General features: G+C 45.4%; 4 protein-coding genes, 1 long non-coding RNA gene and 1 other non-coding gene across 8 annotated transcripts in view; 3 read left to right on the forward strand and 3 right to left on the reverse strand.

Moving 5' to 3' along the window:
• The first annotated feature begins 5,516 nt into the window (after window positions 1-5,516).
• Window positions 5,517-25,206, forward strand: RNF122 (ring finger protein 122). 3 transcript variants are annotated; one of them, XM_012476082.2, is made up of 6 exons: window positions 5,517-5,938; window positions 14,426-14,582; window positions 22,032-22,077; window positions 22,343-22,384; window positions 23,469-23,551; window positions 24,107-25,206. In XM_012476082.2, the coding sequence occupies exons 1-6, from the start codon at window positions 5,914-5,916 to the stop codon at window positions 24,219-24,221; spliced, it is 468 nt and encodes a 155-aa protein (XP_012331505.1). In that variant the 5' UTR covers window positions 5,517-5,913; the 3' UTR covers window positions 24,222-25,206. The 3 variants fall into 3 exon arrangements, with proteins under 3 accessions (XP_012331505.1, XP_021531540.1, XP_064224968.1); XM_021675865.2 differs by having other exon boundaries at window positions 5,871-5,938; window positions 23,472-23,551; XM_064368898.1 differs by lacking the exon at window positions 5,517-5,938 and adding an exon at window positions 12,484-12,583.
• A 2,949-nt stretch (window positions 25,207-28,155) lies between these two features.
• On the forward strand, window positions 28,156-38,491 carry LOC135271479 (uncharacterized). The gene is made up of 2 exons (XR_010339646.1): window positions 28,156-31,548; window positions 37,535-38,491. It is a non-coding gene; the product is annotated as an uncharacterized LOC135271479 (long non-coding RNA).
• A 5,225-nt stretch (window positions 38,492-43,716) lies between these two features.
• Window positions 43,717-44,660, reverse strand: LOC105733526 (thymosin beta-4-like). Its single transcript, XM_064368893.1, has one exon. The coding sequence runs from the start codon at window positions 44,194-44,196 to the stop codon at window positions 43,996-43,998; it is 201 nt and encodes a 66-aa protein (XP_064224963.1). The 5' UTR covers window positions 44,197-44,660; the 3' UTR covers window positions 43,717-43,995.
• A 9,535-nt stretch (window positions 44,661-54,195) lies between these two features.
• Window positions 54,196-54,299, reverse strand: LOC135271519 (small nucleolar RNA U13). The gene has a single exon (XR_010339677.1). It is a non-coding gene; the product is annotated as a small nucleolar RNA U13 (small nucleolar RNA).
• Window positions 54,300-54,628: 329 nt separating this feature from the next.
• TTI2 (TELO2 interacting protein 2) lies at window positions 54,629-69,158 on the forward strand. Its single transcript, XM_064368823.1, has 8 exons — window positions 54,629-54,682; window positions 54,969-55,678; window positions 57,997-58,183; window positions 60,251-60,343; window positions 64,265-64,452; window positions 64,623-64,766; window positions 67,052-67,214; window positions 68,515-69,158. The coding sequence occupies exons 2-8, from the start codon at window positions 55,032-55,034 to the stop codon at window positions 68,614-68,616; spliced, it is 1,524 nt and encodes a 507-aa protein (XP_064224893.1). The 5' UTR covers window positions 54,629-54,682; window positions 54,969-55,031; the 3' UTR covers window positions 68,617-69,158.
• The window catches only part of MAK16 (MAK16 homolog), an 11,226-nt gene continuing 9,366 nt past the window's right edge, over window positions 68,155-70,014 (reverse strand). Inside the window, exon 10 of the mRNA XM_012476066.3 lies at window positions 68,155-69,368. Within this exon, the coding sequence (XP_012331489.1) occupies window positions 69,171-69,368 (198 nt within the window). The 3' untranslated portion in view covers window positions 68,155-69,170. The remainder of the gene's footprint in view (window positions 69,369-70,014) is intronic.

Consider the following 70,014-nt stretch of genomic DNA (forward strand, 5'->3'; position numbering starts at 1 on the left):
CCTATCTCTACTAACAGAAAATTAGCCAGGTGTAGTGGTATGAGCCTGTAGTCCCAGCTAGTTGGGAGGCTAACGTGGGACGATAGCTTGAGACTGGGAGGTGGAAGTTGCAGTGAGACGAGATGTCACCACTGCACTCCAGCCTGGGTGACAGAGCAAGACCCTGTATAAAAAAATTAATTTGGCCAAGCATGATGGCTCATGTCTGTAATCCCAGCACTTTGGGAGGCCTAGGTGGATGAATCATCTCACTGCAACCTCTGCCTCAGGATTGCTTGAGGTTGGGAGTTCAAGACCAGCCTGGCCAACATGACAAAACCCCGTCTTTACTAAAAATACAAAATGAGCCAGGCGTGGTGTGCACACCTGTAATCCCAGCTACTTGGGAGGCTGAGGCAGGAGAATCACTTGAACCCAGGAGATGGAGATTGCAGTGAGCCAAGATCATGCCATTGCACTCTAGCCTGGGCAACAAGAGTGAAACTCTGTCTCAAAAAAAAATTAATTTAAAAAAGTTTTTTCTGAAGGTTTAGTATTATTTTTTCTCTTTCCATGGGAGATTTTAAAACACATCTCTTTCTTTTTTCTTTGCTTTTAAGAGACAAGTCTTGCTCTGTTATTCAGGCTAGAGTCTAGTGGCACAATCATAGCTCACTGCAGCCTTGAACACCTCAGCCTCTAGAGTAACTGGGACTACAGGCATGTGCCACCATGCCCAGCTAATTTTTATTTTTATTTTTTTGTAGAGATGTATATTGTCCAGGTTGGTCTCCCACTCCTGGGCTCAAGCTCCTTCACCTCAGCTTTTCAGAATGCTGAAATTACAGGTGTGAGCCACCACACCCATCCTAGAAACATACTTCTACTTCATATTTATCAAGTGCTCCTTACTTCTTGTCAGTTTTCCCTTCAGAGGCTCTCCTTTCACAGCCTGGTGCTAGAGGCACTTAGCAGGAAAGCCTTAATGAAATTAGAATCACCCTTCACACCTCTCCCCCAAGCCAACGAACAGAAAGAACTGTTGGATAAATAACCATTACGTGCATTTTGAATATACGGCTTTGAATATACGGCTCATCATCTTCTTTTCTGTTTCAGTTTCTTCCTCAATAACCGAGACTAGTCATGTGGAGCTGAGTCACCTGTTGGTGAGGGGGGAGGAGTGAGAGATCTAAATTTGGTAACAAGATGTGAGAAATCAACTTATCTTCCATAGGACCATTCAGTCTAGGAAAATGCTGGGACTGAACTAATCACTTCAAAGATGCCCAGAACCAAAGCCCTTCTTCCAACATACAACTCCCAAGGTCAGTCATCAGCTGAGGTTCTGTGGCCACATTTGCCAGGAAAGATGAGGGGAGGAGAGTGTGAAGGGATTCACCAGTTTTTCCATATTGGAGTCCTGAAGTACCTCAAGAGATCCTATTGAATGCTTAAAATATCATGCTTAAAATACAGGCTTGGCCGGGCGCGGTGGCTCACACCTGTAATCCAAGCACTTTGGAGGCCAAGGTGGGTGGATCACCTGAGGTCGGGAGTTCAAGACCAGCCTGACCAACATGGTGAAACCCCATCTTTAAAAAAAAAAAAAAAAAAAAACAGGCTTAAATTGTTGCGCCTGTAATCCCAGCTACTCTGGAGGCTGAGACAGGAGAATCACTTGAACCCAGGAAGTGGAGGTTGCAGTGAGTCAAGATTGCACCACTGTACTCCAGCCTGGGCTACAGAGTGAGACCCGGTCTCAAAATATATATATACATATAAATATATTTATATATATATACACACACACACACGCACACACACACATAAATTGTTGGACTGGGCACAGTGGCTCACACCTGTAATCCTGGCACTTTGGGAGGCCAAAGCAGAAGGACTGCTTGAGCCCAGGAGTTCGAGACCAGCTTGGGTAACATGGCAAAATCCCATCTCGACAAAAAAATTTAAAAATTAGCTGGGCATGGTGGTGGTGGAAGAATTGCTTGAGCCTGGGGTTCAAGGCCACAGTGAGCTATGATTGAACTACTGTACTCCAGCCTTGCTGACAGAAGCAAACCTTGTCTCAAAAAATAAATAAAAATAATAAAATATAAATTATTTAGAATATCCTGTCTGATGACTGTAGTCACAGTTCAGTAGGTGTGATGTGAAATGTTCACTATCCTGAATGTCCAGCTTTTTCCCCATAAGAACTTCCACTGGGGCTTGGTATGGTGGCTCACACTTGTAATGGGAGGCCATGGCGGGCGGATCACCTGAGGTCAGGCATTCGAGACCAGCCTGGCCAACATGACAAAACCCCATCTCTAAAAATACAAAAATTAGCTAGGCATGGTAGTGGGCACCTGTAATCCCAGCTACTCAGGAGGCTGAGGCACGAGAATCACTTGAACCTGGGAGTTCAGTAAGCTGAGATCAAGTCACTGCACTCCAGCCTAGGCAAGAGAGCAAGATACCATCTCAAAACAACAACAACAAAAAACTTCTATCTTTCCTACCTTTCAGGATATTTTCCTACCAAGACCCTCTAGTTCAAAGCGGGAGTGGGACAGGAGGTGTTCCTCACTTCCTCTCAATTTTCACTTCAAAAGCTCTCCTTTCACAGCCTGGTGCTGGAGGCACTTGGTAGGAGAGCCTTAATGAAATTAGGATCACCCATCACACCTCTCCCCGAGCCAATGAATAGAAAGGACTGTTGGATAAGTAACCATTATGCACACTTTTTTAAAAAGACTTTATTTTTCATCTTAGTTTTAGGTTCATGGCAAAAGTGAGAAGAAGGTACAGAGTTCCCATACACCCCCACCCCTGCACATGTGTAGCCTCCCCCATCAATCCCAGCATTTGGGAGGCTGAGGCAGTTGGATAGCCTGAGCTCATGAGTTTGCGACCAGCCTGAGCAACTGGGCAAAACCCAGTCTCTACAAAAACTACAAAAAAAAGAAAAAAATCACCTGGGCATAGTGGTGAGCGCCTGTAGTGCCAGCTACTCAAGAGGCTGAGGTGGGAGGATGGCTTGAGCCCAGGAGGTGGAGGTTGCAGTGAGCCGAGATTGCACAACTGCATTCCAGCCTTGGTGATAGAGCCAGACCTTGTCTCTAAATGAATACAAACAACAAAAAAGAAAGAATATACATAGGCTATGTTCAAGGAAGAGTAACAACAAAAAGCCTCATGGCTGATGAATAGTGTGCAGTGAAAGGGAGTATTTGAGTATCAGGAAGACTGAAACAAATAAAGCTAGACTGAAACTCTTTGTTTTGTTTTTGAAACAGAGTAGTCTCATTCCAAGCCCAGGCTGGAGTGCAGCAGTGCAATCATGGCTCACTGCACGTGCAGCCTTGACTCCACCAGCTCCAGTGATTCTCCCAACTCAGCCACCTGAGTAGCTGGGACCACAGGTGCGCACCACCAGGCCCAGCTAATTTTTGTATTTTTTGTAAACATGTCTTCACCATGTTGCCCACGCTGGTCTCAAGCTCTTGAGCTCAAGCAATCCACCTGCCTCAGCCTCCCAAAGTTTCGAGATTATAGGAGTGAGCCTAGGATGAAATACTTTGAATGAAGCACTCTAGTGTACAGAACTTTATTCTGTAAACACTGGAGACCTTAGCAAAGAAACGTTGATTTACCTTTTAGAAAGATAGCTGTGCCCAGAAGGGATGGACTTGAGAGTGAAATCAGAGCACTGTTTATTTCAATAGCTGCATGAGAATTTGAGGGGTGGGGGAAACAAAGCACATTAAAATGAAAATTTCTGGGTCCATCCTTTAATTATTGAATAAGAATCTCTGGGCTCAAGGCCTTGGGAATCTGCATGTGTTACATCTCAAATGTAGGAGTGATTCTTGTGAGCTCTCAAGTCTGAGCTATAGACCAATCAAAAATTGGATAATTTGCAATTATCCAATTAAGAAATGAAATGTCTCAGGGCCATGGCTCATGCCTATAATCCCAGCAATTCAGGATGCTCAGGTGGGAGGATCATTTGAGTCCAGGAGTTCAAGACCAGCCTGGGCAACATAGCGCCTCATCTATACAAAAAAATTGAAAAGTAGCTGGGCTTGGTGGCAGGTACCTGTGGTCCCAGCTACTTGGGAGGCTAAGGTGGTAAGACTGCTTGGGCCCAGGAGTTGGAGACTGCAATGAGCTATAATTGTGCCACTGCACTCTAGCTGAGTGACAGAGCAAGACTCTATCTCAAACGAGAAAAAGAGGGCCTGGAGCCCTGGCTGACGCCTATAATCCCAGCATTTTGGGAGACCGAGGCAGGAGGATCACTTGAGGCCAGGAGTTCGAGACCAACCTGGCTAAACCCTGTCTCTACTAAAAATGTGAAAATTATCTGGGCATGGTGGTGAGCGCCTGTAATCCCAGATACTCTGGAGGCTGAGGCAGGAGAATCACCTGAACCCAAGAGGCAGAGGTTGCAGTGAGCCCAGATCCCACGCGGAATCCCAGCCTGGGCGACAGAGGGAGACTGTCTCCAAATACATACATAAATAAATAAATAAATAAATAAATAAATAAATAAATAACAGATCCGTAGGCCGAAAACAATGTGGCAGTAATTTGCCTCAGTGTCCCCAGGCAAAAGGCGGCCCCCACCCTGAGGGATCGCACTTTAAGGCCTGCTTTTTTTTTTTCCTCTTTTTTTTTTTTTTTTTAAGACAGGTTCTCACTCTTTTTTCTTTTTTTTGAGACGGAGTTTCGTTTTTTTTTTTTTTTTAAGACAGGTTCTCACTCTTTTTTCTTTTTTTTGAGACGGAGTTTCGCTCTTGTTACCCAGGCTGGAGTGCAATGGCACGATCTCGGCTCAGCGCAACCTCCGCCTCCTGGGTTCAAGCAATTCTCCTGCCTCAGCCTCCTGAGTAGCTGGGACTACAGGCGTGCGCCACCATGCCCAGCTAATCTTTTTGTATTTTCAGTAGAGACGGGGTTTCACCATGTTGACCAGTATGGTCTCAATCTCTTGACCACGTGATCCACCCGCCTCGGCCTCCCAAGACAGGTTCTCACTCTTGCTCAGGCTGGAGTGCAGTGGTGTGCTCTCGGCTCACTGCAACCTCCTCCTCCCAGGTTCAAGTGATTCTCCTGCCTCAGCCTCCCGAGTAATTGGTATTACAGGCGAATACTAGTACACCTGGCTAATTTTTGTATTTTTTAGTAGAAACGGGGTTTCGCCATGTTGGCCAGGCTGGTCTCAAACTCCTGACCTCAGGTGATCCGCCCGCCTCGGCCTTCCAATGTGCTGGAATTACAGATGTGAGCTACCACGCCCGCCGCGCGCTTTTCTGCAGACGGGAGTTTCCCCTGGCCTGGGAAGCTGAAGCGGGAGGCACCCACAGTGCGAAGATCCCCGAGGCTTCCAGGAGCGGGAGGGCGGGCCTGCAAGTAATAGCCGGGGGCAGGAGAAAGGCTCCGATTGGTCGGAGGGCGGGTGACGAGCAGGGGGCGGAGCCTCTCTAGGGGCTGGGAGGGCGGTAAAAGGGAGGGGGTGTGCACCGCCCGGTGTCAGTTTCGGAACCTCAGCTCGCTCACCTCACCCCGCTCACCTCAGCGCCGCTGGGCCTGAGCCGAGCCTCCGGTGAAGGTTGTTCCCTCCTCCCGGCCGAGGGCTTCTGCCTCCCGGGCACCCCCGCCCCGCGGCGTCCTACGTTCCCCCAGCCCGGGGCCCTTGGCGCGTGCGCTCCGTGCGGCTGTGCTCCGCGGGACTTTGTTTCCTCCTCGTCCCTCTTTGTTGCGCGGAACACCAGCTTCGCCAAAGCCCCGCTCCGGAGGGAGTTCGGCATCTGCAGAAGGGCGGCTGCCGCGCGCTGCCCCAACCCCGCCTGCGGCCCCCGCCTGCACCCCGGTGCGCTCACCCCGCCCGCGTCCGTTTGTCCGAGGAAGGCAGCCGCGACTTCATTGATGCACCCATTCCAGTGGTGTAACGGTGAGTCCCGGAGCCAGGACCGAGCCGAGGTGGGGCTGGGGGTAGCCGCGGCGCGGGGCTCAAGGTCGGACAGCAGCGCGCTGGTCCTCCCTCGGAAGCGAAGTTTCTCCTGAAATGGGACGGTCGAGAAGGCGTCCTGGCGCCCCACTCTGCTCTGCAAGCGCGGAATTTGAAACAATCCAGGTTTCACTCGAGGACCTGGAAGGGGCCTTCGGAAGGTTGGCGGGCCGGGGGCGTGGGAGCTGAGGGGTTCCCGGCCTTTGTGTGGCGGCCCGGCTCTTCTACCCCCTTCCCCTGCCTTTGTGCGCTCAAACTCTGTTCTTTGTTGTGGTTGTTGGAGGAGAATTAAATCCGCGCTCAGGCTGGGATCTCCTAGAGGGAGCTCAAGTTCCCGGCCTGAAACTTTGCAGGCTATTTTAAATATGTATACAGTGCAGCGTGCGGGACGGGGCGCAGGGGTGGCTTCCTCTGGCTTTGTTGGCTCCCCACGGGCTGCTGGCGGGCTTGGTGCCTTTGGAAGACTCTGGATTAAAGAGTCGCTTTCAGCCCCGGGCGCGGTGGCTCACGCCTGTAATCCCAGCACTTTGGGAGGCTGAGGCGGGCGGATCACCTGAGGTCGGGAGTTCGAGACCAGCCTGACCAACACGGAGAAGCCCTGTCTCTACTAAAAATACAAAATTAGCCGGGCGTGGTGGCGTATTCCTATAATCCCAGCTACTCGGGAGGCTGAGGCAGGAGCATCGCTTGAACACGGGAGATGAAGGTTTCAGTGAGCCGAGATCGTGCCACTGCACTCCAGCCTGGGCAACAAGAATGAAACTCCGTCTCAAAAAAAAAAAAGAAAAAAAAAAGTCGCTTTCCTGAGTTAATGAAACCTTGCTGAGAGCTCCGCGCCCGGTTCGAGGCTGGCCTGACGGGAGCTGTGCTTTCTGGCCCCCAAGGCCAGACTGGTGTATCTGCTTCTGAGCCCAAATGAAGGCTGCACCTCCGACCCGACAACCCCTCGCCCTGTTTCTCCCCAGGCCTAGGTGATGCTTCTAAATTAGTTCATTTCACCTGAGGCTTTTTTAAGTTCTGGTGATAAAGGGTTAGTCTGGAGTCTGATTTCCTCAGCAAGCTACCAGAAAGGAAGGTGTTTGAGGGGGACACTTAAACCTTGGATACTAATCGCCCCCCACCTCACCCCCTCCAGTCCCCCTGGGGTCCTAGTCTTGACCGCGTTATTCCGATGCTTGCAGACTTTCTGGGAGGGAGAGATGGGAAACAGCTGGCGTTATCTCTGAGCGTAGCAAGCTAGCTAGTTACAGGGGGAAAAAAATCATTCTTGAGAGTAGACTCCTGCCAGATCTTGGATTAATTATGTCAAGAGGCTTTGTCTTAAGGCAGGGTTTGGGTAGCATGTATACCCCACACCCTCCCCGCCTTCCTCCTTTAACTGGTCGGATCTCATTTCCTGAAAATGAAACAAGCCGTGTGTGATAGGCGGTTTCGTGGGAGAGGGGGCAGAGGATGGGGGTTGAGGGAAGGCCCGTGCACCCTAGCATCTGGGAAAGATTCCCGCTGGCTGGGAAAGAGAAGCAGTTCCCAGATCCCCTGGTCTTTCTTGGCCAGCCCTTGTCTGACGTCATCCCTGCTTCCAGTCTGCCAGATGAGATGAGACATTCTGATGTCAATGCTTTCATAGGTTGGCGGAGACAATGGAACAGAGACTTAGGGAGAAATGAGGCAGCTGTCAGTAACACTGCCCTTTCTGGGCAGCCCCCTTTCATATCAGGTTTTAGACTTGCTGCTTTATTTTATTTTTTGAGAGAGAGGGTCTCACTCCGACGACCATGCTGGAGTGTAGTTGCACCATCAGGGCTCACTGCAGCCTCCAACTCCCAGGCTCAAGGGATCCTCCTGTCTCGGCCTTCCAGCATGGCTGGGACCACAGGTGTGTGCCACCACACCTGCCTACTGGCTGATTTTTATGTGTTTATTTTTTAGAGATCGGGTTTCACTACGTTGCCTATGCTGGTTTTTAACCCCTGGGCTCAAGCAATCCTCCCACCACGGACTCTCAAAGTGCTGGAATTAATGCAGGAGCCACCTTGTCTGGCCTCTTTGCACTTAAAGTGACTGAGAAATCCTGTTCTTTGACTGAGTGAAGAAGCGATCCCTCCCCCACCCCTTCAGAAACTATCTGGAGCCCCTCTTTCCTGGGGCTGGTCTTCGCTGTCCTTATATAGTTTTAAAGAAAAACCTCTCTGCAGTGGCAGCTTTTGACGAATAGACTATTTGCCATTTCTTTTTTTTCTTCTTTTTTTCCTTTTTTTTGGGTGGGGGGGGGGGACAGAGTCTTGCTCTTGTTGCCCAGGCTGGAGTGCAGTGGCGCGATCTCGGCTCACTGAAACCTCCACCTCCTGGGTTCAAGCAATTCTCCTGCCTCAGTCTCCCAAGTAGCTGGGATTACAGGCATGCACCACCACATCTGGCTAATTTTGTATTTTTAGTAGAGATGGGGTTTCTCCCTGTTGGTCAAGTTGGTCTTGAACTCCTGACCTTGTGGTCCGCCCACCTCAGCCTCCCAAAGTGCTAGGATTACAGGAGTGAGCTACCACGCCTGGCTTTACCATTTCTTTAATAAGAACACAAGCAAATGGACCATCTCCTCTTGACTATGAAGCTCTTCCCCCAACCTCTATCACTTGAAGTCCCAAGCTCGATGATTCAATCAGTGGGGAGACAAGGGGAAGCCTTTATCAGACAGGATAAGATGATGGGGATAAACTGATCAGAGGACTTGGGGGCGGGGGACATCGTGCTTGCAGAATGCACACACAACCTCTATAATATCTCCAGCCAGGCTCTGCAGGTTCCCAGAACCGCAAACCAAAGGAGGTTTCAGCTCATAAAAGGTGCCTGGAAGAACCAAGGCAGATGGGGGTTAGACCCTCTTGTAGCATCAAATAATGCTGAGGAAGGAGGTGGGAAGACAGTTGGGGGCACAAGGAAAGTCCTGAGGCCCTTTTCCAGCGTAGACTGAAGTTTGTCACTCTAGCCAGTCGCCATAATGTCTTCATGGAAAATTGTTCTTCTTTGGCCCACAGAAAGTAAATATTAGGGCAGGGAGTGGTGGTGAAAACCACTTTATTTCTAACCCGGGAGCCTAGTCGAAAGGGACTTCCTGTTGGGCACAGCAAAGTTTAGTAGCTAATTATTTCTTTCATTTCAACTTAAGAAGTCTTTTAGAACAAGAACTTTTACTTTCTGTTTTCCCACGTGTAGGTCAGTGCATAAAGCAAGCCCTCAATAATACTTGCTGGTTGACTGGTGACATTAGCTGAGGGCAGTTTCTGGACAACTTTCCCAAACATCAGTCCTGTTGCTTTGAAGTGGGAGGTTTTGCCAATGGGACCAGGTTATTTTAAGAAAATGGAAAATTATTTATCTATTAACTAGTTACTGAGAACAAGCCAAACGCTAGGCTATGCTGGACGCTGGAGAATATACAAAAGTCCAAGTTGGAGTTGGCAAACCTAGGAGGATTCAGGATTTTTTACGGAGTCTCGCTCTGTCACCCAGGCTGGGGTACAGTGGCGCCATCTCGGCTCACTGCAGCCTCTGCCTCCCACATTCAACCAATTCTTCTGTCTCAGCCTCCCAAGTAGCTGAGGCTACAGGTGGGTACCACCACGCCCAGCTAATCTTTTGTATTTTTAGTGTAGATGGGGTTTCACTGTGTTGGCCAGGCTGGTCTCCAACTCCTGACCTCAAGTAATCTGCCTGCCTCAGTCTCCTAAAGTGCTAGCTTAACAGGCATGAGCTACCATGCCCGACAGCTCAGGCTTTTAGGGGAACCGTGTACTCTCAGTGGTGCTCTCTTCTTTGTTCTTAGAAGTATAGACACGCCTCTTCTACAGTGCCTCACTTTTTTCCTTCTTTCTAGCAAAACTGAGGCTCACTTTCTATGGTGAAAGCCTTTGTGTCTTTTTTTCCTTTTTTTTTTTTTTTTGAGACGGAGTTTTGCTCTTGTTACCCAGGCTGGAGTGCAATGGCACAATCTCAGCTCACTGCAACCTCTGCCTCCTGGGTTCAAGCAATTCTCCTGCCCCCGTATACCAAGTAGCTGGGATTACAGGCGTGTACTACCACATCGGGCTAATTTTCTGTATTTTTAGTAGAGATGGGGTTTCACTGTGTTGTCCAGGCTGGTCTCCAACTTCTGAGCTCAAGTGATCTGCCTGCATTGGCCTCCCAAAGTGCTGGGATTACAGGTGTGAACCACCACGCCCAACAGCTCAGGCTTTTAGGGGAACTGTATATTCTTTTTTTTTTTAATCTGTCACCAGGCTGGAGTGCAGTGGCTCACACTGCAACCTCCGCCTCCCAGTTCAAGCAATTTTCCTACCTCAGCCTCCTGAGCAGCTGGGACTACAGGTGCACACGCCCAGCTAATTTTTGTAATTTTAGTAGAGACGGGGTATCACCATGTTGACCTGGATGGTCTTGATCTCTTGACATCGTGATCAGCCCGCCTTAGCCTCCCAAAGGCAGGGATTACAGGCATGAGCCACCGCGCCCGGCCAGTTCCCAGTATAAAGGGGAACTTTATACTCTTAGTGGAGCTCTCATCTTTGTTCTCAGGAGTAGAGACACACCTTTACTACAGTGCCTCACTTTTTTGTTTTTCCTTCTAGTAAAACTGAGCCTCACTTTCTATGGTGAAAACCTTTGTGTCTTTTTTCCCATGTGGTAAGATCATCTAATCATTTTTCTGTCCCTTTTTTTTGAGACAAGGTCTTACTCTGTGGCCCAGGCTAAGTGTACTGGTGCAGTTATGGCTCACTGCAGCCTCGCCCTCTCAGACTCAAGTGATTCTTCCATCTCAGCCTCCCAGGTTGCTGGGATTACAGCCACTTACCACCACGCCCAGCCAATTTATTATTACTATTATTATTATTTATAGAGATGGGATCTCACTGTTTCCTAGGTTAGTCTTGAACTTCTGAAGTCAAGCTGTCCTCCTTCTGCCTCAGCCGCTCAAAGTGCTGGGGTTAGAGGTGTGAGCCAACGCACCGGGCTTGTGCTTTCTTATAATAGTACTTATCATACAATCAATGCTTAATGCACATTTGAGTTAAAGTAGCTCAATGCTAGGGACGATGTAAGACAGTTACTGAGTAAGCAGGGGCCAGAACAAATGATGGAGGTCATGAGTGCTGTAGAATTCAAGGAGGAGAGGTTATTGGACCGAAACAAAGGCCAGGCTTCTTGGCCTCAGAGAGGGCGTTTCAGGAAGGGAAAACTCTGTGAACAAAGACAGGGAGGCAAGGGCAAGGTTGTACAAGAAACAGTGAGAAAGACTGGCCCATGTGGGATAGTATTGGAGAACTTTTAAGTAGGAAGCTGTGAAAGGACAGGGTGAATGTTTTAAGAGGACTTGAAGCCAGTCATGAGTTTGGAAAATACAAGATCAAAACGACCAGGAGGGAGCGGGGCGCAGTGGCTCATGCCTGTAATCCCAGCGCTTTCTTGGGAGACTGAGATAGGTGGAACACTTGAGGTCAGGTGCTCAAGACCAGCCTGGCCAACATGGTGAAACCTCATCTCTACTAGAAATACAAAAGCTAGCTGGGCATGGTGGTGTATGCCTGTATCCCAGCTACTCGGGGAGACTGAGATAGAAGGATCGCTTTTACCCAGGAGGCAGAGGTTGCAATGAGCCGAGATCGTGCCACTGCACTCCAGCCTGGGTAACAGAGCAAGAATCTGTCTCAAAAGGCAACTAGGAGGATGTGTTAGGTGTGTGGGGTAAATGAGAGGAGAAGGAACTAGAAACAGGGATGACATCAACTAGGAAACAGCAGGAGGTGATGAGTGTTTACAGCAGGACTGTAGCAGTAGAGTGGGGCACAGTCTGAAAGAGGTTTGAATGGAAGCTCATTACATAGTCGCCAGTAAGGGATGAAGAGGACTGATGTCCAAGTTGACTTCCAGTCTTTCAAGCTAGCCTGCTGCTGAGTTATGGTAGCATTGGTCATGAGAGTATAGAATTCTGTGGCATGCAGATGCATCCTGGCTCCCAACCAGGATGTCAGGAAAGTGCCTAGAACCCAATGCCTGAGTACAGAGAGCCCTTAGGAGCTAGGCCTTCCTAGCTATTTGACTGTGGGTGGGTCATTAAATGATTGAGTCTTTTTCCCATTGGTGGGGGAAGTAACCTTTACTGTGGCAGTACAAAGATGAAATTGATAGCATGAGAATGTGCTTAGGATGTAGCAGGTGGACAGCAAATTCCAGTTCTCTCGTTCATCAAGGACTCCTCTCTTTCCCTTCAGCCATCCTCAGCCATTTGACATTTGTTTTTTGTTTTTTTGTTGTTGTTTTGAGATGGAATCTTGCCAAGGCTGGAATGCAGTGTCATGATCTCGGCTCACTGCAACCTACACCTCCTAGGTTCAAGTGAGTCTTCTGCCTCAGTCTCCCAAGTAGCTGAGACTACAGATGTGCACAACCATGCCCGGCTAATTTTTGTATTTTTAATAGAGACGGGGGTTTCACCATGTTGACCAGGCTGGTCTCGAACTCCTGACCTCAAGTGATCCACCCGCCTCGGCTCCCAAAGTGCTGAGATTACAGGCGTGAACCACTGCACTCGGCCAAGTGAGTTGACTTTCTACTGGGCTGCTCTCCTCCCAGTTACAGCTATTGCAATTCTAGGTATCTCTGAGAGACATGACCCCCCCCCCAAAAAAAAAGAAAAACCTGTCGAGTGCAGTGGCTCATGCCTGTAGTCCCAGCTCTTTGTAGGGCTGAGGCAGGAGGATCTCATAAGGCCAGGAGTTGCAGGCTACAGTGAGGCATGTTCATGCCACTGCACGCCAGCCTGCAGGGAGAGCGAGACCTTGTCTCCAAAAACAAACAATTCCTTTTCCAAAAGATCTCTCTGTTTCTTTGCTCAGAACCTGGTCACATACCCACCTGAACACCAAATACTGGCAAGAGGGCAAGAGAGAAGTAACTGTCATAATCGGTAGGCCAGTCAGTATTTATCCCTGAGCCCTGTGAGAAGGGACACATCTTGGCCTTTGCTTTTCAAACTGAATGTGCAGGAGAATCACCTGAGGAGCTTGTTTAAGTGTAGGTCCTGGCCAGGCACCATGGCTCACACCTGTAATCCCAAGTGAGGCCAAGGTGGGTAGATTGCCTGAGCAACATGGTGAAACCCCATCTCTACTAAAAATTCAGAAATTAGCTGGGCATGGTGGTGTGTGCCTGTAATCACAACTACTCAGGAGGCTGAGGCAGGAGAATTGCTTGAACCCGGGAGGCAGAGGTTGCAGTGAGCCGAGATTGCACCACTGCACTCCAGCCTGGGTGACAGAGCGAGACTCTGTTCCAAAAAAAAAAAAAAGCATAGGTCCTGATTCATTTGGGCTGGGATGGACCCGAGAGTGTACATTTCTAAAAAAGCTCCCAGAGGATGCTGCTGTCACTGGGACTGCACGTTGAGGCTTTGAGTAGAAAGCGGGAAGGTGACCAGTGAGGGAAGCCGTAACCTCCTCCCCACCCCCATCACCATTTTCTGGAATGCTGGCCCAGGACTTGGAGTGAACAATTTCTATTCTAGTCCTGGCACAGCTTGTCTTCTGGAGCAGGTGGCTTAATAATGACAAATAACCTTTGCAATTGCCCTTTGCAATTTACAAAGCATATTTTCTTACACACCCATTTTCAGTCCTCTCTCTATTTTGCTTGTTTTCACATAACAAAGTGAAGCTTAGAAGTAACTTCTTAAAGGTCATATGGCTAGCTAGGAGGGGGGAGTTGGACCCAAATAATATTTTCTCAGCTAAGGCTATATGGGCTCCTACCTGATGGAATTAAGTTCTCCGGTTTCTACCCATTGCCTAAATTATTTTATTTTAATTTTTAAAAATAGAGATCGGGTCACTCTGTCACCCAGGCTGGAGTGCAGTGGTATAATCACCACTCACTGTATATAGCCTTGTACTCCTGGGCTCAAGTGATCCTTCCACCTCACTCAGCTTCCTGAGTAGCTGGGACTATAGGCATGTGCTACCATGCTCAGCTAATTTTTCTATTTTTTGTAGAGATGGGTCTTGTGTAGAGATGGGTCTTGTATGTTGCCCGGCTGGTCTTGAACTCTTGGCCTCGAGAGATCACCTGCCTCAGCCTCTCCAAAATACTGGGATTATAGGCATGAGCCACCAGACTCAGCTTGGCTAAATTTATTATCCCTTAGATGGGGATATTGTTTCAGGTATTTTGGCTAGTATTCAATTTTGTAGATTAGTTAAATTTGTTCAAGATTACATAGCCAGTAAGTGTTAGAGCTGGGATATAAAACTGGAGCCACTGAATCCGAGGCTTAGGCACCCGGAGTCTGCCAATTCTCTTTTCTATCCTGCTGACACAGTGCCATCAGCCCCAGCAGTAAATTTCCAATCCTAATATGATTTATTTTTTCCTTTCCCTTTGCAGGGTGTTTCTGTGGCCTGGGACTGGTGAGCACCAACAAGTCCTGCTCGATGCCACCCATCAGTTTCCAGGACCTTCCACTCAACATCTACATGGTGATCTTCGGCACCGGCATTTTTGTCTTCATGCTCAGCCTTATCTTCTGCTGCTATTTTATCAGGTGCGTGGATCCCTGGCTGACTGGGGTGGGAGTCCAGCAGGAGGGAGGAGACCAGGGCTGTGGGGTAAGCTGAGCAAGGGTCCCACAGCAGAGTCACCAGCCTTATTCTGGAGTCACTGCGTTGAGGACATGGCTGAGCCTGCCCTTCTCTGGGCCCCAGAGGGTCTGGTGTTTCTATTTATATCAGCCTATCAAGTTGTTCCTGAGCATATAAGGTCACCACGGGTTGGGCTGCATCCCATCCCTCCTGGCCAGTTATTCTAAGGTTGCCTGAAATTACTCTGTGACTGAATGATAAAGTTAGTGGTCCCTTGTCTGTCTTTCTCTATTCCTACTCATGCCCTTTGGGTGGTCAGCAACAGGTGGGCATCAGTTATGCCAGCATCATGTTCCTTTGCCCCCCTGGGACCTGTTGTCAGCCCTCCAGATACTGATATTAGGAAGCAAGCCAAGTGTCTATAGAGAGCACTTGGATTTTGTTTTGTTTTGTTTTGTTTTTGAGATGCTCAGGCTGGAGTACAGTAGCTCAAAGCTCGGCTTAACTGCAACCTCCAACTCCCGGGTTCAACAAGCAATTCTCCTGCCTCAGCCTCCCAAGGAGCTGGGATTACAGGGGTGTGCCACCATGCCCAGCTAATTTTTGTATTTTTAGTAGAGATGGGGTTTCACCATGTTGACCAGGCTGGTCTCAAATTCCCGACCTCTAGTGATCCACCTGCCTCAGCCTCCCAAAGTGCTAGGATTACAGGCGTGAGCCACCACGCCCGGCCAGAGCTATTTGTTTAAACTGTCATTTATTCTTAATTGCTTAGAGATCTAAGGGAAGACCTGGAGCTTGGCAGGGCTCACCACACTCCAGGAACGCTTTCTCTGTCTCCTGCTGAAGGACATGGGAACTGGTGGTAGTTTTTTGGGTTTTTTTGTTTTGTTTTGTTTTTTTGAGAATGGAGTTTCACTCTTGTTGCCCAGGCTGGAGTGCAATAGCATGATCTCAGCTCACTACAGCCTCTGCCTCCAGTGTTCAAGCTATATGCTCCTGCCTTAGCCTCCTGAGTAGCTGGGATTACAGGCATGTGCCACTATGCCCAGATAATTTTGTATTTTTAGTAGAGATGGGGTTTCTCCATGTTGGTCAGGCTGGTCTCGAACTCCCGATCTCAGGTGATCCACCCGCCTCAGCCTCCCAAAGTGCTGGGATTACAGGTGTGAGCCACCACGCCCAGCCTGTTTTTTGGGTTTTTTTTTTTTGAGACGGAGTCTCACTGTCACCCAGGCTGGAGTACAATGGCACAATCTTGGCTCACTGCAACCCCTGCCTCCTGGGTTCAAGCAGTTCTACTGCCTCAGCCTCCCTCATAGCTGGAATTACAGGCGCATGCCTAGCTAAGATTTATTTTTGTATTTTTAGTAGAGACAGGGTTTCACCATATCGCCAGGCTGGTCTCAAACTCCTGACCTCAAGTCATCCGTCCACCTCAGCCTCCCAAAATGCTGGGATTACAGGCATGAGCCCCTATGCCCGGCCTCTGGTGACAGTTATTCTATAAAAAATTTAGAGCATGACTGGTATTTAGAATGAGAATCAAAGTAGTAGTGTTTCTGACTGGGGCTTACTGTTGGCATTGACAATTCCTCATTGTATGGGACTGATCTGTACATTGGAGAATACTGGACATCCCTGGCCAGTAGGGCATGCTAGGAGTCTTTAGGGCCATTGTAGCCAGTAGCTGTCTCCCCCACCACACACACATTCCCAGATGCTTGGGTAGACATCAGCTGGGGTCTGGGCTGGTGTCTGATCAAATCATTTAAGAAGATTAAATTAAGATTAAGGAAAAGGCTTTACTGGCTTTAGTCCTAAGATGCCCTTCTGGGTTTGAGTGCTTTGCTGGAAGACAGCTACAAGAGAGGCAGGAAGTGGTCCATCTTCCCCAAGGCTGGAAGAGCTCCCTCTAAGAAGGGGAAGTGCCCTCAGGCACATCTCCCCAGCACCCCCAGGTGTTTCCTTGGACCTGTTCTTTCTCAGAACTTTTCCCACAGGTCCCTGGAACTGGAATTTTCCATGTAAAAGTCTATACAGAGGAGATACTGGTTTATCTTCCGTCTTGTACAGTTGGGTCTGAAGATTGCCTATAACCATTAAGTGGAGGTGAGGGTAGATTTCTGGTATCTCTCCTCTCTTCCTATCTCCTTCCTTTCCCTGAAGCCTATTTTTTTCCCTCAATTTCTTCCTGACCACCAACCTCCCTATGTTAAGCAATTCATGCTTAATTCCTAGAGACAAAGGATACGAAGATATACCAAATACCAAAGGTTTCTCTATGATGAAGCTGAGAGGGGTTTGTAAAACCAACTCTCTCAGGTCCCTTTTCTCCCTGCTCCTTCTCCCCACCACACCACAGAGGCACACCCATGCCAAGTGGCAAAGGGCCTCAAGAAAAAACCATCCAGGCCAGCCAGGCACCATGGCCCTTGCCTGTAATTGTAGCACTTTGGGAGGTCAAGGCAGGAGAGTCACTTGAGTCCAGAAGTTTGAAACTAGCCCGGACAACAAAATCCCATCTCTACAAAAACAAAAATGACCTAGAGAAAATGAAGTGGGTGGCCAGGGTTCATTTCCTAAGTCAATCACTAATAGGTGTGAACCTTAGGTTTTCTGCTCTTTTCTTTTTAACTTTTTTTTTTGAGACAGGGTTTTGCTCTGTCGCCCAGGCTGGAGTGCAGTGGTAAGATCTCAGCCCACTGCAACCTCCACCTCTCGGGTTCAAGCCATCCTCCCAACTCAGTCTCCCAAGTACAGGTGTGCCCCTACCATGCCCAGCTAATTTTTGCATTTTTTTAATAGATAATTTTTATGTTTTGTAGCGATGAGGTTTCACCATGTCACCCAAGTTGGTCTCAAACTCTTGAGCTCAAGCCATCTGCCTGCATCAGCTTCCCAAAGTGCTGGGATTACAGGCGCAAGCCACCATGCCCAGCCTTTAGCCACTGTTTACCAAGGGCTTTCCGTAGGCCAGGCATTGTCGTGGTCAGCATTTTACAAACCATTTAGTTCAGTCAATCCTCAGTTTAGATATTAGCCCACTTTATAAATGAGGAAATTCATGCTCAGGCAGTTCAGCATCTGCCCGAGGTGATACATAGAGGAAGATACAGAGGTGGGCAAGTCTGGTAGCAGTGAACTAGGGTCTTGACCAGTCCTTCCAAGTATTTGCCTTTTGAGTCGTATTCCTTGAAGTAGAGGAGCCGCTGTAGGCAAGCCATCCGCTTGTAGGTAGGGATCTGGTCTCGCAGAATGACAAGCTGGAGAGCTGTGGATTGCTGATTTCTTTTTATTTGGCTGTAGTCAACAGAACAGGGCGGGTGTGGTGGCTCATGCCTATAATCCCAGCACTTTGGGAGGCTGAGGTGGGTGGGTCAGTTGAGGTCAGGAGTTTGAGACCATCCTGGCCAACATGATAAAACCCCATCTGCACTAAAAATACAAAAATTAGCTGGGCGTGGTGGTGGGCACCTATAATCCCAGCTACTTGGGAGGCTGAGGCAGAAAAATTGCTTGAACCCAGGAGGCTGAGGTTGCAGTGAGCCAAGATCACGCCATTGCACTCCAGTCTGGGAAACATGAGTGAAACCCCATCTCAAAAAAAAAAATAAGAATAAAAATAAAAATAAAACAAAACAAAAACAGAACAGTAACCACATGCTGCTAAAAGCTGTCCCCACTGTGGTGCTCTCAGCACCACCTGTTCCTTCTGCAGTAATCTGCTCCTTCATCACCTTGCCCTGTTCTGCAGCCTGCCTGAAGCCCGCTGACCCTGGAGTTTCACAGTCCCAGAGGCTCAGTGGTATGTGGTAACCTGTAGATGTCTATATATAAAAAGACACACAGGCGTAGAAGCCACCACTTCCTCTCCCTGCTTCTCAGTTTCCTCCTCAGCCAAAATAGGCCCCACTGCTCCCGGCCTGGTGAGCCCAGTGGCCAAGGCCAGCTTCCCCCTCACTCATGCTTCCCCCTCTCTCAGAGCCGACCTCTGCCCTACACAGGAATGGAGGGGCCGAGGAAGTACAAATAGGCAGGAAGGGAAACATTATTTTCAGGGCCTGGCTGCATTGTTTGTTCTAAAAGGGAAAAGAGGAAAGGGAGAGCCCACTGGCAGCGGCTAGAAATGGTCTCATTGAAATGGGTTATTTTTAGTGACTGCGCTCACCCAACAGCTGAGAAGGCCACCTGTCAAGACTGGTTGGTACTAGGTCCCCAGCTGGGATTGCCCAGGGTTTCTGCTTTTTGCTCTGTTTTCCTTGCAAGCTTTGCGGCCACATTTCATCATGATCTCATCCTTTCTGAGCTGAAATCTATATGTAGGATGAGGGGGCAGCTCTGAAGCCCTTCCCATTCTGAGTTTTGGAGGATCCCTGGGCAAAACCGCTAAAGGACCCAGCCAGAAAGGCATGAGGGGTGGGGAAGAGCTAGGTGCCTGGGGTACAGAAAACAGAAAAAGACAGTGTCTACTACATAAGTATAGCCACGTTGCAGGTGAGACATGGGTGCCTCAAAAATGCATAGCAGTCCCTCATTCCCCAGACAGTTAAAAACACAGGCTCTTCACCACTTCCTTGTTTACTCTGCACGTACCTCAAAACAGAACAGCAGTGTCTTTGTCCCTCAAGGCGGCTGTGTGCTCTCTCTCCTTGGGAACACTTCCCACCTCTGCTGAACCCAGTATCAGTCAAGTAACAGTAGCCATCTGAAGGTTGGGTATGTCCCAACGCCCCTCTGTCCTGCTCAGTTGGAAACTGGGACAGAGACACGTGTATGTACAGAGACCTTTTCTGGACCAAGGAGCTTTCTGCAAAGTGAAGGATGGGACAGTGGGAGCATTGGTTAGGCCTTTAGCCCAGCCCTGCCTGAAGCAGAAAGGATATGGTGGGGAGAAGGGGGAGGGGAGGGGATGGTAGATGTGCTGCCCCAGTACCCAAGCCCATGGCATAAGTCCATTTGGACTGGAGCTCCCAAGAGGCCCCAGGAACATGAACCTTGCCAGGTCACCTGACTTCCCATCAGGAACGACCGAGGAGGCTGGCAGCCTGATCTTATCTGCCCTGCACTGTGCTCCAGGCCTGGCTCTGCCCCCTCTTCTGCCTCTTCCATCACCCAGGGAGCAGCTTCAACTTCTCAACCCACCCCCTTCTACTGGGACTCTCTATGATTGGAACTTCTCTCTTTTTGACTTAGGTCAGCCATCCATCTATCTACTCATTTATTTATTTAATTATTTATTTAAAAAAATTTTTTTTGACAGAATCTCACTCAGTTGCTGGAGTACAGTGGGGGCAATCCTAGCTCATTGTAACTTCTGAACTTTTAGGCCCAAGCGCCCCTTCTGCCTCAGCCCCACAAGTGGCCAGGACTACAGACATGCACCAGCACACCTGGCTACTTTTCTTCTGCTTGTTTATATTTGAAGAGACAAGTTCTCGCTGTATCTCCCAAGCTGATCTCAAACTCCTGGCCTCAAGCAGTCCACCTAACTTAGCATTATTCTTTATTTCTGTTTTCAACCATTTAAGAATAAAAACCACTCTTAGCCTGTGGACCTTGCAAAAACAAGTAGTGAGCTGGATTTGGTCCTGAGACTGGAGTTTCTGCTTCTCCTGGCTTGCTGGGTTTCTATGCTTCCTTCCAAATAACCCAGGACTGTGTTAAGAAGTGATCACCAGGAAAAGCCCCATAGGGTTCCCCCATCGACCACATACAGCAGGCATTCTTGTTTTGTTTTGAGACAGGGTCTTGCTATGCTGCCCAGGCTGCAGTGCAGTGGTGCAATCTGCTGACTGCAACCTCCGCCTTCTGGGTTAAAACGATTCTCATGCCTCAGCCCCCTGAGTAGCTGGGATTACAGGTGCATGCCATCATGCCCTGTGAATTTTTGTATATTTTGTAGAGACAGGGTTTCACCAGGTTGCCCAGGCTGGTCTCAAACTCCTGAGCTCAAGCAATCTGCCCACCTCAGCCTCCCAAAGTGCTGGGATTACAAGTGTGAGCCGTCCCACCCAACCCACATACAGGAGGCATTCTAAAGCTGCCTGCAGAGTTCTGCATGAAAGATTCCCCACCCTCCTTGAAAATAAAACAGCACAAAATCCCGTGTATAATTATGGTCTCAGCCATTTGCACAGCAAGCCATTCAGAGTTGTAGACTTACTAAAAGGTAAGGTATGTCCCAGGACTAGATCATATTCTCAGGACTATGTTGTATTCCACCTGATTGGGGAAACAGACCACATTATCTGGTAAAGAGCTTGGGCTCTATTATCACACCAACTTTGATTCAAATCCAGACTCTGCTACCAACTAGCTCTGTGATGTTTGGACAAATAAATTCACTTCTTTGGACTTCATTTTTTTTTCTTTTTTTTTTTTTGAGACAGAGTTTTACCTTTGTTGCCCAGACTGGAGTGCAGTGGCATCATCTCAGCTCACTGCAGCCTCCGTCCCCTGGGTTCAAGCAATTCTCCTGCCTCAGTCTCCCGAGTAACTGGGATTACAGGTGTGTGACACCATGCCTGGCTCATTCTGTATTTTTAGTAGAGTTGGGGTTTCACCATGTTGGCCAGGCTGGTCTGGAACTCCTGACCTCAAGTGATCCACCCACCTCGGCCTCCCAAAGTGCTGAGATTACAGGCATGAGCCACCACGCCTCAACGAGCTTCATTTTTCTTATCTATAAAAATGAAGGTATCTCACTCTTAAGAGTTTTGAATCATTAAGAACATATGTGAATATCTTAAGTGTCCCAGCGACATATTAGCAAGTGCTCCATAACCATTATATTATGCTATTGCCATTAGTAACGGCATGCCATGTTTCGGCCGTTGAGAGTCAGCTGGTATGCAGGCCACCAGCTTAAAATGAAAAGAGGAAAACAAAGGAGGCATCGTCTGTGTTGTCTGGCACAGCGAAGGGAAGAGTGTGCTTTGATTCCAGAATACTTGTGTTCTCCGGGTGGAAAATTCCCCAGGGTCAACAGAGACTTATTTATCCTGCTATCCTGGCTTAGCAGAAGTAACGCTTTTATGCATATCTATCTCACTTCTGTGCACTCAGTAAACACAGTGTCGATTTCTGTATAGTTTGGGTGACCGAAGGAATTTGCTCACCAGGAAAGCGTGGGAAGAATGAATGAACTATTGGGGGGTGCTGTGCTGGAGGGTCCCCCAATCTGTGTATGAGACCTGGCAGTGAATTTTGAGACTATCAAGCCTGAGTAAGAATCTTAGTCCTTCATCAACCCTCGTTGGCCTGCATAGGTCCAAAGTATGCCCCGTGGTGTGTATGGGACAAGCACCCCTCCTCGCCTTCAAAAGAATTTCCAAGCAGCCAGCCAGCCTCTCCTGCTTTGAATCATTCTGTTTAACCTGCTTTCTCTATTTTTTCTCTGTTTCCCCCAGCAAACTGCGGAACCAGGCACAGAGTGAGCGATATGGATATAAGGAGGTAAAGTGCTGCATGTTTCCAGGAAGCTTCCTTCTCTGCCTGACCTGATGGGAAGAGGCAAGGAGGGCAGGCTCAGGCTCTCCTGGGCAGGAATCCCCCCAGTCTCACCTCTGAGCCTCCCTAAGGCAAACCCCCTTCAGTGTCTGAAGTCTGGCTTGCCCCAGGCCTTCCATGGGACTCCCTTCATTGGTTGATACCTGGCTGGCCCCAGTGCTTGGTTTGCTTGGTTTCTTCTTTGGACATCATGTGTCTTCTTTCTTTTCAGGTGGTGATTAAAGGTGATGCCAAGAAGTTACAATTATATGGGGTAAGTGTGCCATGAGATCATGCAGGAGGGCCCCAGCAGGTGAGACAGATAGCACCTTGCTCCAGCTCTCAGCTCGGATGCTTTCAGAAATCTGCTTAGTTCCTGCTTTCATATCTCCTTTGACCAAATAATATGGACACATCTCAGCAAGTAATTAATACATGGAATTGATTGTATCTGGAACAGCCTCAGGCAGAAGACATGAAGGGATCACAGAAGGGTTTAGATAAGTAGTGCCCCACAGCCCCAGGAATCCCACAATCCTAGGCCCCAGGAATCCACTTGCATAATTTTTACCAGGAGGATGGTCACACCCTTTCATGCCATAGACAGAATTCAGCTAACTTTCCCCTGTTCAGCCCCTATGTCCTGGTTGATACTGTAGACAATGAGGTCCTTTGATTTTTGTGTATACCCCATCTTAACAGACTAGATCTATCTAGTGTGTTCATTCCTGTGACTCAGCCATTTCTCTCCCACCCCACTCCCACCCATACACTAAGTCCTTTAGTCCCCTCAACTCTAACTTTAGGAATTAGTTATATCCCATTCCTTTCCTACTTATGCCTCTAAGGTCACCTAATCCATTTCCCAAGCCTTCTGTTCATGACCACAGACACTCCTGCTTAGAGCATGTTCGTGGTTGTCTGGGAGTGGGGAGGATCACAGTTCCACTACACATGAGACCGCCTAGATGTGGGCTCATTTTGTCTATTACGCCTCACTCAGCAAGTGCAAATGTTTCCCAAGCCTTCCTCTAGGAGAATAATTCACCTGAGGTCAAGGGAGTTAATATGTAGGGATGTGGGAAGTCTAGATTTAAAGAATATAACTGATCACAAATACTGCTGCCCCCATCCTTACCTCTGCACAGTATTACGTGCCCGCTCACCAAATGTATTGCACAAGAAAGTATTGAAAACCGTTCCTCTAGGATAGCTCTTTCCAGTGCAGTGGAAACTTCTGTGATAATAGGAATGTTCCATGTTCACTGCCTGATAGAACAGACTAGGCTAGAGCTTAGTTTTTTCTTGTCTGGGGATGAATGAGTGAGATGCTTTTACCTGCTCCTTTCTCTCTGCAGCAGACCTGCGCAGTCTGTCTGGAAGACTTCAAGGGGAAGGATGAGCTAGGCGTGCTCCCGTGCCAGCACGCCTTTCACCGCAAGTAAGTGGGAATGTGTCCAGGGTGCCCTTCGAAGGAGAAGTAATCAGAAAGCGTCTTCGGGAACCTTCCAGTCTTTGCCACTTCCTATCTACCGCTTGCCAGAGATGCCCCTGGTCCTGTGTAAACACCAAGCAAAGCTCAGAGGGATTAAGTTGGGGCAGGGATAGGGATATTCCTCTTCATTTTTTTTTTTTTTTGAGATGAAGTTTCGCTCTTGTTGCCCAGGCTGCCAGGCTGGAGTGCAATGGTGTGATCTCGGCTCACTGCAACCTCTGCCTCCCAGGTTCAAGTGATTCTTCCTGCCTTAGCCTCCCAGGTAGCTGGGATTACAGGTGCCCGCCACCACACCTGGCTAATTTTTTGTAGTTTTAGTAGAGATGGGGTTTCACCATGCTGGCCAGGCTGGTCTCAAACTCCTGATCTTCCACCCGCTTCCACCTCCCAAAGTGCTGGGATTACAGGCATGAGCCACCGCGGGATATTCTTGTTTCGGGAGATAGCCGGAGCACTGTGGGTCTACCTCATTAGAGATTACCGTTATTCCTTTGTTCCCAGGTGTCTGGTGAAATGGCTGGAAGTTCGCTGTGTCTGCCCCATGTGTAACAAGCCCATTGCTGGTCCCTCAGAGGCTACGCAGAATATTGGGATTCTATTGGATGAGCTGGTATGAGTGCTGCAGCTACACCGAGAGCTGGAGAAGACCTTTTGCCTCGTGGATGCACAGCTGTAACAAACAGGACTGTAAGGTGATGATGGTCACTTTCCCAGTGATGGGAAGGGTAGTCCAGGGCTGGGCTTCCACCCTCAGTGCCAGACCAGTGCCAGATGTGTCCCCACTTCCTGCCTCATGAAGCCTTCTTCCTTGCTACTCCATTCTGGTGGCCTCACCCATCAAGACCACTGTCTCCTGGTACTGGACTATCTACCTGCCTTGTCCCTGCTCTGGGGGACGGCGTCCATCCCAATCCAGAACATGGAGGACATCCTCTTTCAAGGTTCCCCTTAGGAAGATGAGCTGCCCTGACCCAGAAGGGATGAGATGGGCTCTGCCCCCTTTACAAACCTTCCCTCCCCTTCTCAGTTCTCCTAGAGGAAGGTTAGAAGGGAAGGAAGGAAAGATCAAGGAACCAAGCGCCTCCACAAGAGGCGAGGGAGGCTCTGTATGCAACAGAAGAGCAGGGACATAAAGGAAAATGTCAATGTTTACATGGGACCTATGGAAACAAAGGCTGGCCGGTGCCGGCTGACTCCAGGGTAAGAGAGGGCCCTTCCCCTGCCAGGACCCAAGGTGCTATCCATTCATTCTCTTCCTCAGTTAATCTCGGAGCTTCCTGTTCCATGTTGAGATTTGGGGACCCTCTAGAGGAGGGCTAGTTCTGTACTCCAATTGATTCCCAGGGGCCTTTTTTTTTTTTGGATCAAAAGGGGCATAGGGATGAGGGTATCTACCATTAAGCAACAGATTCCTCCTTCCCTTTGTAAGTAGTATTTTTATACTTCTTCCTCACCTCTCAGGCTTTAGCAGGCTTTAGATATGAAATCCCCAGAATGGAAGGGGGTGGGGATTTTTTCTGTTCCTCCCTGCAGTGGGTGAGGGTGGGAGAAAGTTATGTATTTAAAGAAAAATAAATGTAATACCAAGTTTCTCTAACCTACTTTTGGTTGTGGTTGTGACTGCCTCACCCCTTTCTGCCAATAGAGGGAACAAAATCCTCAGACTGTCTCTTCTCACTTCCCCATATCCACACCAAACACACACAAGTTCCTAATCCTTTTAAAATTTCTTTATTTTTATCTTTTTGAGACAGGGTCTCACTCTGTCATCGAGGCTGGAGTGGAATGGCTTGATCATGGATCACTGCCACCTCCCCAGCTCAAGTGATTCTCCCACTTCACCTCCCAAGTAGCTGGGACCCCAGGCGTGTGCCACAATGCCTGGCTAATTCTCTAAAATTTTGTGTCGAGACTAAGTCTCCCTTTGTTGCCCAGGCTGGTATTTAACTCCTTGGCTCAAGCAGTCCTCCCACCTCAGCCACCCACAGTGCTAGGATTACAGTTGTGAGCCACTGCACTCAGCCTAAAAGTTCCTAATCTTTTTTTTTTTATTTTTTAAGAAATGGGGTGTCACCATGTTGGCCAGGCTGGTCTCAATCTCCTGACCTCAGGTGATCCACCCATCTCAGCCTCCCGAAGTGCTGAGATTACAGGCATGAGCCACTGCGCCTGGCCGTTCCTAATCCTTAAGAACAGAAATTGATCTTCGATTATTATCTGTACAATATATGTTAGGGCGCTAACACCAAGGGGCATGAAGACCTTGCTAAACCAGGCTCCATCTGATTTCTAGCGTATTTTTAAAGGAAGTCGATGTTTGCAATCACAGCATTCCATCAACTAAGACTTGAAACTAACAGAATTCTACTTGTAATTCAAGCAATTGTCAGTCCCCTTAATACAACCAGTCACAACTAAAAAGGTCTAGGTTGCTACCATAGAGGCTTTGATCTCTTTTTTTGGTGGTAGGGGGTGACAGTGGTACAATCCCGGCTCACTGCAACCTCTACCTCCTGGCTTCAAGAGATTCTCCTGTCTTAGCCTCCCAAGTCGCTGGGACTACAGGCATGCACCACCACACCCAGATAATTTTTTATGTTTTTAGTGGATACAGGGTTTCACCATGTTGGCCAGGCTGGTCTTGAACTTCTGGGATCAGGTGATCCACCTACCTTGGCCTCCCTAAGTACTGGGATTACAGGCATGAGCCACCGTGCCTGGCCCCTTATTTATTTATTTATTTAACAGGTGTGGCTCCTACCTATAATCCTAGCACTGTGGGTGGCTGAAGTGGGCAGATTGCTTGAGTTTAAAAAAAAAAAAAAAAAAAACCTAGGCCAGAGTGCAGTGGCGCAAGCATGGCTCACTGTGGCCTTAAAACTCCTGGGCTAAAGCAGTCCTCCCACCTCAGCCTTTAAGCAGCTAGGACCACAGGCACAAACCACCATGCCCAGCTCATTTTTGTACTTTTTTTGCAAAGATGGGGTCTCAACTATGTTGCCCAGGCTGGCCTCAAACTCCTGGGCTCAAGTGATCAGCCCACCTCGGCCTCCCAAAGTGTTAGGATTACAGGGGTGAGCCACTGTGCCCAGCTGTCTTATTTTTTCCTAGCTACTTGCTGGCAATTACTGCCATCTCTGCCACCTCTAGCAGTGTTACATGGTGATGCTTTATGGTCCTCTGTGCACTCACACCTTGCATCCATGCCCTCTACCTTTGTTCTGTTCATGTCCCAAGAAAGCACTGGGTCAGTGGTGGGTATGCAAAGTGCATTAAGAGTGTTGGGAATGGCCTGTAATCCTAGCACTTTGGGAGGGCGAGGCAGGCAGATCATGAGATCAGGAGTTTGAGATCAGCCTGGCCAACATGGCAAAATCACATATCTGTACTAAAATTCCAAAAATTAGCTGGGCATGGTGGTGCGTGCTTGTAATCCCAGCTACTCGAGCAGCTGAGGCATGAGAATTGCTTGAACCCATGAGGCGGAGGTTGCAGCGAGCCAAGATTGCACCACTGCACTCCAGCCTCGGCCACAGTGAGACTCAAAAAAAAAAAAAAAAAAAAACAGTTAAAAAGAGTGTTGGGAATGATTTTCATGACCATAATAAGCATGGAGCAGCTGGGCCTATATTTGCCCCTGAGTGTTGAACACAGAAAGAGCGTCTGCTGAGTATGTATACTGTTCTGGTGAGTCATAGATAAGCAGGAGGTACCCATGCACCCAGAGGTGCCAGGCCCCAGGGGTAGGGGCAATGCCTTCTCAGCCATGATTGCACCATGGAGGCTTTAAGCACAATGTGTGCTCCTGCTGGGCAGCCCCAAGGTACAGCTGGGGCACCTGGCAGTCATGGTGCAGTTATTGGCACTGGTCTTGATGGGATTCTTTGCCAATAGGTGCACCTGTTCTTGCCACCTAGTTCCTCCTCACGGAGTTAACCCCTGCTCTTCCTTGAAGCCACCAGCCCCTGCTTGCTGCTGCCAACCCTAAGGGGCCTGATCATTGCTTTGCTGGGGACACTGCATCATCTCCCAGCACCCCCAGCTTGCTTTAATGTGGTGAATAAAATGCAGGAGTAAGATGCTGATATCTTCAAAGACAGGAATAGAATCCATGTGACTTTTGATGCAAGGTGAGTGCGCCCATTCAAATACCAACCCAATGGAAGAAAAAACTAGATTTGCTTCAGTGTAGGTGAAATTGATTTGGAAGCATAGTGGATGTCAAGTTAGGCGTAAGGCAGAAAAAAATCAAAACGAATCTAAAATGCAATAGCACGATTATAACATGCTGGGGAGCTGGGGAGTCCTCCTTTCTGCCTTTAATATTGACCAGATTTCTATTGGATTCCTTTACTCACATTTTACATCTGTAGAAAACTAGAAAGGCTGCAAAAAGTGCCATGAGGGGCCAGGTGCAGTGGCTTACACCTGAAATCCCAGCACTTTGGGAGGCTGAGACAGGAGAATCGCTTGAGACCAGTCTGGGCACCATAGTGAAACCCCATCATTCATATGTAATATATATATATGTGTGTGTGTATATATATGTATATGTGTGTATATGATATGTATAGATACGTAAATGTGTAAATGTGTGTATATATGTGTGTGTATATATGTATATATATAAGTATATATATCCCAATTTCTTCCTCATGGCAATTATTTTATACATATATATATGCGCACACATGTATATATGCATGTGTGCATATGCATTATATAATAACTGCCATGAGGAAGAAATTGGGAGAGTATTTTTATATCTGGAGGGAAAAAGACCAAGAGACAAGCAAGTTGGTGGCCATTAGTATTATGTTGTAAGCATGAATCTCCATCTCAAACTCAAGACATTCTAGAAATTATTGTTTTTCTTTCTTTCTTTTCTTTTCTTTCTCTCTTTTTTTGTGATGGAGTCTCACTTCGTTGCCCAGGCTGGAGTGCATGGCACCATCTTGGCTCACTGCAACCTCTGCCTTCCAGGTTCAAGCGATTCTCCTGCCTCAGCCTCCCAAGTAGCTAGGACTACAGACACCCACCACCACACCCGGCTAATTTTTGTATTTTTAGTAGAGACGGGGTTTCACCATGTTGGCCAGGCTGATCTCGAACTCCTAACCTTGTGATCCGCCCGCCTCGGCCTCCCAAAGTGCTGGGATTACAGGCATGAGCCATTGTGCCTGGCATCCTCCCTTTGAATTGATGCTGAGCTACCAAACTTGTGAGATCATGGGAAATCCATACCTTGTCTGCAATGCTATCTTTCTTTCCAGAATATTCATGTACCTCAGAGTCACACAGATCAACACTCCCCAGCCATCCTTCTGTACACAGCATTTAACCACTGAGCTGCTGGCCTCCTGGGCACCTTCTCTGGCCCCTGCCCCTATCTATTACCCTTTGTGCCTAGTGTGGAGTACAGGAAGCTTACTGAAGTGTCCAAGGCCCAAACACTGGGTAACAAACAGCACAAGACCCTGTTACCAAAAAAGCAAATGCATTTCAAAGCAATATTCAGATACCAGTAAGCTTCTTATATTAACTTGTGCTGCTAGCTTATCTTTTTGTGAGTTAACTGAGGGTGACTAGAAATCCACCTTGAAGGCTGGGTGTGGTGGCTCACACCTGTAATCCAAGCACTTTGGAGGCCAAGGCAGGCGGATCACCTGAGGTCAGGAGTTCAAGAACAGCCAGACCAACATGGTGAAACCCCATCTTAAAATAAAATAAAAAATAAAAAGAAATCTGCCTTGAATATGAAGATGAGCAGAAAACTTGCCGACAGATTTTTGAAGAGGAGCTCTGACTTCAGATGGTTTCATGGCTGGGTATAGTACCTCCCGACTGCAATCCCAGCATTTTGGGAGGCCAAGGTGGGAGGACCACTTGAGCCCAGGAGTTTGACATCAGCTTGGGCAACGTAGTGAGACACCCATCTCTGCAAAAAATTTAAACAAAGGTGAGCTGGATGTGGTGGCATGGACCCATGGACCCAGCTACTCAGGAAGCTAAGATGGGAGAACTAATTGAGATCAGGAGGTCAAGTCTGCAGCGAGCTATGATCGCACCACTGCACTCCAGGCTGGGCAAAAGAGTGAGATCCTGTCTCGAAAAAGAACAAAAAGAATAATTAACTTAGGTATGAAATCATTTTGTATTTATTAACTCATTTATTATTATTTTTGGTGTGAGGGGGACAGAGTTTTGCTGTTGTCACCCAGGCTGGAGTGCAATGGTGCGATCTCGGCTCACTGCAACCTCCGCCTCCTAGGTTCAAGCAATTCTTCTCCCTTATCCTCCTGAGTAGCTGGAATTACAGGCACCCACCACCACACCCAGCTAATTTTTGTATTTTTAATAGAGACAGGGTTTCACCATACTGGCCAGGCTGGTCCCCAACTCCTGACCTCAGGTGATCCACTCACCTCGGCCTCCCAAAGAGCTCGGATTACATGGGTGAGCCACTGCACCCAGCCCATTTTGTATTTAAAATGTAGTGGCAGAGGCAGAGTTCACTGCCTCACTTAACTTTTCCTTCCTTCCTTCCTTCCTCCCTCCCTCCCTCCCTCCCTCTTTTTTTTTCAGGGTCTGATATGGTTTGGCTGTTCCCCTACCCAGAATCTCATCTTGAATTGTAATCCCTGTAATCCCCACAATCCCCATGGGTCAAGGTGGGGACCAAATGGAGTTAATTGGATCATGGGGGCGGTTCCCCCATGATGTTCTCATGATAGTGACTCTCGAGAGATCTGATGGGTTTTGTTTGTTTTGTTTTTGTTTTTTTTTAATTTCCTGATCTGTGCAGTTACTGAGCTAGATCTGATGGTTTTATAAGCGTCTAGCACTTCCCATGCTTGCGCTCACTCTGTTCTTCCTGCTCTCCTGTGAAGCAGGTGCCTGCTTCTCCTCTGCCTTCTGCCATGATTGTAAGTTTCCTGAGGCCTCCCCAGCAATGCAGAACTGTGAGTCAATTAAATCTTTTTCCTTTATAAATAACCCAGTCTAGGGATTTTTTTCATATCAGTGCGAGAACAGAGTTAACACAGGGTCTCACTCTGTCACCCAGGCTCTGGAGCGCAGTGGCACAATCACGGCTCACTGCAGCCTCGACCTTCTGGGCTCAGGTGATCCTTGCCCCTCAGCCTCCCAAGTAGCTGAGACTACAGGCTAGTACCACCATACCCAGCTAATTGTAGAGACAGGGTCTTGCCATGTTGCCCAGACTGGTCTCAAACCCCTGAGCTCAAGCAATTCACCTGCCTCAGCCTCCCAAAGTTCTGGGATTACCAGAGTGAGCCACCGTGTTCAGCTCTCATTTAACTTTTAACCTTGATACGTTTTATGTTGTATGTCAAGGCAAAATGAGAGAGAGGCAGAGGCAGGCATCAGGAGGGTAGAACACCCTCCCCTTAATGTACATATTAACATTTCTTGCACAAGTACCCAGTGAATATTCTCATTTTGGACTTTTCTACACCCTAAACTTAGCAAGCTAGAATTATCTTTATTTTTTTCTCTTTTTTTTCCCGTAAGTCACTGTGTTTTAGGATAGAATTATCTTTTAAGCACCACTTTAAACAACCTTTTTGAAAAGAAGAATGCTGACAAGGAGGAGATCTGTGTTTCCTTGTGGTTAGAATGCAATATCCTTAACTTAATCATTCTGCCAAGAAGCCGAGTCTCATTATATGCTGACAATAGAGCAAAGACAGTAATCCGACACATTCATTACAGGTTTGTAGGATCAAAAATTTATACACTCAGATTGGAAAACGTGAGAAACAGACTTGCTGCCAGACCATTCATTCCAGGCATCTCTGCATTCTGTGTTCTAGAAGCTGTGCACATTGAATTGAGTAATTGCCTGAAACACACCAGGGGATTTCATTATCTAAAGTGTATGTCAAGATTTTTTATGACTAAAACATTCTCTAAAATGAGAGGTAAGGAGTTTCTTACTTAATTTATATACTTTGAAACACTAAGATCTGCATATAATATTAAGTTTTTCTTTTTTTTTTGAGATGGAGTTGGACGCTTGTTGCCCAGGATGGAGTGCAATGGTACCATCTCGGCTGACTGCAACCTCTGCCTCCTGGGTTCAATTGATTCACCTGCCTCAGCCTTCTAAGTAGCTGGGATTACAGGCATGCCTGGCTAATTTGGTATTTTTAGTAGAGATGGGGTTTCTCCATGTTGGTGAGGCTGGTCTTGAACTCCTGACCTCAGGTGATCTGCCCACCCTGGCCTCCCAAAGTGCTGGGATTGCAGGCATGAGCCACTGCACCTGGCCAAGTTTTTCTTTTAGTGAGACATGCCTATAGAATAAAACAATTAGAAGTCATTTCTTTGGTTTTCTTTTTATTATTATTTATTAGTAGAGATGGAGTCTCGATTTTTGCCCAAACTGGTCTCAAACACCTGGCCTCAAGTGATGCTCCTGCCTTGAGGACTCCCAAATTGCTGGGATTATAGGCATAAACCCTTGCTCCTGGCCTAGAAGTAATTTACTTAAAGTCTTGTTTACAAAAAAAAAATGCACTAAGCACTTACAGAGGAAGAAAGAGCAGTTCCAAATGATTGATTTTTGTTCCAAGTATTTGAGAAACAAAAGGCTCACGTGAGGCAGGAGTCAGTGATGAAATGTGGCTGCGTTTTGGGAAAACATGGGATCTTTCCCTTCCTTGCCTCATTAGGAGATTAATTTGTTGAGTGAAATAAACAAAGCTAACCCTGGAATCCAAAGAATGGATTTCAAACCCAGCTCTGCCTCTAATTAGCTGAGAGACCTCAGCCTAATTCCTTATCTCTCTAAACCTCATTTTTCTCCTCCATAAAATGGAGACATAGTAACTGCCTCAGAGTGTGATTAAGAAGAGTACATAAAAGAGTGTATACAAAAGACTCAGTCATACTAATTATAAGCTGTTTTTGTTTCTAAAGTCATAGGGGATCCCACGAGGGGGTTCACACTTGTAATCCCAGCACCTTGGGAGGCTGAGGCGGGCAGATCATTTGAGGTCAGGAATTTGAGACTAGCTGGCCAACATGGTGAAACCCCACCTCTATTAAAAATACAAAAATCAGCCAGGTATGGTGGCAGGCACCTGTAATCCTAGCTACTCTGGAGGCTGAGGCACAAGATTCGTTTGAACCCAGGAGGAGGAGGTTGCAGTGAGCTGAGATCACGCCACTGCCCTCCAGGCTGGGTGACAGAGTGAGACTGTGTCTCAAAACAATAAAAAATAAATAAAGTCATAGGGAGCCAGGCAACTAAACAAAGGAAATAAGTGAAATGTCTGCAAGAAATAAGAAAGCTTGTGTTATCTCCCTTCCCTGCCATTATCCCAATTAATATAGCTGTCTTTACCGAGCCTGTACTGAGTCACAGGCACTGCATTCAGGGTTGCTTTCCTTCACTGGGTGCCCATGCACGATAGCTGTACATGCTTGTTCCTTCATCGCACGTCTCGTTGCCATCTTTTTTTTTTTTTTTTTTTAAGAGACAGGGTTTCACCATGTTGGCCAGGATGGTCTTGATCTCCTGACCTCGTGATCCGCCCACCTCGGCCTCCCAAAGTGCTGGGATTACAGGCGTGAGCCACCGCACCCGGCCTCCATTGCCATCTTAAATCTCCACCCAGCAGTGTGTTTTTTACTATTATAATGAGCAAAGGGCCAGTCTGAAGACAGGTAAAATGAAAATGCACATGCCCTCTTGGGGCAGGGGGCAGAGTTCCTTACTAGAGATAGCTTTGCTTGAATGACCTTGACTACGATGTGACCACTGGGGCTTATTGTGTGGATGGTGAGGTCGCCACCACCACGGTTGCCTTGTCTCAAGGGTGTGGTTACTTTCTTGACTACCTATCCTGCCTCAGTTGAGCAGTGAGAAGAGTTTCCAAGACAAAGTCCTAACGCACTACAATCTTCTAAGACCAGAAGGAAGCAGAGGATCTGGGAAAGGAGTGATGAGAGAGGGTGGAAGGAGAACCAGGATGGGTGGGCTCACCACAAGTGAGAGAAGAGATGGGTTTAAGGAGAGAAAGGGTAAGAGTCACATGTCCTTGGAGATCACCTAAGAGGGATATGAAAGTCTCCACTGAATTTGGCAATGAGGAGGCTATTGGGGACCTGAGCCAAAGCAGTTTTGCTGGATTTGTGGGGTGAAGGCAGGATTGAGTGTGTGGAAAAGTGAATGAGCTGGATACGCTGGCTCATGCCTGTAATCCCAGCACTTTGGGAGGCTAAGGCAAGAGGATCACTTGAGTCCAGGAATTTGAGATCAGCCTGGGCAATACAGCAAGACCCCATCTCTACAAAAAAAAAATAATAAGTGAGAAGAGACAAGCCATTCCTAGAAAATTGAAAAGAAACAAAAATGCATATAAATGTATATCAAGTTGCTCGTATAGCCATTGTATTAGTTAGAATTTTCCAGATAGGTAGATAAGAGGGAATTATTAGAGGAATTGGTTCACATGACTATGGAGGCTGAGAAGTCTTATGATATGCTATCTGCAAGCTGGAGAACCAGGGAAGCCAGTGGCATAATTCAGTCTGAGTACGAAGGCCTGAGAACCTGTGCCCCCTGGTGTAAGTCCCAGAGTCTGAAGGCCCGAGAACCTAGAGTTTTCATGTCCAAAGGCAGGAAAAGATGGGTGTCACAGCTCCAGAAGACAGAACGAATTAGACTTTCCTCTGCCTCGTTATTCTATCCAGGCCCTCAACAAATTAGATGATGCCTGCCCACATCGGGCAGCTCTTCCTTACTCAGTCACTGATTCAAATGCCAATCTCTTCCAGAAACACCCCGTTGGAAATAGCAAAGAAAAATTAGCACTGAGACAAACGATTTTTCAGCAATGCTATTTTTACTTCCTGAACTGCAGGAAGGATACTCTCACTAGCCATCTTGCCACAAGAGTACAATGAACAAAGGAAAACATACAAATTTATCCCTTACGCATTTGGGGTCGTCCTTACTGCTGTGTCTGATCTCCGTTGGCTGGAGCCAGACCTCATAATCTAAACTGAAAGCCAATTGGCTAACAACTTACAACTTTTTTTTTTCTTCTTCTTCTCTTTTTTTTTGAGACAGAGTTTCACTCTTGTTGCCCAGGCTGGGGCGCAATGGCATGATCTCGGCTCACTGCAACCTCCACCTCCCAGGTTCAAGCCATTCTCCTGCCTCAGCCTCCCAAGTAGCTGGGATTACAGGCATGTGCCACCATGCCCAGCTAATTTTTTTATATTTGTAGTAGAGATGGGGTTTCTTATGTTGGTCAGGCTGGTCTCGAACTCCCGACATCAGGTGATCCGCCCACCTCGGCCTTCCAAAGTGCTGGGATTACAGGCGTGAGCCACTGCGCCCAGCCACAACTTACAACTTTTTACAACAGGTAAAAGTAGTAGAGAGCTGGGACATGCCTGCGAGCACATCCAGCATAGATATCTTGGTTAAAATACAAGGACATAAAATGTACTATGTAGGCATGGCATATCTAACAGCTACCTGTAAGCATGGCATGTCTAACAGCTACATAGAATAGGGCTTAACAAATTTATTAGCACACTTATTCTTTAACAAGAAAGGAAACTTTAAAGAGGAACTTTTTTACTTCCCACACACCCTCTCACAATAACTAGAAATCATGCTTTACCAGCTATCTGGATATTCCTTGACCCAGTTGAGTCGACACCTAAAATGAACGTCACAGCCATAGAGAAAAGAAGCCTAATGCCGGGCGCGGTGGCTCACGCCTGTAATCCTAGCACTTTGGGAGGCCGAGGTTGGTGGATCACCTGAGGTTAGGAGTTCAAGACCATCCTGGCCATCATGGTGAAACCTCATCTTTTAAAAAAAAAAAAAAAAAGAGAAAAGAAGCCTATTTCAAGTGACTTGAAACATAGCATTTGGTTGAAATTATTATTATCATTATTATTAGTAGTAGTAGTATTTAAGACAGGGTCTCGCTCTGTCACTTAGGCTGGAGTGCAGTGGCCCAATCATGGCTCAAGCAGCCTCAACCTCCTGGGCTCAAGTGATCCTCCCGCCTCAGTCCCCAGAGTAGCTGGGACCATAGGCAAGTGCCATCTTGCCTGCCTAATTTTACTTTTTGTAGAGATGGTGGGGGTGGTCTAGCTGTGGTGCTCAGGCTGGTCTCAAACACCTGGCCTCAAGCAGTCTTCCCGCCTTGGCCTTCCAAAGTGCTGGGATTACAGGAGTAAGCCACCATGCCCAGCTAATTGCAGTTATTTACTAGGTATACCCTAAAGACAAAACTAAATAGCAAAGAAGTCTTAAATTATGTTCAATAATCTTATTTTTTTTCTTTTTTTGAGATGGAATCTCTTTCTGCACCCAGGCTGGAGTACAGTGGCGCCATCTTGGTTCACTGCAACCTCTGTCTCCTGGGCTCAACTGATTCTTCTGCCTCAGCTCCCAAGTAGCTGGAACTACCAAACCCAGCTAACCTTATGTTTAGTAATAACAATATTGCTATTTTAATACCTTTATGTGTATATTTTTGGATAAAGCAAATAATTACATTAATGTTATTATGAATCAAGATTTTCAGTAAAGGATGGGTGTGGTGGCTCATGCCTGTAATCCCAGCACTTTGGGAGGCCAAGGCGGGCGGATCACAAGGTCAAGAGATTGAGACCATCCTGGCCGACATGGTGAAACTCCGTCTTTACTAAAAATCCAAAAATTAGCTGGGCATGGTGGCATGTGCCTATAGTCCCAGCTACTCGGGAGACTGAGGCAGGAGAATCGCTTGAACCTGAGAGGCAGAGGTTGCAGTGAGCCGAGATTGTGCCACTGCACTCCAGCCTGGTGACAGAGCGAGACTCAAAAAAAAAAAAGATTTTCAGTAAAAGGGAGGAGAGATACAAGTCTCATTTATTTTAAAAATGTATAAGCCTGAAATCTTATACGTCTGAATTGGAAATATTAAATGAATTTATGATTTTTTTCTCCTTTTAAAGAGCATATATTTCCTAGGTGTGTCCACTGAGAGCTAGAAAACTAAAATCAATACGAATCCAAGAACAATGACCTCTTACTCTTCAAATTGGAGCCCTTAAATAGCTTTTCGCCTTACAAGGAATCAGGGGTCCTTGAAGAAATGGTTGGTTCAATCTTGTCATTCTAGAAAGGAAGGAAGCAATCCAAGACTACTGGGTCATGTTAACAGGACACAGAAGCCAAAATGAAAAGACACTTCTTGGCAAACAATGGGGCAATTTGAATATAATAAGAATAATTACAATGGAATAAAAATCATCACATCTATAAAATTCCTTAACATCATATGAAACTAGTAAGAACAGGCTGGGTGTGGTGGCTCCTGCCTCTGAAATCCCAGCACTTTGGGAAGCTGAGGTGGGAGGACTGCTTGATGCCAGGAGTTAGCGACGAGTCTGGGCAACATAGTGAGAACCAGTCTCTACAAAAATAAACAAACAAACAAATAAATAAAAACTAACAAGAACAACCACCAAATATCAGGTGTTCATTGAAGGTCACTAGGGCACTAAATTCATTATTCTAAAAACTGGTAAATGAAAGGAAAAAAATAAGCATTTGTCCTGCTTTACCTGTGCAAATTGTATTCAGGGTGATCAGATGACTGGTTGCTGAGTCAAAGTTCTATTTAAAACAGAGTTCCAGGTAAAGATGCAAAAGGAAATAACAGAATCAGGAAACTGACATTTTATAACACTAATGAAGTAATGAAATTAAGCAGTCATTTACTCATGGCTCCTGTAGCCACCAGGGGAAAGATTGATGGAGACATTTTAATAAATCTGTCTTATCATCAGTAAAAGTGGGACAATCAGACATCACATGCCTCCTGCGATAATGTAAGAAGTACACAGCCCCACCCCAAACGCTAATCCTAAATTTCATTTTATCTCTAGTTTCAACCACCTCTTTACAGGAAATGAAGAAGATGGAGGAACAAATTTAAAATGACATCAAGAGCGCCTGTAATCCCAGCACTTTGGGAGGCCAAGGTAGGCGGATCACTTGCGGCCAGGCTGGCCAACATAGTGAAACCCTGTCTCTACTAAAAATACAAAATGTAGCCAAGAGTGGTGGCGCATGCCTGTAGTCCCAGCTACTCGGGAGGCTGAAGTATGAGACTTATTTGAACACGGGAGGTGAAGGTTGCAGTGAGCCAATATCATGCCACTGTACTCCAGCCTGGGCGACAGAGCAGAACTCCGCCTCAAAAAATAAATAGTTGGTCATGGTGGCTCACTCCTGTAATCACAGCACTTTGGGAGGCCGAAGCGGGAGAATCACCTGAGGTTAGGAGTTCAAGAACAGCCTGGTCAACATGGTGAAACCCCATCTCTACTAAAAATACAAAAAATAGCCGGGCATGGTGGTACGTGCCTGTAATCCCAGCTACTTGGGAGGCTAAGGCAGGAGAATTGCTTGAGCCTGGGAGGCAGAGGTTGCAGTGAGCCAAGAACACACCACTGCACTCCAGCCTGGGCAATGAGAGTGAAACTGTCTCTAAATAAATAAATTAATTAATGATAACATTAAGAAGAGGCAGTCTAACAAATCTAGAGCTTCGCACATTTTTACAGGACAAAATGGCTTTGTTTCTTCAATAAATACATGTCATTTCTTAAAACAGAGGGGGACATTATAAAGTTTTTAAAACTTAAATATTCCAGGGCCAGGTGCAGTGACTCATGCCTATAATCTTAGCACTCTGGGAGGCTGAGGCAGGAGTATCCCTTGAGCCTTGGGAGTTCAAGACCAGACTAGGCAATGTAGTGAGACACCATCTCTATTTTAAAAACAATTTAAAAAGAGAAACATTCCAGGATAACTCTAATAAAAAAAAAAAAAAAACTAAAACTTAAGAAACATGACCAAATAATTAAAAAAAAATTTTTTTTTAATGGGTGGATAATTGGGGACAACAGGTGTGGATTGGTTGTGTTTCTTTAGTTTGTTTTTTTAGAGGGTCTTACTCTGTCACCCAGGCTGGAGTGCAGTGGTATGATCATGGCTCACTGCAGCCTTTAACTCCTGGTCTCAAGTGATCCTCCCACCTCAGCCTCCCATGTAGCTGGGACTACAGGTATGCAGCACCATGCACAGCAAATACGTTTAATTTTGTAGAGATAGGGGTCTCCCTAAGTTGCCAGGTTGGTCTTGAACTCCTGGGCTCAAGCGATCCTTTTTCTTTGGCCTCCCAGAGCACTGTGATTACAGGAATGAGCCACTGAGCCCAGTCTCTTTTTAAGACATTTTGCTGAGCAGAGAAATAGCAATTGAAATATGGCATATAGAAAATTTCAACAATGAAATTGAACATGTTGAATCTCTAAAGTAAAAAAGTAATGTGGTCTTATCCTTTGGGTAAGATGTTCTTAGATAATGTACTACCTAACCTAATCAAAATACTTATAGAAATATTAAACTGAAAACAGAATGAGAAGGAAGCTGGCTGGGTGTGGTGGCTCACACCTGTCAACCTAGCACTTTGGGAGGCCAAGGTGGGCAGATCGCTTGAAGCCAGAAGTTTGAGACCAGCCTGGCCAACATGGCGAAACTCCGTCTCTACTAAAAATACAAAAAATTAGCTGGGCATGGTGGCACGTACCCATAATCCCAGCTACTTGGGAGGCTGAGGCAGGAGAATCGCTTGAACCTGGGAGGTGGAGGTTGCAGTGAGCCGAGATCACACCATTGCACTCCAGCCTGGGCCACAGAGTGAGACTCTGTCTCCAAAAAAAAATAAAGAAAAGGCAAAAGGAAGCTAAGCAATCCTTGCATTGTAGAAGGAGGAAGGGACTGTTAGCCATGTGATGAGTTTGTCTCATAGTCAAAGCAGACACGTGGAGTCAACTGTTTAACAAAAGTAACTTTTGTTACTTTGATGGCTATTTCATATTTACAAAATTCTTTTGTTTATAGCTCTCTTTACATTGTTTGAAAAGATTTTGGGCCGGGCGCGGTGGCTCATGCCTGTAATCCAAGCACTTTGGAGGTCAAGGCAGGCGGATCACCTGAGGTCGGGAGTTCAAGACCAGCCTGACCAACATGGTGAAACCCCGTCTTTATTTAAAAAAAAAAAGAGAGAAAAAAGAAAAAAACAAGATTTTGGTTTCACTTGGTGCTTGTTCTACAAATTTAAAAACATCAAATGTTTAGTATATTAGAATATTCTTTTTTTTTCTTTTTTCTCTGGCTCTTTAAGCCACAGATATTAGAATATTCTTTAAAATTATTAGTATATCCCTGAGCCTAAACCAACCTTCATAATCCACGTTAAAAATTTTGTTGGCTGAGCACAATGGCTCATGCCTGTAATTTCAGCACTTTGGGCAGCTGAGGCATGTGGCTCCCTTGAGCCCAGAAGTTTGAGACCAGCCTGGGCAACATGGCGAAACCCCACCTCTACAAAAAAAAAAATACATATATTAAATTTTTATTAAAAAAAAATGTGTAGGCTGGACCCAGTGGCTCACAGTTGTAATCCCTGCACTTTGGGAGGCTGAGGCGGGCAGATCACAAGGTCAAGAGATCGAGATCATCCTGGCTAACCCAGTGAAATCCTGTCTCTAATAAAAAAAACAAATTCTGGCTGGGTGTGGTGGCTCATGCCTGTAATCCCAGCACGTTGGGAGGCTAAGGCAGGCGGATCACGAGGTCAGGAGTTCAAGACCAGCCTGGCCGTCATGGTGAAACCCCATTAAAAAAAATAATAATAAAATTGTAAAATTAAAAAAAATAATACAAAAAATTAGGCAGGCGTGGTGGCACGCACCTGTAGTCCCAGCTACTTAGGAGGCCGAGGCAGGAGACTCACTTGAACCTGGGAGGCGGAGGGTGCAGTAAGCCGAAATTGCGCCACAGCACTCTAGCCTGGGCAACAGAGCAAGACTCTGTCTCAAAAACAACAAAAATTTGTAGCCTCATATGCAAAAGAATATACTAGTTGCCTCATTTTTAGCAGGCATTCAAGGATGATAAATACTGTAATATTATTTTTCCATTTGGTCTATAATCAGAGAATTAGCTCTGCTGCAAGCAGTAATTATCTTACAGTGTGTTTCCTACTCCTGTTGTTACCATGTTTAGACCACATGAACCTTGAAAGCTGTGGTTGGTGTATTTGTCACGCTTCAATCCCATTAGTTTGTTACTCTTAGAATGAAGGAGAGCAAACACTTCCTTTTTTACTTTCTCTGACTTTTGTTTTTCCTTATGAAGAAACTGTCATCTAAAATTGTTGATCATCTGGTCTTTAGAAAGCCAAGAGGTATTGCTTACCGTTTCAGTCATCAATTCCCCGGAATTTATTTCAGCCTTCTATTTCTTTTTAAAGGAAATACTTTACAATGTAATCCCTTTATCATAATCACACTCGTATGTAATTTTACTTAACTATATAAATATAGTATCATATGTGCTTTGTGAAAAAAAGAGTGCTCTTTTTTTCCTTTTCTTTTATTTGTTTAACTGAGCCCCTCCCTCTTCCTCTCCTCCTTCCTACCCCTACGTCAACACCATTTGCCCAAGGTCACCCATCCACCCCGAGAACCTGGGATGTATCCTCCCATATTTTCTCATTACTCAGGTAATCTTATACCTACACATATGTATGAGTCTACACATACAGAGCATTCACTTCTTTTTTTTTTTTTTTAGAGGGAGTCTGGGTCTGTCCCCCAGGCTAGAGTGCAGTGGCGTAATCTTGGCTCACTGCAACCTCAACCTCCTGGGTTCAAGCAATTCTCCTGCCTCAGCCTCCCAAGTAGCTGAGATTACAGGCGCCCGCCACCACACCCAGCTAATTTTTGTATTTTTAGTAGAGACGAGGTTTCACTGTGTTGGCCAGGCTGGTCTTGAACTCCTAATGTCGTGATCCGCCCACCTCGGCCTCCCAAAGTGCTGGATTACAAGCGTAAGCCACTGCGTCCAGCGTCTGCATTCACTTCTTTTGCGGGGGTGGTAGACAGAGTCTTGCTCTGTTGCCCAGGCTGGAGTGCAGTGGCTTAATCTCAGCTCACTGCAACCTCCATCTCCCAGGCTCAAGCAATCCTCCCACCTCAGCCTCCCAAGTAGCTGGGGTTACAGGTATGTGCCACCATGTCCAGCTAATTTTTTTGTATTTTTGATAGAGACAGTGTTTCGCTATGTTGGCCAGGCTGGTTTCAAACTCCTGACCTCAGGTGATCCACCTGTCTCGACCTCCCGAAATGCTGGGATTATAGGCATGAGCACTGCACCCGAGCATTCACTTCTTAAAGCATTGTTTTGTAAACAAGAACTCATAGTTTTGTTTTTTTTTTTTGAGACAGAGTCTCACTCTGTCGCCCAGGCTGGAGTACAGTGGCATGATATCAGCTCACTGCAACCTCCACCTCTCAGGTTCAAATGACTCTGGGGCCTCAGCCTTTCAAGCAGCCAGGATTACAGGTGTATACCACCACGCCCAGCTAATTTTTGTATTTTTAGTAGAGACGGGGTTTCACCATGTTGGCCAAGCTGGTGTTGAACTCCTGACCTCAAGCAATCCACCCGCCTCAGTCTCCCAAAGTACTAGCATTACACTATACCCCGCCCAGCCCCTACTCCATGAATTTAAATTGAGAGGATTGAATGAGGGGATAGGTATAGTGTAAAGACCAACTCAGCTGATAATATTTTTTGTTCTCTTAATGACTGTGGGCTCCTCTAGGTCACCAGCTGGGCCTCTGATGAGTGCCATTTATGTGGCACACAGTGAGAATGATGTTCCAGGATTCTGTAACTGAAAGGTTTAGAAAGAAAGAGGGGAGCCATGAAAAGCACAGGCTTTGGAGTCAACAGACGTGTAAGTTGCAGCTCTGCCACTTTCCGCTGTGAGATCTTGGGTGAGTTACTCAACTTCTCAGAGCTTCAGTTTCCTTCTCTGCAAGATAGAGATAATGATGCCTGTCTCAGAGGGTTGCCTGGAGGAGGAAGTGCACGTAGGGCCCTCAGCAGAGTGCCTGGTGCTCATTAAATGTGATGAGTTCTTTATGAGATGTCTTCCTTACAGTTCGTTCCAGCTATGCATCACTGTTTCCCCTTGTCAGATGAAAACCTGTTGAATGCAGGAACTGTATCTAATACATCTTTGCATCTTTACATATCCAGTCTCTAACTTGCTTTTTCCTGCTAGCAACTACCCCAGGTCTTTTGCTCTGTTAAATAAGCATTGACTGAAATACGAGCAATAACAACAATTCGTTTTGTTTTGTTTTGAGATAGCAGCTTGCTGTGTCACCCAGGCTGGAGTGTAGTAATGTGATTACAGCTCATTACAGCCTTGACCTCCTGGCCTCAAGCAGTCCTCCCGCCACAGCCTCCCCAGCAGCTGAGACCACACGCATGTGCCACTAACACCGGGCTAATTTTTTTATTCTTAGTAGAGATGAGGTCTCACTATGTTGCCCAGTCTGGTCTTGAACTCCTGAGCTCAAGTGATCCTCCCACCTCAGCTTCCTAAAGTGCTGGGCTTACAGGCATGAGCCACTGTGCCCAGCAAATAACAACAGTTTGTATTATGGGCAAATCTCTTCAATGTTAAAGAAGAGAAATTAACATAGAAGACCCCTATGATCCATTACCCTGCTTCTACAAGGTGCTGATAATCTTTTTCATCTAGCTTTTGACCACTCCTTCACCACCATCCTTTGTCATGGAGAATTTTATTTTTCAAAATTTTTAACTTTTTATTCGTATATTTTAAAAATTGAGCCAGGCATGGTGGCTCATGCCTGTAATCCCATCACTTTGGGAGGCCGAGGCAGGTGAGTCACCTGAGGTCAGGAGTTCAAGACTGGCCTGGCCAACATGGAGAAACTCTGTCTCTACTAAAAATACAACAACAAAAAACATTAGCTGGGCATGGTGGCAGATACCTGTAATCCCAGCATCTCAGGAGGTGGAGGCAGGAGAATCGCTTGAACCCAGGAGGTGAGGTTGCAGTGAGCTGAGATTGCACCGTTGCACTCCAGCCTGGACGACAAGAGTGAAACTCTCTCCCCAAAAACAAAACAAAACAAAACAAAACAAAAAACTATGCATTCCCATAATTAAAATTATTTGAACAACAACATCATCAAAAAATGGCCCTCTGGTTAAACGGCATTTTCCAGCCTGCAGGACACCTTGGGCCAGCTTGCTTTTATTCTAGATTTCACTGTCATGCCACCACACTCTTTCCTTCACCAACATGCAAGTTCTGTCCTTCCCTGCCAGCCAGACAGGCAGATAGCATAGGCAGGCACAGCCATTGTCCTCAGCAGTTCTTTGATGTCAAAGGGGCAGCACAGTCATTTAAACCTGATTTAACCTCTTTGCATTATTCAAAGTTAGACATCTAAAAGAAGTAAAATAGAAAGCAGTGCTTTGTGGCATGAGCAGGGCGTACTGGCGGTGCCCACCACGTGACAAAGCCTGCGTGCTTCTCCTGTTTGATCAGTTCCTTGGAAGGCAGTGGATTTTTCTCTTGCATTTCTGTCTTCTTTAGTTTCGACTTACTGAATTTCTCGATCTCATCCACATCGGGCTTGTCAGACATGGTCACAGAGGAAGCTGAGCAATGCCCACAAGCGAGTGGAATCTGGTCTGCTCAGCATCTGCCCCGCAGTGTCGGAAATTCTGAAGCAAATCCCAGATGTTACATTATTTCAACAATTAATACTTGTGTGTGTTTCTAATAGTACTTCACAAAGTGTGGTCTGGAGGTTCCTGGGAGTTACCAAGAGCCTGTCAGGCAGCCTGCTATGTCAAAACTATTTTTGTAACAATATTAATATATTGTTAATTTTTTTGTTCTCATTATCTCAAGTGTCTGGTAGAATTTTCCAACACAGATTGAATGCAGCCACAAATATGAAAATCCATCTGTCTCCTATTAAACCAGATATGAGAGTTGCAAATTTTTACAAATCTGTTGACAAAAGTGTAAAACAATGACATTCGTCATGATGCTGTTTGAAAAATATGTTTTCATAAAACAAGTCCTTATCATGTAATATGTTTATTATTGCTACGTTTTTTAAATTTACTTTTGTTTTTCTTGAGATGGAACCTTGCTGTCGCCTGGGCTAGAGTGCAGTAGCGCAATCTCGGCTCACTGCAACCTCTGCCTCCTAGGTTCAGGCAATTCTCCTATCTCAGCCTCTCAGGTAGGTGGGACTACAGGTGCCTGCCACCATACTCAGCTAATTTTTAGTAGAGATGAGGTTTCACTATGTTGGCCAGGCTAGTCTTGAACTCCTGACCTCATTTGATCCACCTGCCTCTCAAAGTGTTGGAATTACAGGTGTGAGCAACCGAACCCAGCATATTTTTAAAAATCAAATGAATTGTTTAAAATTTTGTCAGTTTTGATTTTGAATGTAGAAAATATTCCATTTATCTGAATATTTATCCATCACACATGAAGAAAAGCTCTTTGGGGGTCCTCAATACTTCTAAAATATTTTTGAGATTTAATTTATAAACCACTAGATTCACAATTTTATTTACTTTTAATTATTTTGGAGTTTTATTCACTCTGTCTCCCAGGCTGGAGTGCAGTGGTGCAATCATGGTTCATCACAGCCTCAAACTCCTGGGTTCAAGCAGTCCTCCTGCCTCAGCCTCCTGAGTTGCAGGGATTACAGGCACATACCACCATGACCAGCAGCTTCACTATTTGTTTTTATTTTGTTTTTTATTTTTATTTTTTGAGACGGAGTCTAACTCTGTTGCCCAGGCTGGAGTGCAGTGGCATGATCTCGGCTCACTACAACCTCTGCCTCCTAGGTTCAAGCAATCCTCCTGCCTCAGCCTCCCAAGTAGCTGGGAGTACACAGGCGTGCCACCATGCCCAGCTAATTTTTGTATTTTTAGTAGAGATGAAGTTTTACCATGTTGGCCAGGCTGGTCTTGAACTCTTGATCTCAGGTGATCCAACCACCTCAGGCTTCCAAAGTGCTGGGATTACAGTCATGAGCCATTGTGCCTGGCAGCTTCACTATTTTAAAATGTACAAAAATCAAGAAAAATAAAAAATAAATTAAATGTCCACCTCATGGTTGGGCACGCTGGCTCACATCTGTAATCCCAGCACTTTGGGAGGCCAATGTGGGCAGATCACTTGAGGCCAGGAGTTTGAAACCAGTCTGGCCAGTATGGCAAAACCTTGTCTCTACTAAAAAATACAAAAATTAGCTCAGTGTGCTGGCATGTGCCTGTAATCCCAGCTATTCGGGAGGCTGAGGTAGGAGAATTGTTTGAACTGGGGAGGCGGAGGTTGTAGTGAGCCAAGATTGCGCCACTGTACTCCAGCCTGGGCAATAGAATGAGGCTCTGTCTCAAAAAAAATAAAAAATAAAGTGTACACTTCAGTAGATCTTGGTACACTTGCAAGGGTAGGCAGCCACCGCCACTAGCTAATTCCAAAACCTTTTTATCACCCCAAAAGAAAACCCTATACCCATTACTAATGAATTCTAAATGTCCCCTCCCATTATCTCCTGGCAACCATTAATGTACTTTCTGACTCTACAGATTTGCCTATTCTGGGCATTTCAGGTAAATGGAATCAAACAATATGTAGCCTTTTGTTTCTGGCTTGTTTCACTTAGCATAACGTCTTTAAGGTTTATCCATGTTGTCGTATGTATCAGAATTTCATTCCTTTTTATAGCGAAATAATATTCCATTGCATGTATATATCACATTTTGTTTACCCAATCATCGGTTGACTTTTGGGTTGTTTCCACTGGATATTACAAATAATGCAGCTATGAACATTTGTAGCCAAGTTTTTGTATGAATACATGTTTTTAGTTCTCTTGGTAATATATCTAGGAATAGAATTGCTGGGTCATATGGCTAACTCTATGATTAACTTTCTAAGAAACTGTCAAACTGTTTTCCATAGCAGCTGCACCATTTTACATTTTAATTAGCAATGTATGAGCATTCCAGTTTCTCTTCCAATTTCTCTACATCCTTGCCAAAATTTATTTTCAGTGTTTTTCATTCTAGCCATCCTAATGCGTATGACTCAATAATTTTTAGGAGGGTAAAGGGTCCTGAGACTATAACTTTTCAGAACTATATTTCTAACTAATAGCTTTCAAAAAAATATAAATGTACTAACATTATCAATCTAAAAAATTAACAATGATTCCACAAAATCATGTAATACCAGGAAAATCATGTTTGCCTGGGACAAATCTAGTTTACATTTTTTTTTTTTTTTTGAGATGAATTCTTGCTCTGTTGCCCAGGCTGGAGTGCGGTGGCATGATCTCGGCTCACTGCAACCCCCACCTCCCGGGTTCAAGCAATTCTCCTGCCTCAGCCTCCCAAATAGCTGGGATTACAGGTGCACTCCACCTTGCCCAGCTAATTTTTGTATTTTTAGTAGAGACAGGGATTCACCAAGTTGGCCAGGATGGTCTCAATCTCTGACCTCCTGATCCACCTGCCTCGGCCTCCCAAAGTGCTGGAATTACAGGCATAAGCCCCCACCTGGCCTATACCTTTGTACCAGCACAAATGTTAACAGAGCCTCCTTGAACTCTCAACATATTCTGCTAGATGACAAATTATATGAACACCCTAATAATTAATCTATATTCATATTTCTCTGATTGTCTTTTTTTTTTTGAGACAGAGTTTAACTCCTGTTGTCCAGGCTGGAGTGCAATGGTGTGATCTCAGCTTACTGCAATCTCCACCTCCCAGGTTCAGGCGATTTTCCTGCCTCAGTCTCCGGAGTAGCTGGGATTACAAGCATGCACCACCACGTCCCGCTAATTTTGTATTTTTAGTAGAGATGGGGTTTCTCCATGTTGGTCAGGCTGGTCTCGAATTCTTGACCTCAGGTGATCCACCCGCCTTGGCCTCCCAAAGTGCAGGGATAACAGGTGTGAGCCACCATGTCTGGCCCTCTGATTGTCTTAAATATGTCTTCTTACAAATTGAGTGTTGTTTTTTTTAAATTTTTTTGTAGAGACAGGGTCTCATTTGTTGCCCAGGCTGGTCTAGAACTCCTGGAATCAAGCATAAGCCACTGCACTTGGCCCACAATTTGTTTATTGAAAGTAAGATCTGGGCTGGGCGTGGTGGCTCACGCCTGTAATCCCAGCACCAAAAACACAAAAATTAGCCGGGCACAGTGGCACATGCCTATAATCCCAGCTACCTGGGAGGTTGAGGCAGGAGAATTGCTTGAACCCGGGAGGCAGAGGTTGCAGTGAGCCAAGATGGTGCCACTGCACTCCAGCCTGGGTGACAGAGTGAGACTCCTTTTCCAAAAAAAAAAAAAAGAAAGAAAGAAAAGAAAAAAGAAAAAGAAAATCAGATCTGGTGGGGCACAGTGGCTCACACCTGTAATCACAGCACTTTGGGAAGTCGAGGTGGCAAGAAAGAAGCTAGGTCTTGCAGGGGTGGGGGGGTGGGAAAAAGGAAGGAGGAGGGGAGGGGAAAGGAGGGGAGCAGAAAGGAAAGGAAAGGAAAGGAAGAGGAAGAGAGCGAGGAAGGAAGGAAGGAAGGAAAAAATATCCAACACTGTTGGTTGAGAATATCTTAAAACTTTTAATCTATATCAGTTCTCACCCTTGGCTTGACTGATTATTATTTATCTTTCCTTGAATAAATCAATGAAATTTCTTAGTATCTTTTGTTTCTTTGCCCTCCATGTTTCTTGTCATTTGGTAGTAGACCTAAATATTTGATTAGATTTAGGGTCCATTTTTGGGCAAGAATATTTCATAGGTGGTGTGTACTTCCTACTTTACTGCATTAAGAAGTACCTGGAACCTGGCTGCCTTGCATTTAGTGATGTTATAAAGTTATAAAGTTCCCCATCAACCTTGACCTTGTAATTGTAATCACAGTGGATGATAGTTGCCTTGTCTCGGTGTTTCATTAGGAGGTATGAATAGTGACTTTCTAATTCCACCATTCTGTTACATTTATTACCCTTACAAATGATTTCGGTACCCTGAAATAGAAGAATAAATGCTTGATTTTTTTCCCCTCTTACATATCAATTTTCAAAATAAACATTTGTTTTCTTAAGAGATCCAAAGGTGAATGATTAGTGACTTTTTTTTAGTATCATTCTGAACTTGTGGATTTGTGTATATTGTTTTATTTCATTACAGTCACTACTCCTTTACAAGACCAGTGCTGTAATCCCTGACTATAGGGCCTTGGGTGTTTTTTGTTTATTTGTTTGTTTTACCTAACCTCAGCAGCATTTGATAGCTACCTTGCTTTTGGGCATAACAAAACACCACAGGCTCACCTTGTGCAATTCCTCTCCTAGTTTTTTTTTTTTCACCTGCCCTAGTTTTGAAATCAATCATTTCCTAAAGCCTCACTGGTTCCTTTTAGTGGGAAGCATTTAAACTATCAATTTGGACCTCCAGGGGCCTCACGGCCATTAGACTGTCATTACTTCTTGGCCTTTCAGTGGACACAGCCAGGATATATATATATTTTGTGGAAGGAGAAAAATTAATTACAAATTCATACTGACATTGCCAATTCTAATTTCAAATTACAGATTTTTTTTTTTTTTTTTTTTTTTGAGACGGAGTTTCACTCTCATTACCCAGGCTGGAGTGCAATGGTATGATCTCAGCTCACTGCAACCTCTGCTTCTGGGTTCAGGCAATTTTCCTTCCTCAGCCTCCTGGGTAGCTGGGATTACAGGCACGCACCACCATGCCCAGCTAATTTTTTGTATTTTTAGTAGAGATGGGGTTTCACCATGTTGACCAGGATGGTCTCGATCTCTTGACCTCGTGATCCACCCGCCTCGGCCTCCCAAAGTGCTGGGATTACAGGCGTGAGCCACCGCACCCAGCCGGGATTACAGATTTTTTAATTCAAGTATGTGACTCAATCAGATTACAGAATTTTTACCTAACTTCATTGATTTGATACTTGTATCTCTTTTATCTTTAACTGAAAATCTGGGTTTCTAACAATATTTGTTATTTTATATACATATGTAAATTATACACAATAACACAATACATGTAATAACACCTAACCAGGCCGGGCACAGGGGGCTCACGCCTGTAATCCCAGCACAGCAGGTGGATCACTTGAGGTCAGGAGTTCAACACAAGTCTGGCAAACATGGTGAAACCCCATCTCTAATAAAAATACAAAATTAGCCAGGCATGGTAGCAGGCACCTGTAGTCCTAGCTAGTTGGGAGGCTGAGGCAGCAGAATCACTTGAGCCTGGGAGGCAGAGGTTGCAGTGAGCCAAGATTGCCCCATTGTACTCCAGCCTGGGCGACAGAGCGAGACGCTGTCTCAAAAAACAAACAAAAACCAAAGGAAACACACCTAACAACAATATTGGTATTATTACAATACCATTATTAAATACAGTTGATTTCTTTGCCATTTTTTTTTTCTGTTTTTAGGCTTTGTCACACTAAGGATATAGAGTCAAATTAACAAGTTTTACAGTTTCTTGTTTTTCTATATGGTTATGCCAGTGACTCAATGTATACTTTGATTCTTTTAGGAAATGCTTTGTTATTTTCTTTTAAAAAGTAGTTATGTAGGCTCTTGGGCCCACTCCTGTCCTTCGGAGTGTACTTTTGTTTTCAATAAATCTCTGCTTTTGTTCCTAAAAAAAAAAAATTATGTGGCCTGGCTTGGTGGCTCACCCCTGTAATCCCAGCATTTTGGGAGGCCCAGGCAGGCAGATCACCTGAGGTCATGAGCTCCAGACCAACCTAGCCAACATGGTGAAACCCCGTCTCTACTAAAACTACAAAAATTAGCTGGGTGTGGTGGAAGGCGCCTGTAATCCCAGGTACACTGGAGGCTGAGGCAGGAGAATCACCCTTGAACCCAGGGTGGCAGAGGCTTCAGTGAGCTGAGATCGCACCGCTGCACTCCAGCTTGGGTGGCAGAGTGAGGCTCTGTCTCAAAAAAAAAAAAAAAAAGTAAAACATTTACATGAATCCAAAATTGAAGCTATTAAACACGGTGTATACAGAGAAATCTAGCTTCCATTCCTATTTCCTTCACTCCATTCTTTTCTTATATGTAACCAGTTTTATTAGTTTATAATTTTTTTTTGAGACAGAGTCTGGCACTGTCGCCCAGGCTGGAATGCAGTGGGGCCATCTCAGCTCACTGCGACCTCCACCTCCCGGATTCAAGCAATTCTCCTGCCTTAGCCTCCTGAGTAGCTGGGATTGCAGGCGCTCACCACCACACCCGGCTAATTTTTGTATTTTTAGTAGAGATGGGGTTTCACCATGTTGTTCAGGCTGGTCTTCAACTTGTGGTCCACCTGCCTCAGCCTCCCAAAGTGCTGGGATTACAGACAAGAGCCACCACGCCCAGCCATTAATTTGTAAATTTACATTCTATTGCTTCTTTAACTTGTAAGCAAATACACACATCATTATCTCTATTTCCCCATCTTTCTTACAAGAAAGGCAACATTTCAACACATGTGAAAAGCGGGCAAAATAAAAATAAAGGCAACATATACATGGCCTCTGCCCTCTTTTTTCTCTTAACAATACATCCTAGATTTCCAAGGCAGTCCACAGAGATGGTTCTCTTTCCTCTATACGGCTGCACAAAACTGCACTGTGTGGATGTACGTAGCTTATTCAGCCAGTCCTCTGTGGACAGACGTGTGGGATCAACAAACATTTATTGCATGATCAAATCGTGCCAGGCACTGGGAATAAAGACACGGTCTCTGGCTTCAGGAAACTCCGAAGTGCAGATGGGGAGATCTCCACAATACAAGTGCTTTCCTTGTAAGAAGTAATAGCGTGGGTCCATTTAACACAGGGTGCACATGGAGCAGGGAAGAGACAGTGGCACACAGGAGGGATACAATAACTGTCTATTGACTGGCGTCTTGCTTCCACTAGGGCCTGCAAACAGGAGTCCCCTAGGGAGGAAATGGTTACCAGTGGTTGAAATTGCTTAGAAAATAGTGAGTGCCACCAATTGGTCAGAGAAGGGAAAGCCAAAAAAATGAAAGAGGTGGAGAGGGAGGGTCCTAACCACAAAATTACCCTGGAAAGAGGAAATGTAACTTAAACTTAACACAGGAGCTGTGGTTTAACATGAGCCAACACCTATGTAGAACTTTCTGCTGACCAGATACTGTTCTAAGCAGTTTACAAATAAGTAACTCATTTCTCACCACATTCCTAAGTGGTACGAATTATTACTACCTGCATTTTTCAGACAAAGAAATTAAGGTGGCAGGGCGCAGTGGTTCACGCCTGTAATTGAAGCACTTTGGGTGGCCAAGGCGGGTGAATCACTTGAGGTTAGGAGTTCAAGACCAGCCTGGCCAACATGGTAAAACTCTGTGTCTACTAAAAGTATAAAATTAGCTGGGTGTGGTGGCGCTAGCCTGTAATCCCAGTTACGCGGAGGCTGAGGTAGGAGAAAAGAATCGCTTGAACCTGGGTAGGCGGAGGTTGCCGCGAGCCAAGATTGCACTACTGCACTCCAGCCTGAGCGACAGAGCGAGACTCCCTCTTTAAAAAAAGAAAAATAAAAAAAGAAAAATAAATTAAGGCCACCTGCAGGTGAGGTGGCTCACATCTGTAATCCTAGCTCTTTAGGAGTCCAAGGCGGAAGGATTGCTTGACGCAGGAGCTCGAGATCAGCCTTGGTAACATATTGAGACCCCATCTCTACAAAAATATTAGAAAAAAATTAGCAGGGAGTGATGGGGCTTGCCAGTGGTCCCAGTTACTGGGAGGCAGAGGCGGGAGGATGGCTTGAACCCAGGAGTTCGAGGCTGCAGTGAGATATGATGACACCACTGCACTCCTGCGTGGGCGACAGAGCAAGACCCTTTCTCTAAGACAAAAAATTTTTTAATTAAATAAAAAATACAAAGAGCCGGGCACAGTGGCTCACGCCTGTAATCCTAGCACTTTGGGAGGCCGAGGTGGGAGGATCACGAGGTCAGGAGCTCGAGGCCATCCTGGCTCAACACAGTGAAACCCCGTCTCTACTAAAAATACAAAAAATTAGCCGGAATAGTGGCGTGCCTCTGTAATCCCAGCTACTATGTAGGCTGAGGCAGGAGAATCGCTTTAATTTGGGAGGTGGAGGTTGCAGTGAGCCGAGATTGCGCCACTGTACTCCAGCCTGAGCGAGAGTGAGTCTCCGTCTTAAGTAAATAAATAAATAGAAATAAAGCACAGAGAGGTTACCAAACTTTTGCCCAAGGTCACAGCAAAATGGAAAGAAGGGCAGGCGAGTAGGCAGCAAGATACCGCAGATGGGACAGTCGCAAGTATTGGACCAAGAAGCGCGTGCCCTCTCCAAGGTGGGACGAAAGTACTGTATGTCCCCCTGCCCCATGACCACCTCCACGCAAGGACAAAGGACACATGACACGCCCCCCACCCTCGCCCCTGCGCGCACACACCCCTCACCCTACCCCAGGTCAGAAGACCCCGCAGGGCTTTCTCTGGACTCCTGGGGCCCTGGATGTAGGAGGACGCCTAGAGGCTGAATAAGGGTCCCTCTCCGAGCAGTGGCCGACACGTCTCTCTCGCACCACTCCTCCCAGTATCCGAGGCTCCGGCCTGTGCAGTGGCACAAATGAAGTTGGCCTCTTCGGGCTCCTGAGACCCGTGGAAGCTATGGGAATCACAAGTTCTTGAATGTGACCGGCCCCTAGGGAACTGAAGGTCAATCGGACGCAATTCCACCCTCCAGGAAGGCGCAGGAAGGGGCAACAAGCACTGCCGACGCGGCGTTGGTGGTGGTGGGGGGTGATGTTGCTAACATGGGCAGTCGCACAGGCGCGACGCTTCTCGTGCCTTTTCTAAACCCAACCAAATACGGCAGCTTCCTACACCCGCAGGGGCCCGAGCCCTTAGCCTCTGGCGCCCCCGGCCGGTACCGGGCGCCGCCTGCCGCCCACGCCCAAGACTGCGCTCGGCTGTCCCCACGGACCCGGAGCCCACATCCGCGAGTCGGGCCCAAGCCGGATCCGCCACCCCGACGACCTGCCTCCCTCGGGGCTGCTCCAGATGCCAGCTGGGGGCTCTTACCTTGTCGCTAGAATTTGAGTTTTCGTTTTTCTTTTCTTTCTTTTTCTTCCTTCTACATAAAGCACATCTGAGCAGAATTTGAATTTTCAAAGGCTTACGGCTATAGGCTTTAAAACGCTAGCTCCTGAGACCAGCTAAAGTATTGCATTGAACAAAAAACTAAATACCCCATGTTCTCACTCCTAAGTGGCTGCTTAACACTGGGAACACATAGACATAGAAGTGGCAACAACAGACACCGGGGCCAATTGGAGAGGACACTGAAAACGCGCTAAATGCACCCCAAACACAACATACGCAGGTAAGAAACCTGCGCAGATACCCCCAAACCTAAAAAGTTAAAGGCGTTAGAAGGCGTTACACAATTGGGCAACGGAAAAGTACCCGTGCATGTACAGTACAGTCATAGCGAAAAGGAACATGTGAAGAATAAACACAGAAGCATAAGTTTTATCAACGTCTTTCACAACTGAAATGATCCCCAAGTTCAGGTCAGATGGGTAATGTGCCAACGTCGTAACAAAGCTTAAGGGTAGCACATTTCACACAAACGTGTGAACACCCAATCATCATACTCATGAACTACAAAAGGATCGCTTCGTAGTTGACGTTAAGAAGCTCCAAGTATGTGCAACTAATTTTACAGATAGGGTGACTACCGTAATGCAGTACATCCGGTCTTCACGTATAAAATCCTGGATATTTGCCTGAGAGCCTGTGGTGATTCTTTTGTTTCTACCTTAGCAAAGGAAAAGAGAAACACAATTAGCCAGCGGATTATTATATATGTAAATTTATTCTCCATAATTCCACCTTTCTGTCATTTTCCCGAGTCTGTCTTTATTGCTTTACGACCGTACGTCGTGAAATGAGAAGGCGTTGCGGCAGTGCTGGCGGAAGCTAGCCTTGTGCTTTGCGGCAGCAATATGAGCTAGGTCCGGATCCTGTTAGACGCTGGGGTGCACGAGCGGTTGCAGGTACCTGGCGTTGGTCGCGTTGGTGACATGGCTCAGAAGTTTATTTCTTTAAACTTTTAAGTTTTTTTTTCTTTTTAGTCTTCAGAAAGGCAATAGTAGTTTTTTAACGTCACTATTACAAGTATAAGACTCTTTTAATCCCCGAGAGTCCCTTTTCCCTCTCTTGCGTTCCTTCCTTTCTCTTTATTCTTATCCCGGTTAGACTCGCCCCTTCCTCCAAGACGTCTCTCCGTTTTCTTTGATTTGATTTTAGTTCTCTTTGGGTGATCGCTTCTTCTCTCTTCAGCGGATCCATCCCCCCCTCCATTCTCAACCTGTGGGAGAGACAAGCCTGGTGCTACAGTCAGGAATGGAGCTTGACAACTCTCAGGAAACCTCATCGCGGGAAGACTCTTCTTTGTGCGGGGAGGTATCTGCCCCCGTCCTTGAACAGGCCTTCTCCAAAATTTTACACTGTCTTACCGGCCCGGAGGCACGACGAGGCAGCGCAAGAGATGTAGCTCTTAAAGACCTCGGTGATCTAATAGAAGCCACCGAATGTGATAGGTTATTTGAGGGGAGTGGCGCCCAGCTCCGCGGAATATCCGAGACACTAGGGCAGGTGGCAAAAGCCCTGGAGCAGTATGCAGCCCCACCCAAGGAAGAGGAAAGTGGAGGTGCTAGGCACTCTGAAGTGGCCGAGAAAGCAGCCACAGTTGGGTTACTGTTTCTTAAGTTGTTGGGGAAAGTTGAGACTGCTAAGAATTCTCTGGTCGGCCCCGCATGGCAGACAGGCCTGCATCACTTGTCAGGACCCGTTTATATTTTTGCGGTCACACACAGCTTGGAGCAACCATGGACCACTCTGAGATCTCGGGAAGTTGCTAGGGAGGTCCTCACTTTACTGCTTCAAGTTACGGAATGCGGTTCTGTAGCAGGATTCCTATGTGGAGAAAAGGAAGATGAGAAAGGGAGACTTTCGGTGATATTAAGGCTTCTCCAACCCAACTTGAATAAGTGAGTACTCCTGCCCTTTGCCACCGACTTGAGCCTCACAGCTTTTTTTATTTTTATTTATTATTATTTATTTACTTTTGAGACGGAGTTTCACTCGTGTTGCCCAGGGTGGAGTGCAATGTCTCGACCTTGGCTCACTGCAACCTCCTCCTCCTGGGTTCAAGCGATTCTCCTGCCTCAGTCTCCCGGGTACCTGGAGTTAGAGGACACTCGACACCACGCCCGGCTATTTTGCATTTTTAGTAGAGACAGGGTTTCACCATGTTGGCCAGGCTGGTCTCGAACTGCTGGCCTCAAGTGATCCACCTACCTCGGCCTCCCAAAGTACTGAGATTACAGGCGTGAACCATTGCATTTGGCCTAGCTTAATTTTTTAGAGTGTTAGACCTCAAAGGAACCTCAGTTTCTTCATCAGTAAAATAAGGATGCTGTAACCGCAGATCTCTTAAGGCCCAGAAACATTGTGATTTGCTATAAATGACATAATTAGATAGTGGCAAATTGGAAGTCATAACCCAGGTCTTCAGACTCAGTTGTCCAGTGCTCTTTCTAGCCCTTAGGAGGACTGCCTAGGAAAATTGGAAATTCTGCCCCACTTACTTCGAGTTAATAATTATAAATTGGTTGGGTGTGGTGGCTCATGCCTGTAATCCCAGTGCTTTGGGAGGCCAAGGCGAGCAGATCACTTGAGGTTGGGAGTTCCAGACCAGCCTGACCAACATGGAGAAACTTTGTCTCTACTAAAAAAATACAAAATTATCCGGATGTGGTGGTGCATGCCTGTAATCCCAGCTACTTGGGAGGCTGAGGCAGGAGAATCACTTGAACCTGGGAGGTGGAGGTTGCAGTAAGCCAGGAGCACGCCATTGCACTCCAGTCTGCAACAAGAGTGAAACTCTATTTCAAGAAAATAATAATTATTATTACAAATTATGGCCAGATGCATGGCTCACACGTGTCATCTCAGCATATAGGGAGGCTGAAGCAGGTGGATTGCTTGAGGTCAGGAGTTTCGAGACCAGCCTTGCCAACATGGTGAAATCCTGTCTCTACTAAAATTAGCCAGGCATGGTGGTGGATGCCTGTAATCCCTACTCCAGAGGCTGATGCAGGAAAATCGCTTGAATGCGGGAGGCAGAGGTTGCAGTGAGCTGAGATCGGGCCACTGCACTCCCAGCCTGGGCGACAGAGCGAGACTCTGTCTCAAAAAAAAAAATTACAAATTACTAGAAATTGGATGGGGGATTTGGAGAGGATTTAAACTTATTGTTTGAATTTAGACTTGGGGATCTTGAGTCTCATCACTAATTACTAGATAAGGATGGCTATCAGCTAGAGAAGCTGTGTTGAGGATAAAAAGTGAAAAGCCCCTAGCTAAAAGTTCTTTCAATGAGTTTCCACTTGCTACTTTGTTAGCACTGGAGTGATGAGAGAAAAAGTATCTGTAACTGTCATTTTACCAGGAACATAGAGTTAAAAGGCTTGATTTTGAATTTTGTGCTTCATTTATTACTCTGGATAGGACCAGATTAGACAGCTCTCTGAATCTGTTGTTTCTAATATAAAGATAATAGACTTGACTGGGTGTGGTGGCTGACGCCTGTAATCCCAATACTTTGGGAGGCCAAGGCTGGCCAATCACTTGAAGCCAGGAGTTGGGGACCAGACTGGGCAACATGACGAAGCCCCATCTCTACTACAAATACAAAAATTATCTGGGCTTGATGATGCAGGTGTGTAATCTCAGCTACTCGGGAGGCTGAGGCAGGATAATCAGTTGAGCACGGGAGGCAGAGGTTGCAGTGATGGCGCCGCTGCACTCCAGCCTGGGCCACAGAGCGAGACTATTTCAGGATAAATAAATAAAGATAATATACCTATTACACAGTAAGTACTTTGAGGATTAGTTAAGTCGTGTGTATACTCACTGTATTGGCTATTAACAGGTGTTCAAGTATTGATTCATTCTTTTCCTTAGTATAGTAATACTAATACATTTCCTTTACTCCTCTCTCCCTTCTCAATACACCTTCACCATCCATCACCATAAGTCCTTTATGTAGCTCTGGTTTAATTGGCTGCTTTTCATTGGATAGGCTTTAGACCCAAAGCCCTGGGTGGTTAAATATTTGGTATAAGTTATGGAAGTTATTCTAAACCAAATCTTAAAATGTATGATATAGAATCAAGAGTTATCTTATGTGCAATGTAGTTTTTTCAAAGACATGAAAATACTCTGTTTAGCTTGAAGTAGTTTTTTTTTTTTCTTTTGCTACTTATCACCATGTCACTTAATGTAATTTCATGTCTCCACTTAGGGAATCCTGGAAGAATAACCCTGCCATCAAACATGTTTTCTCATGGACTCTGCAACAGGTCACTCGGCCCTGGCTGAGCCAACATCTGGAAAGGGTACTTCCCGCATCATTGCTCATCTCAGATGATTATCAGACTGAGAACAAAATCCTGGGTGTACACTGTCTCCATCACATTGTGCTTAATGTGGTAAGCAACCTCTGCCTTGTCATCTGTGTTGACAAGACTGACTGAGTCATTCCTGGCTGTTCTTCATGGTAACACTATTTTATTTTTGCTTATATCTTTTATTAACTGGCTTTCTAGTAATGCTAAGTCATTCTACTTTATTTATTTGTATTTTATCCTTATATTTTTCCTCAATTAACCTGGTAGAAGTTGTATCCCTTAGGTAATGTAATAACTAAAAAAAAAAAATTATAGAAGAAACAGGAAGGCATGGGTCATTATCAACAGAATAGCCAGATCTTGAGAACTGATCAACGATTGACTTTCTTTTTTCTTTTTTTGAGACCTTATCGCTCTGTCGCCCAGGCTGGAGAGCAGTCTCGGCTCACTGCAGCCTCCACCTCCTGGATTCAATTGTTTCTCTTGCCTCAGCCTCCCTAGTAGCTGGGAGTCCTCCCTTGTAGCTGGGACTCCCTAGTAGCACCACCATCCCCAGCTAATTTTTGTATTTTTAGTAGAGACAGGGTTTTACCATATTGGCCAGGTGTGTCTTGAACTCCTGACCTCAGGTGATCCACCCATCTCGGCCTCTCAAAGTGCCGGGATTATAGCTGAGCCACCGTGCCCGGCCTACAGTTGACTTTCAAGAAGGAAAACAAAATAAACAAAATCAGAAACTGAAAGGGACTATGTCTAAATGTGGAAACTATTACTCAAGCAAAAATTTTTTTTTAAACTTTATATTATGGAGCTTTTAAAATAACACACAGAAGTAGAGAGAACAGTCTAATTAATCTCCATGTACCTGTAGGGGAGAGCCAGAGATCACCTCTAACCCTGACCCCCACCTTTTTTTTTTGTTTGAGGCAGACTCTTGCTCTGTTGCCCAGGCTGGAGTGCAGTGGTGCGATCTTGGCTCACTTCAACCTCTGCCTCCTGGGTTCAAATGATTCTTGTGCCTCAGCCTCTAGAGTAGCTGGGATTACAGTCACACACTACCATGCCCAGCTAAATTTTTTTGTATTTTTTGTGGAGGTGGGGTCTCACCATGTTGGCCAGGCTGGTCTCTAATTCCTGGCCTCAAGCAATTCACCAGCCTAGGCCTCCCATAGTGCTGGGGTTGATTACAGGCGTGGGCCACCACACCCGGCCTCAGCCCCCTTTTTATCTCAGTGGGCTTTTTTCCTGGATCTAGAAACCAAATTGACAATAGGCAGATTAACAAGAGGAAACTGTACACATTTTATTAGTTTTACATGTACATGGGGATCTTCACAAGATAGAGAAGTCTGAAAAAGTGGCCAAGGCAATATACTTTTTAGACAAAGAATGAAAAATTTTTCTTTTTTTTTTACTACCCCTTTCCTAACCAAATTTTCCTTTTTTTTTTTTTTTGAGGCAGGGTCTTGCTCTGTTATCCAGGCTGGAGTGGAGTGGCACAGTCATAGCTCGCTGCAGCCTCAACCTTCTGGGTGTATGCGATCCTCCCACATCACCCTTTCAAGTAGCTTGGACTATAGGCACGCACCACCAGGCCACACTAATTTTTTAATTTTTTTTTTTTTAATTGGTAGAGACAGGGTCTTACTCTGTTGCCCAGGCTGGTCTGAACTTGGCCTTAAGTGAGCCTCTCACCTTGGCCTTCCAAAGTGCTGGGATTACAAGTGTAAGTCACCATACTTGGCTCAAGGGTAGTCAGTAGGAAATACACGGTTGGGGATAGAGGGGTGGATAAAGGTTAGGTGGAAGATAAAGGTTTCTTCGTTCATTTATTTATTTAGGTTCATTGTAGCCTTCCATTCCAAGTCGCTGGTGATAAGGGCTGTTTACCCTGGTACGGAAAGCATATCTGACCCAGAGGAATCTTTAATCACTTGCTGTGTGAAGAAAGAGACAAGTCAGCTCACCCTTTCTGAATCTACAGTTTCTGCAGTATTTTCAACTCGAAATAATCATTATACCAATCTGGCATATTTTGGGATGACATGATCTTCACTTCTTCCTACCCATAATCCAATTTCAAAGACAGTCAACATTTGCCAATCTTGGGAAATTATTCTTCTAATTTGATCATTTGTCTGGTTGCAGCCAGCTGCTGATTTGCTCCAGTATAACAGAGCGCAGGTTTTATACCATGCCATTTTCAACCACCTGTACACGCCAGAGCACCACCTCGTTCAGGTAATAATATGATTTGTTCATAACTGTGTCTGGATTCTCTAAATTTGAGTAGAAGGTTGCATTGTGTGAGTAGGAATAATTGAGAGACATTTTTCTGTCTTGGAAAGTGAGGATGATAACTAAAGGCTGTTGCCAAATTAAAAATATCTCAGCCCAAGCAGTCATCCACATTCCTGAATCTCCACAGGTAAGCCAGTGTTTTTTCTTCATCCGAGTCAATCATATATTACTTTGGGCCAGACGTGGTGGCTCACACCTATAATCCCAGCACTTTGGGAATCCGAAGCTGGCAGATCACCTGAGGTCAGGAGTTTGAGACCAGCCTGACCAATATGGCAAAACCCCATCTCTACTAAAAATACAAAAAAATTAGCCGAGCATGATGGCGTGCACCTGTAGTCCCTGCTACGTGGGAGGCTGAGGCACGAGAATTGTTTGAACCCCGGTGGTGGAGGTTGCAGTGAGCTGAGATCACATCACTGCACCCCAGCCTAGGTGACAGAGTGAGACTCCATCTCAATTAAAAAAAAAAGTATATTACTTTGGGGACAGCTCCATGTCTGAAAAGGTCTATTTTTATTAATTTATATGTTCTTCTGTTTTGCCTTACATTAGCACACACACTTGACACTCCTTGCATGTTAGATATTGGAGTGTCATTTATTATTTCATCCAACAGATGTGGTTCCAAGAGTATATGATCCCATAGGGTTTTTGGCTTTAAGAAAATCTTTGGGCCAGGCACAGTGGCTCACACCTGTAATCCCAGCATTTTGGGAGGCCGAGATCACTAGGTCAGGAGTTCAAGACCAGCCTGGCCAACATGATGAAACCCCATTTCTATGAAAAATACAAAAAAAATAGCTAGGCATGATGGCAGGCATCTGTAATCCCAGCTTCTTGAGAGGCTGAGGCAGGAGAGTCATTTGAACCCAGAAGGTAGAGGTTGCAGTGAGCCAAGATTGTGCCATTGCACTCCGGCCTGGGTAACAGGGTGAGATTCTGTCTCAAAAAAAAAAATCTTTGGAGAGACATTTATATAAATATGAATATGAACTTAGATATTTACATATATATATAGTACAAAATGATAACTATATTAGAAGAGGTTTGTATAAAGTGCAGTGGGTAGCTGGGCATGGTGACTCACGCCTGTAATTCCAGCATTTTGGAAGGCCAAGGTGGGCGGATTACCTAAGGTTGGGAGTTCGAGACCAGCCTGACCAACCTGGTGAAACCTCATCTCTACTAAAAATACAAAATTAGCCGGGTGTGGTGGCACATGCCTGTAATCCCAGCTACTCGGGAGGCTGAGGCAGGAGAATCACTTGACCCTGGGAAATGGAGGTTGTGGTGAGCCAGGATCGCACCATTGCACTCCAGCCTGGGCAACAGGAGTTAAACTCTGTGGATAGTGCAATGGCTATCAAGCAGTAGGTAACTAACCAGGTTTGGGGTGACTTTAGGAGGCTTTGGGAAGGAGGTAATATTTATCATTATGAAGGATGAATAAGTAAAAGTTTCTCAGGAGGGGGAAAGAAACTCCAAAGATAGGAGAAACAAACTGTGTAAAATTAGAGGTGGAAGCAACTTTGTTTTTATGCCTTACTTCTCTCCTTTTCCCCTTCCTAGCCTGCTGCCTTTCTTTTTATTTTTTATTTTATTTATTTTTTGAGATGGAGTCTCACTCTGTTGCCCAGGCCAGAGTACAGTGGCACGATCTTGGCTCATTTCTACCTTCGCCTCCCAGGTTCAAGGGATCCTCCTGCCTCAGCCAACTGAGTAGCTGGGATTACAGGCATGTGCCACCATGCCTGGCTAATTTTGGTACTTTTAGCAGATACAGGGTTTTGCCATGTTGCCCTGGCTGGTCTCAAACTCAGGGTTTGAGACCTCAAGTGTTCTGCCCACCTCGGCCTCCCAAGATGCTGGGATTACACATGCAAGCCACTGTGCCCAGCCTCTTTTTCTTTTTAAGCAGTATTTTAAATACTGGGTATTAAGAATCCAGATAGTAACAGCCAGAAAGGCCGGGGTTCTTAAGATGGTAGAGAAAAGAAATTTTAAAAAACTAAAACACCAAGAGAAAAACCAAAGGTCTCAGGAAAATTAAAAGGGTGTACCTTAACCAAGCTTGTCCAACCTACGGTCCGCATGCTTCCCAAGATGGCGTTGACTGCAGCAGCCCAACACAAATTTGTAAACTTTCTTAAAATGTTATAAGATGTTTTTTTATTTTCCTTTTTCATTTTCTTATTTATTTTTATTTTTTATAAAGATGGGGTTTCACCATGTTGGTCAGGCTTGTCTTGAACTCCCGACCTCAGGTGATCCGCCCGCCTTGGCCTCCAAAGTGCTTGGATTACAGGCGTGAGCCACCATGCCTGGCCTTCTTTTCTTTTTTTAAGCTCATCAACTATCATTAGTGTAGTGTATTTTATGTGTGGCCCGAGACAATTCTTCCAGTGTGGCCCAGGGAAGCCAAAAGATTAGACACCCCTGGCTTAGACACTGCGACTTCAGCAGGTAGGGTCATCAAATTTGACCCAAATTTGGAACATTCTTAGATTCTGTTTAGGAGCAGTTTTATTAAAAGTATGTGTAAATATTGGCTGAGAGTATTGGCTCATTACTGTAATCCCAGCACTTTGGGAGGCCGAGGCTGATGCATCACTTGAGGCCAGGAGTTCGAGAGCAGCCTGGCCAACATGGTGAAACCCTGTCTCTACTAAAAAATACAAAAGTTGGGTCAGGTGCAGTGGCTCATGCCTATAATCCCAGCACTTTGGGAGGCTGACTGAGTAAATCACAAGGTCAGGAGTTTGAGACCAGCCTGGCCAATGGTGAAACCCCATCTCTACTAAAAATACAAAAATAAGCTGGGTGTGGTGGCATGTGCCTGTAATCCCAGCTACTCGGGAGGCTGAGGCAGGAGAATCACTTGAACCCGGGAGGCAGAAGTTGCAGTGAGCCGAGACCGTGCCCACTCCAGCCTGGGCAACAAAGCAAGACTCCATCTCAAAAATATATATATATATATTTATATGTATATATATATTTGTATATATATATTTATATAAATATACACACACACACACACAAATTAGCCAGGCATGGTGGTGCATACCTGTAGTCCCAACTACTTAGGTGGCTGAGGCACAAGAATCGCTTGAACCGAAGAAGTGGAGGTTGCAGTGAGCTGAGATTGTACCACTGTACTCCAGCCTGGGCAACAGAGTGAGACTCTGGCTCAAAAAAAAGGCATGTGTAAATATCGTGTATCACTAAGTCACTTAGATTTAGTGACATAGTGATGATAGACTTAGATTCCTAAAATCTGGGTTCAAGTCCTAACTCTGCTATTTTTCCCATTTTACAAATTAGCAAAGAATGGTCCTGAGGAAAATATATTGATTTGAGACTGTCAGATGGAGATTTTGTTTTTTTTTTTTTTTTTGAGACAGAGTCTCACTGTCACCAGGCTGGAGTGCAGTGGCGTGATCTTGGCTCACTGCAACCTCCACCTCCCAGGTTCAAGTGATTCTCCTGCCTCAGCCTCCCGAGTAGCTGGGACTACAGGGGAATGCTACCGTGCCCAGCTGATTTTTGTATTTTTAGTAGAGATGGGGTTTCACCATGTTGGCCAGGATGGTCTTAATCTCTTGACCTCATGATCCGCCCACCTTGGCCTCACAAAGTGCTGGGATTACAGGAATGAGCCATCATGCATGGCTAGATGGAAATTAAGAATGTAAAAAAGTTTGAAAATGTAAAGTAATGGATATTTCATGTATTATTACTAGTATCTTAGACTTGTATGGACCATAAGTTCAGTAGATTAATGAAGTTCTAGAAAAGTCAGTGAGTATTATAAATGCAAATTGATGAACTATGCAGTGTCCTTCCATTCCTTCCTCCTAGGCTGTGCTCCTGTGTCTGCTGGATTTATTCCCCATCCTAGAGAAAACCGTGCACTGGAAAGGAGATGGAGCTCGACCCACCACCCATTGTGATGAGGTCCTGCAGCTGATCCTCACTCACATGGAGCCAGAGCACCGCCTTCTCTTACGCAGGACCTATGCAAGAAACCTGCCGGCTTTCGTGAAGAGGTGAGTCCCTGGGTTATTTGTTATTAATTTATAGAGACAGGATCTTGCTATGTTGCCCGAGCTGGTCACAAACTGCTGGCCTCAAGCAGTCCTCCCACCTGAGCCTCCCAAAGTGCTGGGATTACAGGCATGAGCCACTGCACTGGTGTCATATTTTCTTTCATCTTTAGGTTAGGAATCCTAACTGTCCGGCACTTGAAGAGGCTGGAGAGAGTCATCATTGGTTATCTGGAGGTTTATGATGGACCTGAGGAGGAAGCCAGATTGAAGATACTGGAAACCCTAAAACTTCTCATGCAACATACTTGGCCCAGGTAATAGCAGCCTTAAGGTGCAAAACTCAGCTGATTTTCTCTTGAGAACTTGCTTGGATGTACTTAATACATTTAGTACAAAGTATTAAATGTGTATCCTGTATTTGAATACCTCCTATTTTCACACACCTATAGGATTTTAAACTGAGAAAATGGCATTAGAAAGATAAAATGGACTATAGTTACTTGAGGTGCGCATATTTGACCCTTTTACCAAGTATCAGTTCCAGATTTGGACACTATTAAACCACTTCTCTTTGAATCTCTAGTATATCTTGAGAATGGTTTAGATTGGTGTTCTGCAGAATCCCCATCTAGGTACTCTTTGATGCCCCACAGGGCAAAAAAAATTCTGTGGTCAAATAGGTTGGGAAACCATACCGGTTGTACATCTCTCTAGATTTAGAATGCATATTAGAAGATAAAAGGCCATTTAGAAGTATTGCAGTAAAGACATTTGCTTAACTTTGTTAATCCTAATGTTCTTTAAATCTAATTGAGAGTAGAGCATTCATAGCACATCATTTAACATCTGCAGAGCAGTGATCAGAATACCAATCTAGAGGCTGGGTGTGGTGGCTCATGCCTGTAATCCCAGCACTTTGGGAGGCCAAGGTGGGTGGATCACTTGAGGTCAGGAGTTCAAGACCAGCCTGGCCAACATGGTGAAACTCCGTCTTTACTAAAAATACAAAAATTAGCTGGGCATGGTGGCATGTGCCTATAGTCCCAGCTACTCGGGAGACTGAGGCAGGAGAATCGCTTGAACCTGAGAGGCAGAGGTTGCAGTGAGCTGAGATCGTGCCACTGCACTCCAGACTGGGTGATGGAGTGAGACTGTCTCAAAAAAATAAAATTAAAAAAAAAAGAATACTAATCTAGGATATACTTGCTTGGAAATCATTCCAAATCTGGCTTGAAGTAGGTGTCAGGAACTGGAACCCAAACTGTTGAGTCATCAGAAGGATCTCTTGCATAGCTGAAAGTTGAGTTCAGCCAGAGAATCCAGTGCCCCAACAACATATACTGTCTATTTAGGACCATATTCCCTCACTTCCTTATAAATATGCAAGGAATCCAAAGTAATGTTCCCCTATGACAACCTTTCTCTTAGTCATAATTGGTAACTAGATTGTATTTGTTTACTGTCTTTCTTCCCACTGAATTATAAACTCCAGGATAATGGAAAACTACATCTATTATATTCTCCCAAAGTATGCTTAGTACATGGTATTAGGCATACAAATATTTGAAGAATGAATGGACTGGAAGAGAATGAATCACTGAATGAATAAAATCGAATCAGATTGTCAGGCCTTTAAAGAGCAGAGACCAAGATTCCAAGAAGGGAGAGTGAATAAATGTAGGGAGTTAGAAAAGGAATGTGTTGTGTGTGTATATGAGGGGGTGGAGGAGCACGGGAAATGGAAAATAGAGCCGATTATAAGTTGAATAACAGATGGAGGGCTGAGAGGCACCCAAACCGTAGGAAAATGAGGAGTATTTTTTAGATAAAGAGATAAAACTTTTTTCTGCCAGTCACACATCTTTCCATAAATATGTGTTGTGCATGTTTTCACATTACAAGTTAAATTATTTTCCACCTTTCCTTAAGGTTTCTTATGGTTTTTTATTGTGATAAAAATAAAAATTTTTTATTTTAAAGTGAACAGTTCAGTGGGATTAAGTACGATCACAATATTGTGCTGTCACTACCATCATCCATTTCCGGAGCTTTACCAACACAATGAAAACTTTTAGAAAGGTTAATAGTTACAAGTAAGTAGGCTGGACTTCATTGATAGTGAAGCTGGGATCTGAAATTAAATGACAGAAAATTCAAATTGACACTTAAGTCCCAGAAGCCAAGCTCATTTCCCTCACTCTTTAATTTCCAGGCCTGAGATGGCATTAAAGTTAAAGCATTGAGGGCTCTCTCCATGCATACTTCAGTTAATAGAGTTGAAAAATACAAGTATAGGCCCTTGTTTGGGGGAGATCCTGGCCTCCCCTTTTCAGCCCATGAAGAAGCTGTTTGCTTACAGTAGAATCAAGCTGTGTGTGTGTGTGTATCATATTTTCTCTTTCGATATGCTAACAGGAGACCTGAGGGTAAGAAATCTGGAGGCTGTCTTTGGTTCTGTTTTTAGGTCTTTTTTATTTAACTTTAACCTTAATTCCTTTATTTATGAAATGAGGGCTTTCCACTTGACAGTCTTTGAAGTCTCTTCCAATTTTAATATCCTGATTTAGAATATGAACATAGCTTTTCTTCTTAATTCCAGAGTTTCCTGCAGACTTGTGGTCTTACTGAAGGCTCTCTTGAAACTGATATGTGATGTAGCAAGGGATCCAAGCCTTACACCCCAGTCTGTTAAGAGCGCCCTGCTACAGGAGGCCACAGACTGCCTGATTCTCCTGGACTGCTGCTCTCAAGGACGGGTGAAGGTAAGGCAAACTGAAACTTGGTTTCACTTGGGCTTCATTATCCTTATGTAATTCCTATGATTGATTATAATTTATTATGTGCCTGACCAAGTCTGAAAATGAACATGGAGGGTTTTAGGTCTCCGTATGAGCCTTTTAGCATTCAACACAGCTTGATCTTTTTTCTTACTGATCTTTTAAAGCTATTCAGAACCATTTAGAACTAAAGGCAGGAGGATCAGCACATGTTACCGGGGCTAAGGACAAGAGAGAATGGGCAAAAGAAAAGCATTATGATCAAATGTTTGTAAAATTTAAGTTCTGTTCTAGTCTTCTGAATTAAAAATAAAAAAGGTATGCACTCCAGCCTGGTGACAAAGCGAGATTCCATCTCAAAAAAAAAAAAAAAAAAGGTAGAAATAATGGGCTATTATTAGCTCCCAGGAATAATAACATCAATAGAGCATTTGAGATGTTTCCAGTTTTTTAGGGGAAACCATCTCTTAGGTAGATGTTTTCCAATATTCTTAATTTATCTACATGGAAATTCTTCCTTTGGTTTCATAATCCACAAAAGTTCATTTCTCAAAGCCATAGCATATACTACTTACGTTTTTCTATGTATTTAGTAAACTATTGCTTCTTTTTTTTTTTTTTTGAGTCTTAGCTGGAATGCCTGGCTAATTTTTGTATTTTTAGTAGTGATGGGGTTTCACCATGTTGGTCAGGCTGGTCTTGAACTCCTGACCTCGTGATCTACCTGCCTTGGCCTCCCAAAGTGCTGAGATTACAGGTGTGAGCCACTGCGCCCAACCACTATTACATTTCTTACCTCTTTTAGAAATCTTTAGTTAAAAGATTGAAGGCAGCATGAAAAGAAATTCATGCCATAACTCACTGGACAATCTAACCGGCAGGAAAAAAAAAAAAATTTATATCCTAAAAATACATAGAGATAGTATGAATTGTTATTTTACCAGTTTATTCAAGTGATTTCATCTTAGCTCTTTAATCTTGGGCAGTTTTCAAGCCCTAGATCCAGCTGAATTTGCCTTGGCTGGAATTCTGCTGCTTCATGAGCCAGCAGGAGATTTGCAAGCACATTAACACAGTTTTTAAAGCAACACCTTCAATACATAAGAGCTATATAAATTTAAAAATTAAAAATTAAAAAACCTAATACCTACTCTGTTCAGTGACCTGTCCCCAAGTGTGATCCATTCTTTCCTCCTTTGAGTAGGATACCAAGGAAGAGAATCAAGCAAAAGGGGAAAAAAGTAATTAAAAAAAAAATCAAGGCCTGTTTGGTTTCATGTTTCAGAGTCTCCTGGCCAAAATTCCCCAAAGCTGTGAAGACAGCATGGTGGTGAACTGTATCAGAAAAGTCCAGATTTCTGAAGGCACTCCCTACGATGGAACTTAAGACTTGCATTACTTTCCCAGGACAAAAGGACTCTCTTTCCATCCCAAATTGTATGAATGGAGTTATTTAAGAAAAAAGGTATTTTTACACTAAACTTTGTAAGTTAAAGCTGCTTTTTCCTTCTTTCCTTTTACCTCCACAGGAGTAGGGAAAGTAGAACAAGACAAAATTGAATTCCTTCCATTTCTAAATAAAGTTTGGGAGAAAAAAAGGACACCAAGGAATTTAGCATTTAAAATTTAGAAATATTTACATCTATCATCTCATTCCAGATTCAAGAACTCATCTGTTAAATTTCTTGGGCACAAGCTGTTACTTCAACACATATGCTATAAAAACACTCTCGTTCACAACTTAGGGCTTTCTTCACTCACTCCAGATTTTCACTCACTCCAGACTTCTTGCCTCACTGATGTGGCATAAATAATAAAAACACAAATATTGTGTTTAATACAACACAAAAGAGCAAAAACTGGAGGTGTTTATATGTTTAAGATTAAAAAAAAAGTAGTAGTTCTGTACGTTCAGTCCTGGTATAAGTGTTTAAAGAGAAATCACGTGGTTTTGGCCTTGGCCACGGGCTCTGTCTCCTGCTCATATTCTATTTCCACATAGGCTCGTTTTCTCTGCAGTGGTCCTTTCAAGGGCATTTTGCCTTTGTGTTTCGCACTAAGGGCGTTTTCTTCTTCTTCTTCACTGGAGGATTTACCATCCTGATCTTCATCACTGCTGGCATCCAGTTTATCCATATCCTAATGTGGGGGGAGAAAAGATAAAGGAGGGAAAACACTAGATTTCTCCAAACTACCTTCATTGTCCCCTCAATTTAGAACAGACTAGGGAATTGATATACCTGTGCCTGTGTTCAGAAACCTTCCCTATTTTTTTTTTCTTTTTTGGAGACTGGGTCTTGCTCTGTTGCCCAAGCAGGAGTGCAGTGGCATAGTCATGGCTCACTGAAGCCTCAAACTTCTGTAGTCAAGCAATCCTCCCACCTCAGCTTCCTGAGTAGCTGGGACTACAGGCAACTGCCACCACCCCAGCTGATTTTTAATTTTTTCATCCTTTTTTGAGACGGAGTCTCTGTGGCCCAGGCTGGAGTGCAGTGGTGAGATTCAACTCACTGCAACCTCTGCCTCGTGGGTCAAGTGATTCTGCCTTAGCCTCCCAAGTAGCTGAGATGACAGGCATGTGCTGCCACACCTGGCTAATTTTTGTATTTTTAGTAGAGACAGGGTTTTGTCATGTTGGCCAGGCTGGTCTTGAACTCCTGACCTTAGGTGATCTGCCCGCCTTGGCCTCCCAAAGTGCTAGGATTACAGGAGCGAGCCACTGCACCTGGCCATGATTTTTAAAAATTTTTTAGGCCAGGCGCGGTGGCTCACGCCTGTAATCCCA

Source organism: Aotus nancymaae, unplaced genomic scaffold (assembly GCF_030222135.1).
Source record: "Aotus nancymaae isolate 86718 unplaced genomic scaffold, 86718_ANA_hifiasm-v0.15.2.pri h1tg000079l, whole genome shotgun sequence".
Taxonomy (NCBI): domain Eukaryota; kingdom Metazoa; phylum Chordata; class Mammalia; order Primates; family Aotidae; genus Aotus; species Aotus nancymaae.

Bases quoted from the DNA above. Each gene is read 5' to 3' on its own strand.
- RNF122 (XM_012476082.2), top strand. From the start codon at position 5,914: ATGCACCCATTCCAGTGGTGTAACG. The intron at 14,583-22,031 runs GTGCGTGGATCC...TGTTTCCCCCAG, and splicing joins TTCTGCTGCTATTTTATCAG to CAAACTGCGGAACCAGGCAC. The intron at 22,078-22,342 runs GTAAAGTGCTGC...CTTTCTTTTCAG, and splicing joins AGCGATATGGATATAAGGAG to GTGGTGATTAAAGGTGATGC.
- LOC105733526 (XM_064368893.1), bottom strand. From the start codon at position 44,196: ATGTCTGACAAGCCCGATGTGGATGAGATCGAGAAATTCAGTAAGTCG.
- TTI2 (XM_064368823.1), top strand. From the start codon at position 55,032: ATGGAGCTTGACAACTCTCAGGAAACCTCATCGCGGGAAGACTCTTCT. The intron at 64,453-64,622 runs GTGAGTCCCTGG...TTTCATCTTTAG, and splicing joins CTGCCGGCTTTCGTGAAGAG to GTTAGGAATCCTAACTGTCC. The intron at 64,767-67,051 runs GTAATAGCAGCC...TCTTAATTCCAG, and splicing joins ATGCAACATACTTGGCCCAG to AGTTTCCTGCAGACTTGTGG.